The sequence below is a fragment of the Clytia hemisphaerica genome, unplaced genomic scaffold (assembly GCF_902728285.1).
Source record: "Clytia hemisphaerica strain Z4C2 unplaced genomic scaffold, Clytia hemisphaerica genome assembly, whole genome shotgun sequence".
In the NCBI taxonomy this organism is placed as follows: Eukaryota; Metazoa; Cnidaria; class Hydrozoa; order Leptothecata; family Clytiidae; genus Clytia; species Clytia hemisphaerica.
In genome coordinates this window covers 443299-515387 of record NW_027103985.1, presented here as the reverse complement: position 1 = coordinate 515387, position 72089 = coordinate 443299, and the positions used below count along the sequence as shown (strand labels likewise).

At 37.0% G+C, this 72089-nt stretch overlaps 5 protein-coding genes and 2 long non-coding RNA genes across 7 annotated transcripts; 6 read left to right on the top strand and 1 right to left on the bottom strand.

The window, feature by feature from the left end:
- Positions 1-20736: 20736 nt before the first annotated feature.
- LOC136811080 (E3 ubiquitin-protein ligase BRE1A-like) lies at positions 20737-21387 on the top strand. The gene has a single exon (XM_067067680.1). It carries the CDS (start codon positions 20737-20739, stop codon positions 21385-21387), a length of 651 nt encoding a protein of 216 aa, XP_066923781.1.
- A 9778-nt stretch (positions 21388-31165) lies between these two features.
- On the top strand, positions 31166-32053 carry LOC136811079 (uncharacterized). Its single transcript, XM_067067679.1, has one exon. It carries the CDS (start codon positions 31166-31168, stop codon positions 32051-32053), a length of 888 nt encoding a protein of 295 aa, XP_066923780.1.
- A 308-nt stretch (positions 32054-32361) lies between these two features.
- Positions 32362-33817, top strand: LOC136811078 (uncharacterized). The gene is made up of 2 exons (XM_067067678.1): positions 32362-32454; positions 32642-33817. The coding sequence occupies exons 1-2, from the start codon at positions 32362-32364 to the stop codon at positions 33815-33817; spliced, it is 1269 nt and encodes a 422-aa protein (XP_066923779.1).
- A 16-nt stretch (positions 33818-33833) lies between these two features.
- On the top strand, positions 33834-35641 carry LOC136811077 (uncharacterized). The gene is made up of 2 exons (XM_067067676.1): positions 33834-34766; positions 34802-35641. The coding sequence occupies exons 1-2, from the start codon at positions 33834-33836 to the stop codon at positions 35639-35641; spliced, it is 1773 nt and encodes a 590-aa protein (XP_066923777.1).
- Positions 35642-37804: 2163 nt separating this feature from the next.
- LOC136811063 (uncharacterized) lies at positions 37805-39412 on the bottom strand. Its single transcript, XR_010847197.1, has 4 exons — positions 39267-39412; positions 38940-39002; positions 38607-38709; positions 37805-38076 (listed from the first exon to the last, which is right to left on the bottom strand). It is a non-coding gene; the product is annotated as an uncharacterized lncRNA (long non-coding RNA).
- A 774-nt stretch (positions 39413-40186) lies between these two features.
- Positions 40187-43951, top strand: LOC136811076 (uncharacterized). Its single transcript, XM_067067675.1, has one exon. The coding sequence runs from the start codon at positions 40187-40189 to the stop codon at positions 43949-43951; it is 3765 nt and encodes a 1254-aa protein (XP_066923776.1).
- Positions 43952-58299: 14348 nt separating this feature from the next.
- Positions 58300-59228, top strand: LOC136811083 (uncharacterized). Its single transcript, XR_010847198.1, has 3 exons — positions 58300-58347; positions 58573-58765; positions 58928-59228. It is a non-coding gene; the product is annotated as an uncharacterized lncRNA (long non-coding RNA).
- Positions 59229-72089: the final 12861 nt, after the last annotated feature.

Genomic DNA, 72089 nt, shown 5'->3' with positions numbered 1-72089 from the left:
ATGAAAATCAGAAATCTTACTATTAAATTTATTTTGATTGACAGTGATTGACAAGATAAATTGATTGGTTCTTAAAAAGAAAAATATAACAATGCTATTTCTTTATTTTTTAATATATTATGTATGTAAATTTACGTTGGAGTTAGGTCGTTAGGTTGGAGTTGTTGAACCCTGTTTCAGAGGTCCCGGTTCGAAACCTGGTCGAGTTGAAAAATTTTCCTAGCTTGCCACTAATTCATCGAAGCTTCCTTCTGTCGATTTCCCATGAGAATGTAAATATGATCTCAAAGGAACGGCTTGTCTCCCGGGCTTTTTGCCGAGGAAAACGAAAGTGGTTTACAAGGGTTACTTTTATACCTCAAAAAGGAAACAACCGCCATAGCTTTTATTTTCTTGAAAAATCTTTAATTTCCTTGAAGATTATATGATAAGATATAATAAGACATTCGGTCACTGTATTGCTTGTCCAGAAGATGTCTTGCTCTTGCATAACCTTCGGCTACTGGAAGATGATTGCACGACTCAGCTAGCTCCTTAGCCTCATCCTTCAAGGACTGAATCAATCTGACAAGTCTTCCTCTTGGATTTGTAACAGTTGAATCAACCACCTCAGTGAGGTTGCAATGAATTAGGATAGTCTTTGATGTGCCCATAACATCTAACAACGTGGTGCCTGTATGTCTCAACATTTTCCTACGTAGACGGGATCATGATCCATCTGCGATTGCTTATTCATTCGGTGTAACCCCCGTCTCAACTGAATCTTGGGGGCGACGTATGTGTCTGTTGGGACATCTACGGGATGATATTTCGGGTACTTTAACGACTTGAAGTATCTTTCCTTGGCACCCGCGTATGACTTGAACCTCTCTCTGGCATCTCACTCTTGATTTGGATTCATTGGACCCCATTAGACTGAGATATCCTTCCTTGTATCGACTATGGATTGAATCGAACTTTTCTTCTGGAACTTCAACGAATTTACGAGGCTATCGACCAAGGTTTTCGACTTGGAAAGTCTCTCCAAGGTTTCTGGCTTTTATTTTCTTGCTCTACATTCTCGTAAGCTTCTATTTCTGCTTGCGACTTTGCCATCTCGAGATTTAGCTGGAAGGCTTTGCTCTCTTGCTCAATCTTTGTTTTTGCTGTAGAAGTTTCGCTTCAATTTGCAGCCCAGCTAATCTTGCTCTCTCTTTGGCCTTCTCACTCGAGACTGATTTATTTGATCACTTTCCAGAATAGCTAGATGACTTTCCGGATTTGTTTGATGATTTTTTTGAGGAGCTTCTTGAAGATACTGTACTGTTGGCCTTGTCGTAGGGTAACTCTGCAAATTGCTCAGCTATCTCCTCAGGTCTGCTAGCAGTCTTGGCTCTCTTCACTTGCTCCTCCACCGTTATTTCTGGGTCCATCGCCTCGATGACCCTTTTCTTGATAACAGAAACTTTTCTGTCTATCGATTCAGTGCTGTATCTATCGAATTCGTCACTATTGTCAGCCTCAGCGACCAGGAAAGGACACTTTGAATGATACTGCATAAACTCTGCAAACAGACTCTCCAGGGCACCAACTTCGTTCAACAGCTCATCTCGTCTCTGATCCTGTAAGAGTATGTCCAACTTCAAAAGCCGTGTTCGTATTTTCGCCTCTAATTTGCTTCTTTTACTTTAAAGCAAATCTATTTGATAAAGTCTCGATCTGGCTGGAATTTTAATTTCCCTTTTGCTCTGCCTCTTGCTGACTGAATGTATGACATAACGAAAAGGTGAGTACTAGATGACAAGCTACTTTAACTTTTAGTATTTTACTGTTACTGCTAACGCAGTAGCGAGGAATATATCACTGACCCCGATGATTATATTCTGACCATATATTTCAGGGACGCTAAAACAAATGCACAAAATTAGAAGTAAGAAAACTTGCCATAAACTAGTTACAAGAAACTGAAAATATCCTAAGTTAGACCCAAAAGAAACGAAAGGCTGGCAAACAGAAAAGACGCAAACCCCCAAACAAAACCTAGACGAAGCACACTGAAAACGAAGCACTGGAAAACACACAGAAGACGCAAGCCCAACAAAGAACTAAGCATGTACACAAACATAGAAAATACTTACTAAAATACTAAAGTTCTTTCACTTCACCCTAACAGCACTCACAACAACATACAACAGTTCAATAAACGACATTCAGAGAAATAACATTTTAAAACGCCTACAAAATCCAATTAAGTGACGTCACAATACAAATTAACAAGGGACAAGACAAGACAAAGACAATACATAAAACAAGACAATAGAAGCGCACGAAACATTGAGAAATATAAAATACGTTACGGAGGAGAACCATATACTCCCGCGTAGAGTGGAGGCCTACTCGCACTTAATGCAGGGACAATAACTTAAGAACAGCTTCGATGTTTTATGTCTGTCTCAGAATTTTTTTGTGAGTTCGATGTAACTTGTTAAAGTATTGTAAGGGCATAGATTAATATTCCCTTCAAATTTCCTGAACTCAATGGGTTCTGCTTTCTTCCCTTGTTTGAAGTGTTTTGGAGTTCGACCTTCCCATTAGCTTTATGTCCAAGTTTGTTAGCTCGGAGTCCCTGTTAGGCGCTAGTATCCATAAAAGTGTTATTGTTTTTAGTGTGAGGTCTTTCAATTGTAGTGACTCATTATCTGACCACCCCCTTATAAAATTGAGCAAACTGTCGATATCCCATATTTCAGTGTATTTGGGGAGCTGGGGTCTTTGTCTTGAAACTCCTTTTAATAATGTTGACTGGGTTACTGTTATCTCTTCTAGGAGATTTTTTTATCCCTGGGTGTATTTCCCCAGGGTAGTGTGTTTGAAACTCTAACTGAGCATTTGCTTGACTGGAAAGGGGGGCTGTCAAGTTTAGTAGATTTTCTCTTACCTCTCCATTTCTTGTTGAATGGATGTCTGTTGTTTGAGCCATGTCCTTCAGCAGGGGGATGTTGATGCTCTTCTCCACGGCTCGCCTGGGAAGAGCCTCATGAAAAGGGTTTCCTCTTTGGGTCCTGTAGTCGTCTGGAAAATATGTATTGTTTCAGAGAAGTGTAGCCTGCTGCTTTGGATTGTTTTGTTAGAGTCTCCCACATTTTCTCTCCAAATAGTTTACCATCACTGTTTTCTAGGTCATCAACTAATGTTTCTCGTAACCAGCTGCTTACTTCACTTTCTTTGATACTCAGGGCAGTCAACGCATTCTTACGTCTGAAGAAGTTGGTAGCTTTTATTGCTTAGCCAACCAATAACATAGCTGGTTGGAATTGTTTAGCTATTTCTTTGAGATCGATTTTTTCGCAGTCATCGCCAGTGCGTGTTTCTTCAATATTCTGCCAGATTAAGGCAAGTGGAGCAAAAATGTCTCGTATCTTGGATGATATTCGAGAAATGGATTTGTCTACGGCTAGGGTTTTAGCTCCCATGTAGCCTTTCTCTTTCAGTAGGGTGTCAGTTAAAGTGTCCATTTTTAATGTATTCGACACAGTAGAGGGAACTGGTATTTCTTCCAGCACCATTGAAGAGATATCTTTATCTGATATATACTTTGTGATGTGACCGTTCAAATATTGGGCTAGTCTTTGTTCTAGCATCTAGTCACTACCATTCTCTTTCATTTGAAATAAGAGAGGTTGTTCACATTCTGGTGACTTTTTAGTGGATTTACTTCTCCTCTTACGCTTGTTCTTGGATTTGTTCCTTTTTCAACGTCTTCTTTCTTCTGATGATGACGAACTTGTGCTGTTTGTATCCGACGAGGAACTCTCTGAAGATGAACTGGAAGGAGATTTTTGTCTCTTTTTGTGTTTGCTGTAAGTTCTTCTTCCTTCCTCTTGAACTTTGTGATCGGTTTCTGCTACGATGCCCTTGATTTTTCTCGATTCAGTTGCATCACTATTCACTTTCGGTGCAGTGGATTTATCCGCTATCCTGTTCTTTGAGCAGCGAAAGTGAAAGAAGGACGTAGCCGGCGTTCCGCAAGCCTAAGTGAACACTCACTCTAGACTGCATCCGCTCGGTATAATGAATTCGTCTGATTTTAAGCGATATAAAATTCAAAATTTTCTGCACTTATATTTTCATATAATCAAAAACTGTTCTTTAAACTTTTTCTATAGGAAATATTGTATACCTGATGTTGATTTTATTAGGATGATATATTTCAGAATAAACTTCGTCTGGTGAAAGATCTAGCATTGCAAAAAACTTTCTCTGAGTAAAGCTTGAAACTGTTGCTGTAAAAAAACATGAATTTGGTTGACTTTGGTAAAAGACTTAACTCAATTAACTTTGAATATGATGTGCGGAAGGCTGGGGTTGAAGCACTTGATACCTGACCCCTAAAAGTTAATGGAGCTCAAATTAAGATAAAATAACAATAATATGCATAGTCTTTAGTTAAGCTGATAGTGGATCTGACATAAATAATTTGCTCCTATAAGAAAAGTTACCAATTTGATGATAAATGATAGACAGGATGACTGTTAAGTAGGAAAAGATGATCAATCAAGTTAAAAAGCTGTTCACAAGATGTTGTGCACAGGAATAAACTGACACAGTTTGGAACTTCGATTGAAGTGAATACGATTGTTCAAACTGAAAATTAAAAATAATGACAAAACTAAGTGACGAAATATGACAAAAAAATGACAAGAAAATTGAACCGAAATTGACTAGAAATCTTGAGGAAATTGATCAAATTGACCTTAAAAGTATCATGAAAATCGCACAAGAAATCTCTTGAAATATACCAAAATTAATGAAACCTAACTTAAGCTTAAAGAAATTGATTTAAAAATATCAAAAATAATCTAATTCCAGACACCTGAGCCAAATAGGCTGATGAACAGAAAAACACAGAGAGGCAAAGGCAAAAAGCAGAAAACAACATACCAGGTAGCCAGTATGTGAAAACTGTGAACAACTGTGCACAAAAGTTGAAAGTTGAGAATTGAATTTGATTTAAGACCAAAACTGTTTAAGTCTGAAACTCCATATTTTGATGCAACCACACACAAAGCTTCTCATAGCTTGATTGATGATTCATGAAAATCGATTGAGAAAAACGCGTACTTGAACAAAAATTGAAAATACTAGATAATTGCCTAAGTGTGAATAAACTAATTATATGACAAAAATTATACAAAAGAACTTAAATGACTGCGTAGAATTAATTGTCAAGAGACTGAACAGAAAAGTGACGTGAGACCAAGAAACAAAGGACTGAATAAAATGACACAAAAGACGCTGAACGAGTTAAATTTTTGACCATTTATATATTAAAACCATCATGCATTACATTCCCCACCATGGGCCAAAAATTTAATCATGTGATCAACCAAAATAATAACTTTGCATGGCTCAATGCCAATAATGACTTTTATCATGGCTCATTGCCAATCAAATAATAACTTTCACATTAACTCATAACCAACCAAGATAACATTCACTCATTTCGTGGAGCTCATTGAACAAATCAGGATCATCGACTGAATGGATTAAAACGAGGTTACGAACAGATCTAACTGTTTCACGTTTGACGCTTTCGTTTTCGATTTGATAAGATACTGTAACCTTACGAACATTGCCATCATCGCCGACAACAACATCTTTGATCATACCGTACGTGTATCTTTTCGTTAGTGCAGATTCGACTTTGGTGAATAATACGACGTCGCCGATTTTGCAAGTTGCGTTCATGGCGAAACCACTTTGTTTGTTTCATAAGCTTGGGAACGTGACATTCGAGCCAGTTTTCGAAACCATGCATCGTAGACTTTGGAGTTGGTTTCGAGTAGCCTATTTGGATTGCATGTTTTGACGAAGTCTCCTGAAGGACTACGATCGTTGTTACGACCAAGTATCAGCCGATTCGGTGTGAGAAGATCCATGGTTTCAGTTTCAGTGATGTTTCCAACGAGTAGTGGTAAATCGTTGATTGAGTTTGCAATGATTGATCCGAGTTTCTCCCATTGCAGTATCGATAGCCTTTCGTTGTGGGCGATCTTTTCGATTGACAGGTTGACTTCTCGAATCTTACGTTCGACTTTACCATTGACGTTGTGAGCTCCTACTGGACAAGTTTCGAATTCTACTTTTCGATCCTTGAAAAGTGTTGATTGGATGTTGGTGAAGCTCATTCGAATATCTTGATTGCTTTTGACCAGTTGACTGCCTTCGTCGCAGTATAGCTTTATGGGAAATCCATATCTTGATGAGAATCTTGTAAACGATTGGATGAAGGAGGGTGACGAATAATCATCCATCGTGTTGATGTGGACAGCTGATGTGGAACAGCAGCAGTAGATGACGAGCCAGATCTTTATGGTTGCTCTCTTGTTGGTTGGTGAGATTGATTTGTATGGACCACTGAGATCCACTTGGGTTTGATAAAACGCTGGTGCGATGGTGAGTGAGCTGCTTGGAATAGGACCCATGATGGCTTCAACGGTACGTTTTTCAAGATAGCGACATCGTTCGCATGATCTCTTGATGGTTTTAACGAGAGTTCGTCCTTCGATGATGAACACCTTCTTGAGTAGTCGACGAAGAGTTGCTTCGATGCCATCATGTTTCAACCAGTGTGCTTCGATGGCGAGACTGTAAGCGACAGGTGAGTGACGATCAATGACTGGTACACAAAACGTGGACTGAGATAAGTCAAGCATTGCATCTGTGAACTTGCCTGCAATTGTGACACCATTGTTTGGAAGGATTCGTCCTTTGTACGTTAGAATGTTATCTCTTTTAAAATGGAGATTGGTTCGTACTTCTTTGGGCTGACGAATTTGATGACTTCTTGAGTTGCTAGTTTTAAGAAAATAACGTTCACCAAGTTGGACTTCGACTTCCTTGAGCTGGGGAACGTCAGATGCGGTGATTGGATGGTTGAGAACGATTAACAATCCGTTTGAACGAATCTTTGATCTCAAATTGTTGAAGTAACGGTACACGTAGCCCATGATACGGACGACGGTGCTGAAGGATTTGACATTGGGATCGATGAGATACGACGAGAATTTGTAGCGTTCTCCAACTTCTTCTGGAATGATGGGTGCTACATGGTGAACGTAGACTTCCTTATTGACTTCTGATACCTGTTGATCGGTCAGACGAAGTTCTTGAGCGGTCATCACTGGGAAGTCCTTTGATTGTTGATGCATCCAGTTGTGACCATTGATCCAGGTAGATTCTTTGTTGACGTCTTCGACGGTTGCACCTTTGCGAGTACCGATATCAGCTATCATCTCATCGGTTGGAACGTACTTCCACTGATCTCTGGTGGTGAAACGAAGACTTTCGATGACACGATTTCGTACCCACTGCTTCAAGGGCTTCTGATCATTGTCCAGCCAGTACAAAACGATTTGACTGTCCGTGAATTTCATCGAAGATTGGTGCCATTTGCTGAGTGATCTCTTCACGATTTCTCCGGTGTGGGTATTGATGAGAGCAGCATAGAGTTCTCCTCTTGGTTGTGACATCCCTTTTGGTACTGCTCTGGTTCGTGAGAAGATGAGTTGACATGAGTATTCACCGTTGGTTCTGAGAAAACGAGCGTAGATAGCGACACAAACCATAGACGAACTTGCATCTCCGAAGTCAAGCGTTTCCATGGTTAGGTTGACAGCATCTACAGGTACCACTGCACGATTGAATCTGAGATTGCCAGCTTCTTGGATGAGTTGAAAGTTTGATTCCCACAATGGTCTGAGTGTTTCTGGTATAACATCGTCCCAATCCAGTTTGCGTTGGACTAGGTCTTGAAGGTCGATCTTCATGGATGCGACTAGAGGTGAAACTTTGCCGGTTAGATCGAACATCTCGGCCACTTTTGAAGCACAATGACGACGTGTTAATTTAGAAGGAATGATGTTGACTTGATTCGATGGCTTCTTTCCACGAGACTTCTTCGCGAAGTTCAGGTCACCGATGTTGAGCGAAACCATATCTGATTTGACGTACCACTTGAATCCAGCGATGTGAATCATCTCTCCGTCTTCACTCATGGTGGGTGGAGGGTCTTCTCCTGAGAATACGAATCCCTTGAGATTGAATCCACCTCGACTGACGACACGTTCGAGTTGATCTGCACGAATATAGGCTGTTTGTCTGTCTTGTTCACCAGTGAGGCAATCATCGACGTAAATATCACGCTTGACGATCTCTTCGATTTCGGGGTACTCATCCTTTGACATTTCAGCTACTCTTCGAAGACCGTATTCAGCTTGGTTTCCTGAAGACTTAACCCCGTATATCAGGGTCTTGACGACTTTTTCTTCAGGGATTTTGGATGGGTCAAGGTTGGCTTCCCAAACGTAGCGTTGATAGCACCAATGAGATTCGTCCAATTTGATGGTGTTATACATCTTCTTGATATCTGTGTGCATAGCGATAGGGTGAATGAAGAATCGGATCAAGACTTCCTGAAGCCTGTTGAGGGTATTCCTCCCTTTAGCGAGAAGATCGTTTAAACTATATCCCGACGATGTTGTTGATGATGCATCAAAGACAATGCGACAAGGGGTGCTAATTGAATTGCCCTTCCACACTGCTCTCCATGGGATGTAGTGGTGACATTGATGGTCGCTGAGCATCTGTTGAGTTGACTCTGGTAGATTGCTGACATAGTCGACGTAACCAAGACTCTGAAGCTTAGATTCTGACGTAAGGATATCTTCCTTGTCGCTATGGTTGGACGGTTTGTTAAGTTTACGAAGTTGTTGACCAAATACTTTCATGGCGATGTCTTTGTTGTTTGCTAATCTGGTTGATGGATCAGTAATGAAAGGTAGGATAGCTGAGGTTGTTCGAGTCTCTGGATCGATAGTGACGGACGAATTGATAAGTGATTGTTCGATCTCTTCCTTGATACTGATTGCTTCAGTTGATTCGTCGTATTTACATTGGTTGCAATTGCGGCAATTTGGACAGCGATATGTGATTTCACTGCCTGCTCCTTCGACTTCCTCAAATACTCGCATTGATGTGGATAGATGGGTGTTGAATCCAAGCAAAGGAACGTCTGCTGGTGGAGTTCGAAGTAGTTGATATGTTGATGTGAAGTTGCAGGATGCATGAAAGGGACTGAATGATGGGTGTGGTCCACCGATGACACCTGATCCTCCACTTGCACTTGTGAAGGATGATTCGAAGATCGACAATCCTGATGGCATTTGATGGATGATTTTCGGAAAGTACCTCAAGTATTTGATACCGATCATCATGTGAACATCGCCACCAATTGATGATGGAAGCTTTGGTAGACATTTTGAATCACCACACTTGGAGTATGACTTGATGATGTCTTTTTCTGCTTCGACGAGCGAAAACGTTGGGAATGTTGACGTGATCTGTTGGATGCAAGGACCAGTTAATGAGGCTATCTCCCCATTGCTGAGTGGAATGTTGACAACGTAACGTCCAAATGACGATTTTGTGACACTGTTCCCAACACCACCAAGGATGACTGGTGCTGAAGAGTCTTTGATGGCACTGGGTCCGAGAAGTTTGATTGCGTTTTGACTGACCACGAAATCACTGCAGCCACTGTCGTAAAAGATAAGTAATTTGTGTTGATTGATGAGAACTTCTTGCAGCATGTAGATACCCCTGTCTCCATGTTGATCGTTTGTTTTGAAGGATGCTGTGTGGAATGACAAGCTTATATTTCTTGTAAAGCTTGGAAGACTTGGACTTCGGAAGAACCGTTCTTTGAATTTTTCCAGCAGCTCGATATTGGCTGGTTCCTCTTTATGCTCCTCGCAGACCAAGACGTGCTTTCGAACAGGATACTTTCGATGTGAAGCGTTGGGACATACGAAATCATGCTGACATTTTCCATCTTTATGCTTTCCAGATGCGGATGCTGCACCTGGAAAGAGACATTGAAAACAGTATCCCTTGTCTTTGAGAAGGGAGAGTCGACTTGCAGGTGTGAGTTCTGCAAATTTCTGACAAGTGTAGTATTGAACCAGCTTTGTTCTACCTGGGCCTGATGAGGCAACATGATCGTTTTCACCAGCTGGGGTTTCACAAAGGGCACACACAGGATTCGAGGTATCAGAGGACATATAAGAATTCGAAAAAATGTCCATACCTCTTATCCCTGGTTTGTTTGGATGGATCCTTTGGTTTGTTATCGTTTGATTTTGACTCATCTCGAAGGAGAAGTTTCTGCTCGTTGATTCTTCGCTCTTTGGTCAGGAATGATATCATAGTTGTCCAGGTTTCCTTGGGGCTGAGGTTGTGGTCACAGACACTTGATAGGAATCTTGTTGTCCTACCGTCACCGAGGAGGTTTTGAATGTGGTTAAGTGAGTCGCCATAATACAGGTGTTCTTCTATGTGATGCTTTTCGGCCAAGACTGCCATCTCCTGCATCATGCTTATTAGGTGACTAATGCCAGAGACAACTTTTTCCGGGTTTTTCTTTGAGATTTCAAGTGATTTGAGTTGAGTGATCTTTTTCTTGAGCATCATCCTGGTGTCACCAAATGCTTCTTCGAGACGTTTCCAAACTTCGTCGATTGACTCAAGGTTTTTGACCATGGTATATGCTGGATCAGCAAGGTAATTGTTGACTAACAGATCTGGTAGATAGCTCTTGGGAGTTGATGATAAATGAACTTTTTCGAAATTAGAGCGAAAGGTATAATAATCTGATTTGGAATCATATCCAGTGAATTTGTCAAGATGAATGTTCAGTTTATTGCGTTTAAATTCTGAATGTACATCTAGTTCACGATTACTTATTTCAATGCTCAAGTTGTTCATAAAAGTTTGACGTAAAGTGTCTAATTTGAAATATCTCTCACCAAGTTGTTTGATTGTGGCTTTGATCAGTGCATTAGTGGTGGATGTTTGGAGACATTCCTTGTAGGAATCTGAAATCTTGTTGAACTTTGTTTCGTTTGATGGCATCTCTTTTCGCCAATTCAGGAGTTCGATTGATGCTGAATCAGCAGGGATCCTTTTGAAATTTAGTTCCAGTTCATCGATGGCTCCTTTGGCCCACTGCATATTGAATTCCAGTGTTTGTTCTTTGTGCGCGATGAACTCGTCGACTCGTTTCTTTTCCTTGGTGACAGTGATCTTGGAGTTGTATTCCTTCGAGTCCTGTATGTACTTGGTGATTTGATCCAAGCCTGTCTTTATTGTAAGTTGGAGATCGTCCGATAAGGCTTGTCCGGATGACACGATTCTGCGTGATTTGGTACGGATTGATTTCCGCATTAATTCGAATTTTGCCAGTAACGACTTGAGGTCCTCTGGTTGTATGCTTTCGAACTTATGTTCGTTGATGAGATCTGGTATCTCGTCACACATTACTTCGATGGCAATGCGTTCTTCATTTACTGTGGTGTTGTGTAGTTGATGATGAGGAGGATCCATTTCGTCCTCTGATGAACTCAGCTCCTTGTAGTTGACACGTTTTGTCTGACGGAGCAACATGCATTGATTGATTCAATGAACAGGCGAGTGAGTCAGCCCTGTTTGAATGTCGTGCACAGGAATAAACTGACACAGTTTGGAACTTCGATTGAAGTGAATACGATTGTTCAAACTGAAAATTAAAAATAATGACAAAACTAAGTGACGAAATATGACAAAAAAATGACAAGAAAATTGAACCGAAATTGACTAGAAATCTTGAGGAAATTGATCAAATTGACCTTAAAAGTATCATGAAAATCGCACAAGAAATCTCTTGAAATATACCAAAATTAATGAAACCTAACTTAAGCTTAAAGAAATTGATTTAAAAATATCAAAAATAATCTAATTCCAGACACCTGAGCCAAATAGGCTGATGAACAGAAAAACACAGAGAGGCAAAGGCAAAAAGGCAGAAAAAGCAGAAAACAACATACCAGGTAGCCAGTATGTGAAAACTGTGAAAAACTGTGCACAAAAGTTGAAAGTTGAGAATTGAATTTGATTTAAGACCAAAACTGTTTAAGTCTGAAACTCCATATTTTGATGCAACCACACACAAAGCTTCTCATAGCTTGATTGATGATTCATGAAAATCGATTGAGAAAAACGCGTACTTGAACAAAAATTGAAAATACTAGATAATTGCCTAAGTGTGAATAAACTAATTATATGACAAAAATTATACAAAAGAACTTAAATGACTGCGTAGAATTAATTGTCAAGAGACTGAACAGAAAAGTGACGTGAGACCAAGAAACAAAGGACTGAATAAAATGACACAAAAGACGCTGAATGAGTTAAATTTTTGACCATTTATATATTAAAACCATCATGCATTACACAAGAGGACTCTTGATTGAATCAAATCCAATTTTGTTTTGATTGGTTATTGTTACTGTCAACTAAATAACTCAAATGTTAAATTACCCACCAGTCAACCATTGTATGAGCTTCATCAATTACAACACCAACACGGTGCTCACTAAAGCCTTGTGATGAGATCAATCTTCTCCATCTTCTTGACTCAAGAATTTCTAGGAAGGCATATATTATTTGATAGGTGCCTTCCATAATGTCTTTAAGCGGAATGGCAAAAAAGGAAAAGTGACAGTTTGAAAAGGCTAAGAAGTTTATGGGAAATGGAAAAACAAATTCATACTATCAATCTAAAGCTAATTTTGCCTAGATTTTGTAAACTTTTAAATGATGTGTAATCTTAAGCCTAGATTACAACATTGTGTGACACACTTACTGGCTATAGCCCTAATTGTAGTTTGAGAGGATCAGAATCTAGTCTAATGTTACAGAGTGCAGATTACAAAATTGTTTACCTACAAACATTTTTTTCATCGTCTACATTATCATTCAACCAAACAGCCCACACACTACACTGCTCACAAGGCTTGAGTTGGTCTTCAATGAGAGCGTTCAAGCGAGACCGATATATCATCCAAAAACATCATATATAATGGGAGGCACTGAAATACAAGAGACTTTCCATATCCTGTATATAAATAGAATCCATTAATCAATAAAAGATTTCGCTGAAAACATTTTTCTAAAGATGATGACGTAAATAATGTGGAGTTCCACCAGTTGGAATGGGGTTACCCTTAAGGGAAGAGATTTTCGTGGAATTTAGTTTCGCAGTTTTTTGATAACAAAATTAAATTCCGCAGAACACAAATATTCTCAAAATTTAAAAAATCAACTCTATTAGACTTTTTAGGGAAGATAGGACATATTATGAACAAAAATTTATCTCAACCACAAAATTCAATTCCGCGAAACTACAGAAGAGTAGTTATTTGGGAGAACGCGACGCTCTATTGAATAACAAATTACTCCAACCAGTAAAAAGGGATAAATTATCTTGAACCTAGGTAGCAGCTGTGTTGTTAAAGACAAATCGATTATATGACATCATCCTCTGAAAAATTGCTGCTAGAGTAGTTAGCTTTACGCCCTGGAGATCTCCATGATTTCAGGTTGCAGACATACATAACCTCATGCAATTGCAATAAGGATAGATGATAGATATCCCCCTGGACTTTAGTCTGTATTCAATTCGGTACTTCATATAATATAGTACATATTACTTTTTTATTTCTCTCAAGTCTCACCTCCCACCATTTGAGAATATCCACCATATCAAATAACCACCAAAATCATGAAAAAACGTTACCCGTTGGTGCACAAAATTCCCTTAATATGTTCATTTGTGTTGTGGTTCTTTGAGCTCGTCAATTCTAAACTGAAAGGGAATCTTCTTTAATGCATTTTCTTCTCTCGCTAAGGCGACCATGTTTTCTTTGTTTTCCAATTTCAGTGAGTTAGATCGTATATGAGAGCGCTCCTTTCACATAAATTATAATAAATTAAGATATCGTGTTTCAAACACCTCGCCAGCTAAATATGCTTGTTCGCCGAATTTCAGCGAAAATCGGCATATTCTGGGAAAAAGGATCTACCAAGTATTAAACAGCCTCTCTTTTTTCGCTAGAGGATGAGCCGAAGCCTACTCCTGTATACATCAGATTATAAACATACAGGACGGGTCTCTTGTCTACTGCTATGATAAAGCGAAATTTCAAAGGATTCTTGTGCATTTTCGGTAACCAATATCTATTGGGTAGTTTTTCATTTTCAACTGACACCCCTATTCCAAATTTATCTTTTAGATCTTTTTTGTGTTTACTAATAATTGTTTTATCTTCTTACGAACAGACTTGTAAGTGTCAGAACATGTTCAATTTAGTCATAATTCCCTCGCCAAAACTTCTGCACAAAATCTTTTACAAATCAAGGAGATATTGCCTTGTCAATAGGGGCAATAATACAATTGTTTTGTAAATCTATTAAACTTTGTCGACAAGCAGGGTCCATCAAAGTCTCTAAAACGTGGTAAACCTTTAACGTGGGAACGATTTCATGAATTCTCTTATCGATAGCCTTCACAATTTCCACTTTCCAAGTTCTAAGAATAGCCTCATCTAAGTTGTACCGTTCACAGTTAGTCAGGCAGCTGGGGTCACACAAAAAATCGCTTTACTTACAAAGTTTGCGAACAAACTTCAGTTGGTTGTTTTGAATAAATATGAGCATTGTGACTACAAAATCATCAACCGGACACTTTGGTATTTGATATGTGTTTTGTATATCAGGGTTTAGATGCAATTGGTTTGTTTTGGTCCTAATCCGGAGTCTCACTTTCATGCCCCTTTAAAGGCCTCAGATTCTCCACATGGGCCTTTTTCAGTTCTTTAGTGCAGGCTGCTGTTTTTTGCTGTTTTTATATTTATCTCCTGTTACTGTTTATCTGTCAAAATGCTTGCTGAAAGACTATTCTTTACAATTCTTATGTTCCTGGCTTCTCCGACCTAATACTCCTATCAGTGAAGATGATAACTCTACTGGTACCATAAAGAAGAAATGCCCTGGATACCAAAGAAGTCATAGCGAAAGCGTCGCTCGTCTGCTGAAAATACAAGGAAAAGCCCCGACTCTCGTTCCTTCTCAACAGAGCAAATAGATCATTACCGCCAACACCTTCAAAACATCAAAAATCAAGACACTGGGCTTCTAGAATCGATCAGACGTGATAAGGAAAACAAACTCCGTGAAGTAAAAAACGTTTTAATTGAGAAAATTAAACGTCAGACTGAAAAACTTCAACGTTTAAAAGACTCTAGAAGTCAACAATATTCGTCTCGCTCCGCCCCTCCGCCCTATACACGCAACGGTTCAATCCATGTTTAATAAATTTCCTACCGATTCTATGTCTGCTTTGCTTCACCGCCCGCTCCTTTCTTCTCAACAACAACAACAAACTTTGAATCCTGGCTCTTCGTTTGGTAATGTTCTTCCTTTTTTTTGAATTCTTGCTCGAACACTGAACTTTTTTCTACTCGTCAGTCTACACAGAACGAACTTTTTCTTCGCCCAACACGCACCAACGACGTTACCAGAGGTAAAAGTTTACGTAAAGTGGACTTTGTTTCTCGTATTCGACCTGCTGAGGATGAAAACGTTTTGTCTTATGACAACAATTGTAAACGTGCCTTGATTTTACAGGACTCTAAACCGAAGCTTTCTAGTGTTACAATTGAACAATTTAATATTGCTAATTTGGGAATTTTTTTACGAACTTCTTTTTTGCTGGGAAGCTTTGTACCCCCTTTCATGTACAGGAGTACCTTTTGTTATGCGATTAAGGTCTTAGAGCTGGCAACTAAGTACACATGGCAATCCGTGTTGCAATGTGACGATGAATTTCGAATTTTACAACATACTTATGGGTTCTCGTGGAGTACTGACCATAGCCATCTACATGAGGTTGTTCTTATACCTCGCTGGGCTACAAAGCTACCTCGGGGGCTTGCGCATGGCACTAATACTTCCTCATCAAAGATTGATTCTTTCTCCTCAGATCTTGCGGGTAACAGTAAGGTTTCTGGTCTTCCTACAATGACACATCTCTCGCCTGGCTCTGAGATTTGTCGGATGTTTAATTCAAGAAAAGGTTGTCCGAAGTCACCCTGCAGGTTCACTCATGCCTGTAACCGCAAGCATGGCTCTCAGGCTTTGGGAAATCATATCAGGGTTTTCTGCATCCTCTCCATCCGTGCATCAAAGAGGCAGCCACAACAACTTCATCATCATCCTTCGACCTAGACCTAAACAATAACCCTCCCTCCACAGCTCTGCCTAGTTCAGTCGCAACCACTACATAGAAATGGCAATTATTGCCTTAACGGGAAATATTTCCCGAACGGGAAGGTGAAAATAACCCAAAAAGGAAACTGTTTCCAGATTGAAAATTTCATCATTTTTCTGTTTCCCGTTTCTGTCAAGAACTTCTCATTGTCCCCGAACGGGAAGTTGAATTTTTGTAAACAAAGCAGATTTTTGTTTCCCGATCGAGAAGAAGTTTCCAAATAGGGAAGTTTTAAATTGGGAATGGGGAAAGTAGAATTAAGAAGCGATTACCCGGTGGATTTCTTAACTACCCGGTGAAAGGTATTTATTTACCCTCTTTTACACTAGGCATCAGTTATTTACCTTCCACGACCATTTCCGGAGTGCGCAGAGGTCACATTCCCGATCGGGAAACTGGTTAACTTCCTGATTCGGAAACTCTATCCATTTCGGGAAGTTTTTCACCTTCCCGTTTGGGAAATATTTCCCGTTAAGGCAATAGTTGCCATTTCTATGTAGTGGTTCTGACTGTAGTTCCTCAATCCTTAGCCCTGTTTCCCGTTTCAAAATATCAAGAAATGTGCGCTTTCTCGAGCGCCTAGGGCCCGCAGGACACCAAAGTAATATCTCAGACACCATTTCGTTTTTTGCACGAAAACAGTGACCTGAGAAATAGAGCATCCTGCTGGTCAAGACAGAGGAAATTCTGGGTAGTTCATGATATATCTCTTGAAGGGTTGGGTGGTTGTGCCAATCAAGATTCTGGACTCTTTTCAAAAGATTTGTATAGCAGTCATCAAAGCTCTTCAGCATGGCTTCTAAAAGATTGAAGTTTGAGAGCGTTAGACAAGTTAGAGTGCCATATCTTGTTTAACTTATTACAAGCTTTCCAAGCTAGACCTTTTCTAATTTTAAAATCATTTTCAGAGCTGTTAATATGAGAGCCATCCTTCACAAGTTTGATATTGACACCGTTCTTGGAATTTAAAGGGAGAACATTTCCAGAAGAGCTGATAAATTCAGTATTTTGAATACTCTCAGAAACAAGATCGGTCAGAAAAAGGGCGTCGTTACGCTTGCGCAGGGGAACTTTAATTTGGATTCCCTTGTCATTAGATAAGTCAACAGAAATTCTTAAAACATAATCTAAAACAATGATAAAAAGGAAGCGAGCAACGGTGTCACCTTGTAGAACTCCAGCATGAATGTCAAAAATATCAGTGTCTCCGTCAGCTGTAATGATGGCCTGATGGCTAAAATCTGTGTAAGAGTACTTCTTCCCTTCCGAAAACCATTTTGGTTTTTTCTTAGAAGAGGATCAAGAACCGGATCACCTTGTAAAAGAACTTTGTTGTAGATTTTGGTGGCGATAGGCATAAGAGTGATGCCTCTGTAGTTGGATGCTAAGGTCAAATCACCCTTTTTTGGAACAGGAATGATACCGCCACTTAACCAAGCAGAAGGGGGAGTTAGAAACTCAAATGTGTGATTACAAAAATCGAGAAGCATTTCCATAAAGACGGGATCTTTCCAAAGCAAAGTTGGAATATTATCAAGGCCTGAAAATTTATTATTTGAAAAAAGTGTAACACAATTTGAAAGTTTATCAATTGTTAAAGGAGAAGTTGATATGTCAAAAAAATTGAGTTAAAGGGAGTGCATTAATATTTAAAATAGGTTGGTTTCTAAGCAAAGTTTTAAAGTGGTTCAGCAAGTTTTCTCTTCTTTTATCTGGTGAGCCACCGTTGAGCTGAATAGATGGGTGGTCTTTTCGACCTGTTAGATCATTGATCGTTTTCCAAGCGGCCGAGTGCTGGTTAACATGAAGGTTAGAAATTGAGTTTATCTTACCCTGAATAAAAATTGATTCGGCGTTAATGATTTTAGATATTCTCTACAAGGTTGTTTTCAAAGAGATATTTCTTTTTGACTTTTTGTTTCTTTGATAGAAGAGCAAGACTAGCTTCTTTATTGGCTTTAATCAGATTTCGGTAACTTTTCTCAATGTCGTCGTCTGCTTGAGCCAAAATATCAAATCTATTTTTCACTTCAATAGTGTAAGTAGTTCGGAGGTCATGGTTACAATAAACCTGTTGCCAATCGATGGATTTCATTGGGTGAGGTTTAGACTTTTTAGATGATCTAAGGCTAAGAGAAATGCGACAGGAAACAATTCTGTCGTCAGAACCAACAGAAGAAAAAGAAGAATAGGACTGAGCATTGCGAATACTGTTCTTCCATTTGTTTCTTACAATCACATAATCTAACTGAGAGAGGCTTCCTGAAGGGTGTTGGAATGACCAGAGTTTGGAAGCCTTTTTCATAAACATTGTATTTGTTGCTAATAATTGAAACTGTTGCATTAAGTCAAAGAGTTTGTTACCGTTCTGATTAGTTAATGGGTGGAAAGAGAACAACAACTTGCTGCCCGTCTTAACTTGGCTTGCAAAGTTATTTATGAAGAACTTTTTTGCGTCGTATTCTTGACCTTATGGGGACATTCATTCAAATTCAAAAAGGCAAGGCCTTTAAACCATAGTTCATTATCAGTCATTTCAGAAGGAGTTAAACCGCGAGTATCCATATTTGATGGGTTAAGCTTAGAAGGAATGAGCTTAAGCAAAGACTCGTTAGAAATAACCTTTCGAATTTTCTTCAAGCAAGACTGGTAAGTTTTGTGGTCGCTCTTAACCCAAGTATGCGCGACAGTAGTAGTGACTACCTGTCAGTAAATTGGTGGTCACCTTTTTCGAATTGGTGAAAAAACGAAGATACATCGCGGTCGAATAAAAGTTAAGGCATGTAGGTGGGTTGTTAACACAATAGTTCCAGTCTATAATGACTTTACCGGCTTCAATCAGCTCATCGATAAGTTGGTTCCACCCCTTAGATAGGTGGTCGGGCAATTGTTGATCCCATTCTTCGACTTATCCACAAGTTTTACGAAACAAAGTTTTCATTTTTACGACAAGATGGTTGATCAAACCCAGAGGATCGAAGCGGAGATGCCAAGACATGTAGTTGTCACTAGTCGTTCCTTCAAGCAGCCATCTATAGCAAAAGCTCTCTTCTTCCATTGTCACACTTCTCAACTCGTCGAAAAAAAGCCACTACCACTGTTTCTTTGCATAGTAAATACCTAGAATCGATAGGTGTCAAATAAAAAGGAGCCAAATTTCTTTTTTTGATAACTTTGCAGTCAACATAAGCCTCACTAACATGCTGAGCGATACACAAATCACCGTTAATATAAGAAAACTGTCTTTGGAATGCGGCTTAAGTTTTGATTTTAGTTTTTTTGTCATTATCAATGTTGGGACAAACCGAGTTTCTTTCAGACATACGTTTTACGATTCGTGCGACTGGATTCGTACCATTTCTGACGTTCTTTTTCAGTCCTTGCATGAAGTTCTCATATTTGAATGCACTAACATTATTTAACGATCCGTAGTGAGTAGCGTCGTCTGCAATGTGTGGCAGAGAATGAATGTTATAAACATTAAAGGTTGAGCGATAGAATGTTTTAGATGTTTTAACAAAAGATTGCAAATACTTTCTTGCATCATTAACATTATCATCAGTGGGTTGACTTTTCAATAATAAGGACATTGCAACGTGTGTTGCGGCTGAGGCACAGTGTCTGTTTATGGTTCTCCTCAGGATGTTTGGGGTTTTCCCCATTTTTAGGTTTTTCAGTTTTTTCTGTGTTTTTCTGTTTGGTCAGTGTTTTCACTTGTTTCCAGTCTCTTTTTGTTTGCAGTATCTTTTGTGTGTCTTTTCAGTATCTAAGCCATTGTTTATTAAGTCTAATACATTTAGTAACATTTGTTTATATATTTTGACTTTTTTCTGTAAATTATCAATGTTAAATGTTGGTCTGTAAATTACACGTTTTTGTTGTGATGTGTGTTGTCAAAATGGTAGCATTTTTAATTGTTATGTTTTGGAGGTGTGTCAATGTTGTTATAGTGATTTAATGTTATGTTATTGTATTATTGTATTGTTATATGTTAACTCATGCATTCTAATTGTCTATCATCTTGTAAACGTACTGTTATGTATAAAGGTATTGTGAATTCACTTGTCACTTGTGTATATGTTTGTGTAGTGGTGTGCTCGTTGAACTAGATGGCTTCCTAGCCTTTTTCACTGTGTCCTTTGTAAGTGTCTTGTTCTCTTGTATTCATCTCTTGTTGTATGCTTGTCTACATTGTATTATTGTACCTTTGTACAGAGGCTTTTGCATGTTTTGTTAATACAGACCTTAGGACTTGTGAATTTTGTCAAGGATAAAGTTGTAACTTAGTTTTTGTGCTATTTTGTTTTAGCCGTACAATGTTTACTTATTGACAAGTACAAATTCCTAATGTCAGTTCCTGTGTGGCATTAACAGTAAGGACACATACCGTTTTTTTTTGGGGGGAAGGCCATGTCAACAACTCAACCAACTAGAAAGTCAGAAAGGGTTAGTGTACCCACTGAGAAGAAAAGGCTACTTGATTTAGAAAAATTGTACAAAGCTAAGGAAAGCAGAGCCAAAGAATCAAGAAGTTGATTTCAGAGATAGACACTATGCTCCAAACAGATGCTGACTTGAAAGCAATTAACGATAACGATGCAGAACTTCAAAAGTTGTTTTCAGAATTTTCACAACTTAACATCAGCAGCAAAGCCCTTATGACAGATGATGAGGAAGTAGAAGTAGCTGATAGGCAAGCTGAAAAACTGAATGAGAATCTTCATGCACATCAACAGAGATATCACGAACATCTCCATGCAGCTTCGTCAATCAAGAGCAAGTCAAAGAAAAGTTCACAGTCAGGATCAAGGTCAAGTAGATCATCTAAGTTCCTCGACAAGAAAGCCAAGCTAGCTGAGCTGCAAGTGCAACAAAAGTATCTAGCAGAGAAGCAAGAGCAAGAAAGACAATTAACCATCAAACAAGAGCAGTACAAGCAAAAGCAAAAGGAGCTTGAAGAGGAGGAGATTTCAATCAAGAAAATGTACGAGCAGGCGGAGAATGTAAAGTTGAAATTTGAAGTTGAAAAGACTAAAGCTGCACTGAAGGTATTGGAAGATGAGGATCAGCCATGTCTTGATGATGATCTAGCAGAGATTGAAAAAGTTCAAAAGTACAACTATGTTTCCAAGTACCTGGGAGATCATGAAAATGCAAAGGCTGAGCCAGACAAAAGTGGGCCAGATAGTAGGTCAGATAGGTGAAATTTTCGTCTCCGGAATGGGAGTAATCCTAAGGTGTTTTTTTGGTATCCTTAGACACCCTAGTTATGGAAAAGGTTGGTCGACCAGATCAAATCGGTAGCTTAATATAATTTTTAGGCCCAATTGTGTGGCTTGGTGGTGTGAAATTACAGCAAAAAAAATCGCTATTTTGGGGGTCTGGCTAGCTTGATTCTGCTATAACTTTTGATCTAATTGTGTTTTGTGCTTGAAATTTGGAGGAGTTTTTCATCATTATATGTTAAATTCAATGGCAAAAATTTTGTTTCAACAATTTGAGGTGGGGACCTACAACTGGCCCTTGAGGCCAGCAAAGACCTAAAAATGAAATTTCGTACATAAGCTATATTTTTGAGCGTATATCATTCCTAATTAGTTAAAGGTAAGAAAAGATAGAACTCAAAATTCTCAAAAAATCACTTTTTTAGCATTTTCTATACAAAAAATGTCATCTTTTCATTGAATGATCAAAATCACTTGAAGTGTTAAGGTGGTAGTTAACTGAGAAATGGAAAAAGTCATTTACTATTTTTGTAATAACTTATTCTGAAATATTTAAGATATGTCAATGAAACTTTCCACAATGGTAGTAAAACTATTAACAATGCAAAATATAAAGAAATTCTAAAAATAGCACAGACGGGGGTGATACCGACTAGGGGGTTACGTACTATAATTTTCTCAATACAGGTTTTTAAAGACTTCGAAAACGTTTTGGCAAAAGATTTTTGGTATGGTAGTTGGTATTCATCAAAGGCAGAGGATGAGTGAAAAAAAAATTTAAATTCTTTTCCAGGGGGTCTGGAACCTAAAAAACGTAATTTTTTGAATTTTTTCTTCACTCATCCTCTGCCAAATGGTACCAGAAACAACCCCTGAAAATTTCATGGAGCTAGCACTTGTCAATCCCGAGAAAAACCTGCATAGGCGTTAGCAAACCCCCGGAAACGCGTTTTGAGAAAACGAAGGAAACGACAAAAATGGGTATTATTTTAAGCTCGAAAGCTCTTTTTTTTTTAATTTCTTCATTGAATAGTCATCAAACCATACAGGTTTCATAAATCAAAGAAAATAATTTCATAAAAATTGATACATTATCCAAAAATCAACAAAAACATGTTGCGCTTAAGTCACGTAAACATAATAATTAATAGCAAAGTTTGCGGTGATCTTGCGAAAACATCAAATTTGGGTGGAAACTGCCAGAAAAGTGTGACCAAATGTTCATTAATAGTCCAGGGTGACTCTCTGTAGGCATAAAAACTTTTCTGATGCATATTTTTATCCATATAGACTTGAATTGACAATGAGCGGACTTGACCAAAGACGGTTTGAGTGGAAAGTATCAGATGACAATGCGTGTCTCGAGAAGTTACTTCCAGTTCATTACAAAGCACATTTCCATCCATTGATGACCCGCGGCACTATCGTAAAGCTAGAAGCGCTTCGCGTACTCTTCGCTTGAGACAGAAAATTGTTTGTTTTATTGTCAATGTTGACAGTGCGGTTATTAATTTTGTTAGATCTGACAAAATTGATGTTTGTAAGTGCATTTTATAGTCTTGATTCCCATTGAAGAATCATAATCTGGTTTTCATGTTATCGCAGAAATCCTACAACATAACCAATGTACAACAACTTTCTAGCTTCCTTAGAGTCAATTCTTCATTAAAATGAAACATTTCCATCAAAGAGATTAAGTTTTGATCTAAAACTTGCCAAATATTCTGTAGAATCATGCTTACAGCTCTGTTTTTCGGTTTGTTTTGATATGTTGCGCAACTAAGGCTACCATATTTAATTTTAAGGATGACGTAATACCACGGGAAAAAACATTTTGAAGCTCGAAAAGGGCATAAAAAGAGCTTTCTTTTGGCGTAGCACATTACTATGTTCCGGCCAAGATTGAAGAAATAAGTCCTTAGTAACGGCATTTTTAACGTTGCTAGGGCGATTTTTCAAGCACCCAGCAGGATAGAAATGCTCACTGCGACCTGAATGATAAAGATATCGCTCTGAAATTTTCAGGTGATGTTTGGAAAGACCTAAGGATCTCGAAACTTCTGAAAACCAAAATTCGATGATTTTCCATTTCTCAGTTAACTACCACCTTAAAGAATGTTTTCTTTACTGAACCCAAACTAGAAAAAAGGGGTAGGGTCCCAAGACTGGCTCTCAAACGCCGTCTGAGGCCGAAAATACTATTTTTATTCATGGTCCGATTTTCAAGTTTTCAGAGATATTTTGAATAGTCTCAAAGTATAGTTTATATATAGACAAGTAGATAAAATAACTATAGAAAATCACTTAAATAATAAAAAAGTTCATTAAATGAAGACTTCATCATAATCTTCATCTTCATTTGATTCTTCTTCACTTCCAAAATCATTTTCCTCATCGCTAACTTCCTCATCAAAACCATCCCCCTCATCAAAATCGTCGTTGTTTAACTCAAAAACCACGAAGTTATCACAATTTTGCTTCGTACAAGCATCCGTTCATTATAAAGAATTGTCACACAAGGACATGAACCAGCCACACATTTTTTTGTACAAATACAAAACATCATTTCAAGCACCTCGTCAGGTGCAGGGTTGACATGGTTCCACGAAATAACGAAATCTCCTTCACTTTCATTCCAACCCAATCCAATAGGAGATGGAATTTCTGGATGACTCTCCAATGATTGCCTCCATATGTAAACCTGGTGTGAGGCTCTTATACTGTGTTGTCTGAGACTGTCAGCACACGGAGGTATTGACTTCGGGTCCAGATGACCATGTTTGGCTTCATACATCTTGTAACGCATAATGTTCGTCTCGTCCTCTTTATAACCATATAGGTCACACACGAATTTCTGGATTTGCTCGAACTGCTCCTCCGTCAATTCGGATGACACTCCAAAGTTGGCGAAAAGGTTGATGTAGTCTTGGTCTTTCATCATTATTTTCACTGGCTGGACTTTTCCTTTCCCAGCAAATGAGCTGATTGTGTCATAGCCATGTAATCCAAGGAGTGTTTTCGATGCGTTGACGGTCTTTTTGACTCCATACTTGGTTTCCAGTGACTCTACGATTCCATCCAGACTGATGTATCACTTCAAGAAAGAACCAGTTGAGCAAGTCAACCACAGTACAGCATCAGCAATTCTGACCCTGATGAGAAGAACAAAAGCACCCTCCATCGAGTTATAGGTGTTTTCAGGAAGTTCAACTGACTACCCATACTTCATTGCTACCTTCACACAAGTTGTAGAGGATAACATTTTGAATAACAGAGAACGTTTGACATTGTTAGTCAAGTACACCAAAGGAGACGTAAAGGAGCTTGTGAAGTCTTGTATCTACTTGGCAGACAACGTTTGCTATTCGAAAGCAAAAGAACTACTTGAGAGGAAGTTTGGAAGTCCTTTCAAAATAGCAGCTGATTATAGAAAGCAACTAGCAGAATGGCCAAGAGTGAAGCCAAGTGATGCTACTTCGTTGAATAGATTTGAGACATTCTTGCTTAAATACCAATCATCCATGCCATGGTATCGGTCGAGCTAGTGAGAACAGCCCAGAATTGTTACAACTTCTTCAAAGCAAACTGCCAACGTACCTACAAGACCAATGGAATCGTACTGCATACAAAGTCAGGTCCAAGCATGAAAGGCAACCTGGCTTAGAAGATTTTGTCGATCTGACAAGCAACGAGACCGTACTCCTTGACGATCCGTTGTATTCTCCTTCTTTACACCCCTGTCTCAGTGACCCGGTGGCTTTTAAAATTTCACCGGGGATAAAAAATTTTCTTTGGAAATCCAGTGGGGATTTTTCAAAGACAGAAAATACCAGTGGGGACACAGAATTTGAATAAAAATTTCAGTGGGGATTTCGAAATTTTCTTTTATTTCCAAGTTTGTTGAAACAGTACAGTAAGTGTGATAAGCAAGCAACTTTATTTCAATCTTTATTTTAATTTATGGATATGCATAATGCATAATAACATTTTTCTTTCCTCCCACCCAGTCTTGATTGGGTCAATGAGGGTCATTAAGTTGAATTACTTATATATCATTTCCTCCCTAAGTTCATTTGGCCAAATGGCTACTGTCCTAGGACAGTTCCCATATACTCTCGGGTACCTAATAGCCGGGGGGTTTGGAATAAGCGGGGGGTTGGAAAAAATCTCAAAACTTAATAAGCGGGGGGGTTGGAATAAAAATGTCCTGGGTGGAAAACTTTTGAAAATGAGGCTAATACAGCAGAATTAGGACAAAAGAGGGAACTTTTAAAAACATTTTCCCCAAAATCAATAAGCGGGGGGATTTTTGGATTCGATTGTATTTGATTACGTTTACAGGGGGTTTTAGGATTTGAGTGGTGTATCTCTGGTATTATGACGTAACGGCTACATAAGTGTCTAAGGAGGCGCCACCATGGTTGGGGCCGACGGGCCAGAAAATTTTTGAAAATAGAACCCTCTAGATTGGCTAAATATGGCCTCAAATTTCAAATTTTTGACATTAAAAAGGCAGTTTTTTGGTCGTAATATAGCAAGATTTCAGGGTCTTTTCAGAGTGGAAAAGGAAAATAACGGGTTTCCTAGTAGTTTCAAAATTTTTCATGCTCAGGTCTAGAGTTCCTAAGCCAAGTTGCTTTTAGGCCATTGTGAGGCCTGAGCCATTTAGCACTGCGTTGCTTATAAAATTAAAAACCGTATAGCTAAAAAAGTTATGATAGAAAAAGAAAAGATCTCACAATTTCTTTTAAAATCCATTCACTTTTTGAATAAAAAGGTATCTCAACAATAATAATGTACACATTTTCTATTGAAAAACCAGGGGGGGTCAACATTTATAATACCAACCCATAGCCCAAAAACCTGACTTTTGAACTTTTGAGCTACGTTAACACCACCACCCCAAAATTGGTATTGATACCAACTTGAAAATCATAATTTTCAGAAAAAGGGGGGACCCACCCCCTTATTTTGGTATCGATACCAACTTGAAAATCATAATTTTCAGAAAAAGGGGGGACCCACCCCCTTAATTTGGTATCGATACCAACATGACTTTTTGAATTTAACAAAATATCATGGGACCCACCCCCTAATTTAGTACCAATACCAATCTGACAAATTTGAGTTTAAAGCTGTTTAAAGGGCACCCACCCCCTCCCACACAAACAGGGTACTAAAGAAACTTCAAAAAAACTCATTTTTGAAATACTCTTTCTTCAACACAACACAAAAAATGTCATGTGCTAAAATAGAAAATGACTGAAAACTGACAATATAATAAAAACAAACCCAATGAAGCTAGCAAAATCAATCTGAATCAATATTATCTGAATATAATTAATGTGCAAAAACTAGGAGAAGCTCTTATTAGTACATAATTTTAGAACAGAATGGATTCACTCATTACCAAATGCTATCACGGAAAAAATGTTTTTGCTTCAGGCTTGATCAAAAATAAAACTTGAAAATATCGAAAAAGTCCAAAATAAACAAACTTCAAAGTCATTTATACTTATTACTCATTTACAGTCATTATACTCAAAAGCTAAAACAAATCCAATTGAAACCTGTTTAGACTGATATGTAACCCGGGGTATTTTCTAGCTATAAGGCAAGACCAATTTAATTTGTTGTTCTACGGGCCCGACCGAACTTATTTTGCTAAAATCAAAAAAATTATAATATTGAATTTCCACTAAAATATATTTCACACACTAGTTATTTGTAAGAAATAAATTTGAATAATAATTTAGAAAATCAAGCAAGCATTCCATACACTAAAATTTTATTATGATCTTCATCGAACAACAACAAATTAAATTGGTCTCGCCTAAGGGCAAAAATTAGGAAAGTTTTGCTGTCATTTTGATATGGATACCAACTTTCTGAATCATATTATTTAAAAAAAGGGGTACCCACCCCCTATTTTGGTATCAATACCAACTGAGGATAACTCTTTTTTTCTAAAAAAAGGGGGACCCACCCCCATCAATACCAACTTGACTTTTCAGACTTTTAAAGGAAAAAAAGACACCACCACCCGGCTATGGGTCTGGTATCTGGATGTTGACCCCCCCCTGGAAAAACATGAAAATATCACAAGCCTCACAAAGGAGAGAGCCATAAAAATATACAAAAGAGATGAACAAGAAAATTGTTGGAAATTTTGTGTATAATCTATTATATCAAAACCTCTGTGAGAGAAAAAAAAGTTATGTTGAAGTTTTTTTGAGTCAAAGTTGTTCATTTGTTTTGAAAAATAAGAATCTATTATCAAGCTTTAATGAAGCTTATGGACATTTTTCAACAAAATTAAATATGAAATAAAATGTAAAAACTAGAAAAACAGTAATATAATGCCTCTACATTCATTTCTCCTTATGTCACTTTCATTTAAAATTCCAAGAGACACCAGCCAAAACATAAAATAATAGACCTTTTTTCAAAGAGGACGTCCTGTTGAACAATTATGTACAGTAGTCCAGCCATAAAAACAATGATATAGCCATGCATAATTACTGTATCATGCATATTGTAATAATTATGCATGGTTTTATCATTGTTTTTCTGCTGGACTACATAATTATTCAACAGGGTGGCCTCTTTAAAAAAAGGTCTATTCAAAATAATTCCAAAAAAAATGAAAAACATTTCTCAGTCAAGCAAATGAATTCTTGGTACTTATTTTAAATCATAGCTTGGGTTTCTTTACTTTGTGTATTCATGATATTCATGATGTAATCTTTTATACGGAAGCACACAAAATAATCCGGAACTGGTGGCAAAATTAAAATTTGCCACTAGTCTTTTGTTATTTTGCCACTAGTTCCGGGTTATCTCGGGTGCTTCCGTATAAAAGATTACATCACGGTTAGTGTAAAACGCAGGTCAAAGGGCACAGGTCACAGGTCAGTGATGACAGGTTGACTCTAATCAATGTCATTGCAGAGGAAAATGTTTGGAAAACACAAAGAATTATCAAAAACATAATTCTCAAGCAATTTCATCCAAATAAAACCATTTCAAACATCAAAATTTAACCATTTGCTTTTATCGATCTTTCGCAGTTTGCGCCGTGTATAACGCAGACCAGAAAATATTTGAAACCATATTATACGTATAACAGGTATATTACATATTGTAATGTTTGTAATGTTATATGAAGGTTACATATAATAAAACACATCGCTCTAAAACTACCTTCTCAGAGAACTCACGAGCTTCTGATTGGTGTAATTTTATATCCAGCCATATTGTTATCATCACATTCGGTATGCTAAATATTTTTGGTGTTTTTCTCTTGTAAGACATGATATTTTGTGATTCTGTCAATATTTTTGTCAAAAATTGTCATCAACACAGGAAAAAATCCGTGAATCACATGCGTGTGAAAACCAATTTCCGAGCATGTGATCCTGCAAAAAATCACATGCGTGTGAAAATGCAATTCACAAGCCATCTTTTCTCGACTTAAATGGAGTGTCTGACTAGATCTAAAATCACAAATCGGATTGTTTGTCTTTCTTAGAGAGAGAGGTTTAATACCCTAAAAGTAACTCACTTCTATTCTATTTAACAAGTGAGAAAAGGTGGACTGTGAATTACATTTTCACACGCATGTGATTTTTTGCAGGATCACATGCTCGGAAATCAGTTTTACCAAGCATGTGATTTCCATACTTTTTCCTGTGCAAGTCATTAAAATAACAATTGAATGATTAATTAGTTTCATCCTTCTAAAACCGCTCTCTTAGGGACCTCACAAGCTTCTGATTGGTGCCGTTTTATATCCATTCACACTATCAACATCACATTCTGTATTATAAATATTTTTCGTGCTTTTGTCTTGTTAGGCATCATATTTTATGATTTTGTCATTATTTTTGTAAGTAAGTGTCACTAGGTTGTTATTCTATTCAATTGTCATTTTATAATATCTAAATGACATGTATTACTTTTTTGTAATTTAATGCGTTATGTATTGATGTTATGTTATGTATATGTTATGATCTTATTATCTTTTTTCCGGTCTGCACTTTGTTGACCTGTGACCTGTGACCTGCGACCTGTGACCTGCGTTTTACACTAACCGATTACATCATGAATATCATGAATATGCATGTAAGGACTGGTCAGGATGATAGCGGAACAGGAATATAATCCATCAAAAATGAATTTAAAACATATTCCCAAGTTAGTTCAAGAAACGTCGTTTGATGTTTGAGCTCTGAGTTTGGGAAGAAGCCCGTCAAATTATCAATATCATTGACCGATTCATAATTTTGATAACAAAAATCACATTCATGGTCTTGAGAAGTCTGTTTACAATCTCTTTGATATCGGAACTATTTGACAGGTTCAGTATCATATGCAATCAATTCAACAATTTTGTCTTTGTTGGTCACTAGATAGCCCTATCATATGCTTCTGCTGCTGTTGTATTTTGCAGGCCATGGGTCATGCTGTATCATGATGGACAAAATAAAATCCTCCAAAAATTCCTCACAACAAGATTCAAAGCAAATCATTCCCATAATTTTTGAGTTTCTACAATGACAATATTCATTCTCTCCGTTGTATAAATTTCCTCTTATGACTGTTCTTTTTTCTTGAGGTAGAAATAAATCCAGACAAACATGTCCCTCTCAACTCAGCTTCTTGCAAAGTTTTCCAAGTTTGTTTTCTCTCTGTCTTCCTTTTCATCATAATCACAACAGTTTACAAAACATCAAACTGACACTGATAAAAATCCATTAAAGTATTCTCAGGGTCAACAGAAGTCTATTTTCAACCCATTTTAATCATCAAAACTCCATAAAACTGCATGAAGAGCACAAAGCTTTTTAAAAAAACCACTGTAAACAGTTTTTCGTGTCTCACATTCTAGACAGGCCTGTTCATAACAAAAAATCAGGATTTTCTAGCCTAGCTGAGCGCGTACTACTTAGCTAAAGAAATCTGTCAGTTTGTTTCGCTTAGCTTGCGAGCGTGCAAAATATATATTTAAAGGTATTTCAAAATCAAAACAAATATGGTAGACAATCTAAATTGGATGTTAAAAAAATTGGCTGGCTGGATGAAGTTGCTTGACAATGAACAGTCAGTCTTAAAGATAAAGGTTATCAGTTAAGAGTTAATCAAAGATAGAATAGCAGTTTTTTAACATAAGTTTTCAAACTAAAGTTTTGTATAAATTCTGTTGATGTTTTTTAGCATAGGCGGGTAGCGGGGTTTTCTCAAAATCTTCAAGTTTCAGTGGGGACCGGCAGGGAAATAAAAATTTTGAAGAGCTACTTAGTGGGGATCTAGAAAAATTAAAAGTTTTCAGTGGGGATTCCCCGGAGGCAAATTTAGCCCGTTTTTCTCCCCGGGGACAAGATTTTGGACTTTTTTTTCAGCGGGTGGGGGTGCCCAGCGGGTCTGTGACACGGGGGTGTTTCTTTTCACTAAACCTTGTCGCTTGTGAGGGAGCCTGTGTGCCTCTACGATCCGGAGAGCTATGTCGGCGGGAGTTCGTCTCCTGGCAGGTTCACCCAAGCCGAACAGGTCAAAGGGGAGAAGCCAGACGAATATAGTGAAACAAACAAACCTCTATTCTTGCGGGTAGTTGAAGTCTCCTTAGCATATATTGAGAGACTAATATTTTGGTTTTGAGACAACGTGTTCATTCAGTCACATCGCCCAAGTTAGCTGGGAACCGCAAGGCAGCAACAGAACTGGTTACTCAACGCTGCTATTTCAGCCATTAGACAACATGAACAGTTCTTTAAATCGCTCCAGGGTTGAAGCCCCCGATTTTCGTCCTTTCCAACCTATTATATCGACAATCCATTCCAATGACGGCGATGCCCCAAACCCCACAAGGAGGGTACCTCCCGATGATAGGAGAAAGAAAGGACTCTTTAACCAAAGGCATCGAATTCACAACGCACAACTCAATTGTCACACTCTGAACTCTCTTAACTCACGAAAAGAGATGGTCGTCCACCTTGAGAAATTCAACATTCCAATATGCTCTATCCAAGAACATCGCTTCCTCCATAATGCAAACGACCCTGAGGTAGTTGCTCAACCATTGAATCGTTACACACTATTCACTGCTTCCGCTTGGAAAGCAGCAAACAATACAACTATTGGCGGAGTAGGAATCATCATCCAAACGGATCTTCTACCAATTCTGTCGTCAGTTCGAAAGATTTCAGATCGTATTATCATCGCTGATTTCAGAGGTAACCCAAAATCCAGCATAATATCTTGCTACTCTCCACATAGCGGTTTCGATGAAGAAGATATCGAAAGGTTCTACACTGAAATGCGCAACCTAGTTCTTACGATACCAAGTCATTCATTCCTCGCAATATGCGGAGATTTCAACGCCCGTATAACCGGCAACTTTTCGTACCATAGCATCTGCAACCAGAATGGTGATTATCTCCAAGAGTTCATTGCAGAATTCAACTTATTCTCTACAAAAACATCTTTCAAAAACGAACAGGCTCCCTTTGGACTTGGAAATTTTCCACCGGAGACCTTAGCCAAATTGACTACATACTCTGCCGAAAGAAATGGAGAAACACTATCCATGATTCTCAAGCACACTCTTCTTCTGATCCCATCGGTTCTGACCACCGCATCATCGTGACCAAGTGCAAGCACAATGCCAAAAGTTGTGAGAACAAGCGAACCTGTGCTGTTTGCAGCAAGTCGCATCCAACAACTCTCCATAATTACAGATCCACTCGAACGACACCACCATCAGCAACTACTACTGTTTCGACTATCATTACTCTTTCACATCCACCACCCGCACCTACACTCAACCGTCTCAGCCAGTTATCTCTAACTGCATCTCCAACAGTTCAAAATCCGTCGGTCTGAGTATCGTCCGAGTCATCATCTCTCATCCATCAAATTCAACCAAGTGTGTCGAGACGTTTGCACTGTTAGACAATGGCTCACAAGGTACCTTTGTCACTGAAGACGTTCTATTTCAACTTGGTATCGTTGGAACCAAGACCACCATTGAAATCGAAACCATGGCTGGTAGTCATCGAGAAGATACCTCGTTTATCAATCACCTTAAGGTTTCATCTTTTGACAGCACGGATATTATCAACCTTCCCAAGTTTTATACTCGTTTATCACTGCCTGCTGATGACAGTGACATTGCAACATCCGACAAAATCAAAAGTGGACGTATTTATCAAGTATCAAACATTACCTACCAAAGGTTTCTGAGAAAGCTCTTATCGGTTTACTGATCGGAACAAATTGTCCTAAAGCCTTGGAACTAATAGAAGCCATTCAAAGTGAAGGTGACGGTCCCTATGCATATAAAACTCGTTTGGAATGGTATGTATCCGGCCCAATGAGTAGCAAAAGTAAGAATTCGTTTTCATCTATTCGTGTCAGTATCAATGTTCGAGAGACCATCAAAGATCTTTCACTGAGAGATATGATTATCACCGCGCAATCAATTGATTTTCATGAGTCAAATGACTACCAAGTGGTATCCATGGAAGACAAACGTTTCATCCAAATGATGGAAGACGAGACAACGTTTAAAAATGGTCATTATGTTTCACCACTTCCATTCCGATCCAAAGAAAAGATAGTTCCAAACAACTTCGATCAAGTACTACAACGAGCACATTGGTTGAAACGAAAACTATCCAAACAACCGAAAATGTATGAAGATTACGTCAAGTTTATGAACGACATCATCTCCAGAGGATATGCAACCAAGGCAGATAAACCACCGGCTGATGGCAAAACCTGGTATATACCGCATTATGGTGTGTACCACCCAAAGAAACCAGACAAAATCAGAGTCGTTTTCGATTGTTCCATGAAGGCAAACGGTTATTGTTTGAACCAAGAACTACTACAAGGACCAGACCTAACAAACCAGTTGATGGGTGTCCTCGTACGTTTCAGAGAGGAGCCAGTAGCAGTTATGGGTGATATCGAAGCAATGTTTTGTCAGGTTAGAGCACCTGACGGCCAACGTGGTTATCTTCGTTTCTTATGGTGGCCAGATGGGGACCTGGAAAGCAAGTTGCAAGAATATCAAATGTGTGTCCACTACTTTGGTATCACATCATCTCCAAGTTGTGTCAATCATGCACTGAGACGAACTGCTACCGAGAACAAATTCAAGTACGGCGAGCAAGCAGGTGAAGTATTGCATCGTAACTTCTATGTAGACGACATGCTAAAGTCCTTTCCAGAAGACGAGTCAACCATCTCAACAGTAAACAACACACGACTGATGTGCAAAGAAGGTGGTTTTCGTCTCACTAAGTTTCATTCGAATAATCGTACAGTTATCGAATCAATACCATCAGAAGAAATATCAAAGTCTCTGAAGGATCTTGATATGACTGACAACCGACACAATACCTAACGAATGAGCCCTGGGCATGCAGTGGTGTCCAGAACGTGATGTGCTCACCTACAAAGTTCAATTCAAAGAGAAACCATCAACACGACGAGGAGTTTTGTCGACCGCCAGCTCAATGTATGATCCGTTGGGCTTGATTTCACCCTTCCTGTTAGAAGGAAAGAAGATTCTACAAGAAATTTGTGCCAACAAACACGGTTGGGATGAACCACTCATTGAGCAGCAATTGAAACGATTTGAACAATGGGAATTACAATTGAAATCCATCGAGCAGTTCGAGATCCATAGATGCTTGAAGCCAAAAGATTTTGGTACCATCGTCAACATATCCCTTCACCACTTTTCGGGTGGGGCGGAGGAAGGTTATGGACAGGTATCTTACATCAGGTACTTGAACGACAAAGGAAGTATTCATTGCCAACTGGTGTTATCAAAATCAAGAGTCGCGCCATTGAAAAGACCTACAATACCTCACTTGGAATTATCAGCGGCTGCTGTGTCCGTCAAAGTTTCATTGTTCCTTAACAGAGAGCTTGATACCACAATCAATGACGAGTATTTCTGTACCGACGCTCAAGTTGTATTGAGTTACATCTCAAATGATACCAGACGATTCCACGTATATGTCGCAAATAGATATCGATTTGTTCGTGAGAAGACTCAACTTGATCAATGGCATTACGTCCCAAGCAAACAAAACCCAGCCGATCATTCGTCGAAAGGTTTGAACCTGACAGCAACCGAAAAGATAAGACATTGGTTTAGGGGACCCGATTTCCGCTATCAGATCAAAGCACAATGGCCAAAGCAACCTAACTTACTGAAGTTGACAAATGGCGACAAAGAAGTAAAGAAGGTCAAGGTGCAAACGTCCAAGGTTCAAACGTCCAAAGTTGTTCAACCAGAATTGATCGATGTTCTCGAAAGACGTACTAACTCGTGGTCAAAGATGGTACGTATCATATACAGAATGATTCGCCTTGAAAGTCAAACAGGCAAAAGTCAGAAGTTGAAGTCAAACAGAAAGCAGAAAAGGCTATCATCAGATTAGTTCATCAGAAGGCCTTCCCTGACGACATCAACCAATTGAAGAAGAAGGAACCACTGAAGAAAACCAGCCCGATATATCAATTGGCACCATTCGTCGATGGAGAAGATATTATTCGAGTTGGTGGACGTATCAACAATGCAACCAACATCCCATATAAAGAGAAGCATCCCATCGTGCTACCCAGACGATCAACAACAACAAAGAGTGTCATCCAAAAAGTTCATGAAGAGATGCATCACGGAGGGCGCAACGCAACGTTGTGTAGACTGAGAGAAAAGGGATTCTGGTGTATCAACGGTAATTCCCTTGTTCGGCATGTTCTTCATCAATGTGTAACTTGTCATAAGTTACGTAGGAAGTCTCAATCACCAAAGATGGCTAATCTACCCGAAGATCGGTTACAAGATGCACCACCATTCACCTACGTCGGACTGGACCTTTTTGGTCCTTTCCTCGTCAAAGAGCGACGAAGCGAGCTCAAACGTTATGGTATTATCTACACGTGCCTAAATTCACGAGCTTGCCATCTAGAGAGTGTTAATTCTATGGACAATGATTCGTTTATCATGTGTCTACGACGTTTCATTGCAAGAAGAGGGCCAGCACGACCGGTCAGATGTGACAACGGTTCAAATTTTGTTGGAGCTCGAAACGAACTCGTCAAAGCGATCAATGAACTGGACGATCAAGCAATTAAGATTTATCTGATGGAACAAAATGCAGACTTTGTTTCCTGGAAGTTCAATCCACCATACGCAAGCAACTTTGGAGGCTAATGGGAAAGACTTATATGCTCTACACGTGCAATCTTAGATTAATTATTGACCAATCATGGTCATTCGTTAAATGATGAATCCTTTCGAACATTATTAGTTGAAATAGAGGCTATCTTGAATCCAAGACCATTAACTGTTGAATACATCAGTGATGTAGAGAGTCCAACACCTTTAACACCAAATCATCTATTGACAATGAAATCTAGCATTGTCATGCCACCACCAGGACGTTCCGAGAAAGTAGACCTGTATTCAAGAGTTCAGCATATTTGTAACGAGTTTTGGTCACGGTGGAGAAAGGAGTATGTACAACACCTTCAAATACGTCACAAATGGAACGACACTAAACATAATCTGCAAGCTGGAGATATAGTTCTCGTTAAAGACGAAGCTAAACGAAATGAATGGAAAATGGCTTTAGTCGATACGGTTCGACTAGTGATGATGATGGAGTCGTCAGAACTGTTGAAATTAAACGAGGCCAATCTAAATATATTCGGCCTGTTAATAATAAACTTGTTTTAATATTGGAAAGTGATTCCAAAAATTGAACTGATTTTCGGTTATGGAATTGAATTCCCCACCAAGGAGCCAAACAAAGGATGAAATATTTTAATATATTCAAAAATTAGTTTGAAAACAATTTGCTTGTAATAGGAAGATTTATTAAAATCAAAAAATTTTTTGCTTGTTATTAATAGAAAATTTATTAAAAAAAAAAAAAATTTTAGTTATTATTTATTGTAGGATTTTTCAAGATATTTTGAGGATCAGGCACATCTTGAGGGGAGCCAAGTAGCGGCTGAGGCACAGTGTCTGTTTATGGTTCTCCTCAGGATGTTTGGGGTTTTCCCAATTTTTATGTTTTTTCAGTTTTTTCTGTGTTTTTCTGTTTGGTCAGTGTTTTCACTTGTTTCCAGTCTCTATTTGTTTGCAGTATCTTTTGTGTGTCTTTTCAGTATCTAAGCCATTATTTATTAAGTCTAATACATTTAGTAATATTTGTTTATATATTTTGACTTTGTTCTGTAAATTATCAATGTTAAATTACACGTTTTTGGTGTGATGTGTCATGTTGTCAAAATGGTAGCATTTTCAATTGTCATGTTTTGGAGGTGTGTCAATGTTGTCATAGTGATGTAATGTAATGCTATGTTATTGTATTTTTGTATTGTTTTACGTTAACTCGTGCATACTAATTGTCTATCATCTTGTGAATGTACTGTTATGTATAAAGGTATTGTGAACTCACTTGTCACTTGTGTATATGTTTGTGTAGTGGTGTGCTGGTTGACCTAGATGGCTTCCTAGCCTTTTTCACTGTGTCCTTAGTAAGTGTCTTTCTTTGTTACATGTTCTCTTGTATTCATCTCTTGTTGTATGCTTGTCTACATTGTATTATTGTACCTTTGTACAGAGGCTTTTGCATGTCTTGTACGTTTTGTTAATACAGACCTTAGGACTTGTGAATTTTGTAAAGGATAAAGTTGTAACTTAGTTTTTGTGCTATTTTGTTTTAGCCGTACAATATATGTTTATTGCCGAGTACAAATTCCTATTGTCAGTTCCTGTGTGGCATTAACAACGTGTAATAACAGAAAGTGATCGTCGCACTTAGTGTGAACAATTTCTCTTAAAACGACGGGTCCGTGGTATATAACAAACTGTCGATATTCCGNCACTGGGCGAAATCATAGATTTCTAATGTAGGAAATATATAGGAAATCTAACATTTTCTATATATTTCATACGTTTTGAAAGACCATATTTCCTACGAAATGTAAAGATGGAGAATTCCTATTCAGACATTTCCTGACACATGGAATTATCATATTTACTAACTTTACATATAATGAAATTTCAAGTTTAGAAGTTTTCAACAAGGGAAATATTACATTTACTAACTTTCCCTGGAATGTAATGTCAAGTTTAAAACATTTCCCAAAGGAAAATTTTCATAATTATTATCTTTACACAAGGATGAAACATAAAGTTTAAAAGATTTCCAAATTGCAAATGTTAAGTTTCGAGGTATCAAAATAGAGCTAAAAAGGAAGGAAGACACAGGTTACTTTTTAGTTTACATTTCATTTTACTGATCTATTTCATCTTTAGAAGAACTAAAAATTCATATTAAATAAGATAAAGTAAATTTAATATTTTACAAGGTAAAAAAATACAGAAAAAATACAAATGCTGTGTATACAATGTATGAGGGCAAAAACTTAAGAGTATTAGTCAAATAAGTTAAACTTTGGTCAAACTTTCTTTATTAAAATTCCAAGATCAGTATCCTATTTCAAGCAACTTTTAGCTCTTGAAACTAACACTCAGAACATCAAAGAAATCAGTAACCGTCACTTGCCAAATAACTCGATTTCAGGATCATAAGTCAATCAGCTTTCTTCAAAGATCGTGTCAGTTCATGGTGTTCTCTGAAGAAAAATTGAAAATCGATAATAATATGGTCAAACTATCAAAAGTAAAAATATGAATCTTATCACGAAATTAACCCAAGGGCTCTGACCTTGACGGTCAACGGGGAAGTACCACTGGAGTTTGAAAAGTTGATCCTATCAGATGTGAACTTTTGGCAAAATTGGAACCCTGTCAGAATAAAAAATTAAAAGATCTCTCATTTTCACCCTGGAATGGCAAAAATTAATAAAAGTAGCCGAAAAACTTTTAAATTTTCTCATTTCCACCCTGAAAAGTGTCCAAAATAATCAAAATATTCGACCCTATCAGAAACTCATCTTGAAAATTGGAAAATTTTGCACCCTGTTAGATATAGTATAAAAAAGGGACCCTGCCCAGCAAAACGTCCCCATACCCAATTTTGACTAAGTGCCCCCCCCCTCCGGGAAATTTTATTTGATCTCTAGTTTCGAGAGAAAAGGTTACCTTGTAAAGCAAATGGACTAGGAATTGTTGAAAAAATTTAATTTAATTCTGTGATAAATACCTTTCTCGTTTTGTCTGTCAGATCATGTGGTGTAGGCTATCTGGATTTTTCCTTTATGGTGCAGAGAGTTGTACAGTTTCAGTGATTGATAAAGTCATTTAACCTGCATAAAAATAAACAAAACTGATGTATATTGCTCCATCATTCATTCACAAACAAAGATAATCATTTTAATCATATCTCAGAATAGTCAAAAATTGAGAAGAAAGCTTTGCCAAAAACATTTCATTGCTCAAAAAAAAATTGAAATACCTACATATATAGCAAATTATCTAGCTTATAGTTCTTTTAAAAAAAGTAGAATACAAATAAGCAGATAATTTCCTTACTTACCCTTGATTTACTTGACGAGAAATGGTTTCGTGGAGTTTATGTTATGATATACAGCATCACGACCTGTAGTGTAGAAAGACAAAAGAGTCAAACATTTTGACAACAAATGAACAGCAAAGGAAAACAACATTTACAAAAAAGTAAAAAAAAGTAGAAAATATACCCCTGATCTGGGTGAATGACATGACAAATCGCAAAGGCAAATTAAAGAAACAAAATGCAAAAAGATGCAAAAAAATCCTTAAATGAGTGTTGTCTGATCGACCCTTAGTTTAGGATATATAGAAATAGCAAAAACTAGATATAAATCGGTGAAGTAATACTTACACATCATGATTTTGTGGTTGAATTAAGTTTCTCCTTTCCATTTTTCTTACACCAGACTCCAGATCAGCTTATCACTTCCACCACTCCAACTTTAACACTCAAATCAAAGAAACCACAAAATTGAAAACTTGTTTTGAATGTTTTGATTTCGTAAAGCGAATCTGGCATCTGGTCAGGGGGTTACATTATTAAATTTTGCTTAAGATACTCTCAAAAATATAACATAGACACCATACAATTAGGCGTTCTTCGAATTAAAATTATTCGAGTGAATTTAAAACTAAACTGGAGTAATCTTCTAAAACATATTTACATTGTAAATACTGATATCATACGAATCATATTGGTTTTCTATTGACCCCCGGTTTAAGATCTATGCCGCCATTTTAGATTGGCGCTCTCATATTTCAAAAATTGTAAATTTAGTGAAATTCATATTTCAAGAGATTTTAACGACATGAAAATTTCATATTTTCAAAATATTGAAATATAGTAAAGATCATCTTTCAAATAGATGGAAATCCTTGAATTATCATATTTTTCAATATATTTCAGATATTTACACGTTCGAAAGGTGGACTTTCAAAGTCCGCTTGAAATTCATTGAAATACTGTTTTTTATATACAGTTTTACTATATTTACAATTTGGGAAATCTATGATTTCGCCCAGTGAACGTCAACGCAGACAACGTCCTCAACTCAACCGTCTCCACCAGTTATCTCTAATTGCATCTCCAACAGTTCAAAATCCGTCAGTCTGAGTATCGTCAGAGTCATCATCTCTCATCCATCAAATCCAACCAAGTGTATCGAAACGTTTGCACTGTTAGACAATGGCTCACAAGGTACCTTTGTCACTGAAGACGTCCTATTTCAACTCGGTATCGTTGAAACCAAGACCACCATTGAAATCGAAACCATGGCTGGTAGTCATCGAGAAGATACCTCGTTTATCAATCACCTTAAGGTTTCATCTTTTGACAGCACGGATATTATCAACCTTCCCAAGTGTTATACTCGTTTATCACTGCCTGCTGATGACAGTGACATTGCAACATCCGACAAAATCAAAAAGTGGACGTATCTATCAAGTATCAAACATTACCTACCAAAAGTTTCTGAGAAAGCTGTTATCGGTTTACTGATCGGAACAAATTGTCCTAAAGCCTTGGAACCAATAGAAGTCATTCAAATTGAAGGTGACGGTCCCTATGCATATAAAACTCGTTTGGGATGGTGTGTATCCGGCCCAATGAGCAGCAAAAGTAAGAATTCGTTTTCATCTAATCGTGTCAGTATTAATGTTCGAGAGACTATCAAAGATCTTTCACTGAGAGATATGATTATCACCGCTCAATCAATCGATTTTCACGAATCAAATGACTACCAAGTGGTATCCATGGAAGACAAACGTTTCATCCAAATGATGGAAGACGAGACAACGTTTGAAAATGGTCATTATGTTTCACCACTTCCATTCCGATCCAAAGAAAAGATAGTTCCAAACAACTTCGATCAAGTACTACAACGAGCACACTGGTTGAAACGAAAACTATCCAAACAACCGAAAATGTATCAAGATTACGTCAAGTTTATGAACGACATCATCTCCAAAGGATATGCAACCAAGGCAGTTAAACCACCAGCTGATAGCAAAACCTGGTATATACCGCATCATGGTGTGTACCACCCAAAGAAACCAAACAAGATCAGAGTCGTTTTCGATTGTTCCATGAAGGCAAACGGTTATTGTCTGAACCAAGAGCTACTACAGGGACCAGACCTAACAAACCAGTTGATGGGTGTCCTCGTGCGTTTCAGAGAGGAGCCAGTAGCAGTTATGGGTGATATCGAAGCAATGTTTTGTCAGGTCAGAGTACCTGACGACCAACGTGATTATCTTCGTTTCTTATGGTGGCCAGATGGGGACCTGGAAAGCAAGTTGCAAGAATATCAAATGTGTGTCCACTACTTTGGTATCACATCATCCCCAAGTTGTGTCAATCATGCACTGAGACGAACTGCTACCGAGAACAAATTCAAGTACGGCGAGCAAGCAGCTGAAGTATTGCATCGTAACTTCTATGTAGACGACATGCTAAAGTCCTTTCCAGAAGACGACTCAGCCATCTCAACAGTAAACAACACACGACTGATGTGCAAAGAAGGTGGTTTTCGTCTCACTAAGTTTCATTCGAATAGTCGTTCAGTTATCGAATCAATACCACCAGCAGAAAGATCAAAGTCTCTGAAGGACCTTGATATGACAACCGACACAATACCCAACGAACGAGCCCTGGGCATGCAGTGGTGCCCAGAACGTGACGTGTTCACCTACAAAGTTCAATTCAAAGAGAAACCATCAACACGACGAGGAGTTTTGTCGACCGTCAGCTCAATGTACGATCCGTTGGGCTTGATCTCACCCTTCCTGTTAGAAGGAAAGAAGATTCTACAAGAAATTTGTGCCAACAAACACGGTTGGGATGAACCACTCACTAAGCAGCAATTGAAACGATTCGAACAATGGAAATTACAATTGAAGTCCATTGAGCAGTTCGAGATCCATAGGTGCTTGAAGCCAAAAGATTTTGGTACCATCGTCAACATATCCCTTCACCACTTTTCGGATGGGGCGGAGGAAGGTTATGGACAGGTATCTTACATCAGGTACTTGAACGACAAAGGAAGTATTCATTGCCAACTGGTGTTATCAAAATCAAGAGTCGCGGCATTGAAAAGACCTACAATACCTCGCTTGGAACTATCAGCGGCTGTTGTATCCGTCAAAGTTTCATTGTTCCTTAAGAGAGAGCTTGATACCACAATCAATGACGAGTATTTCTGGACCGACGCTCAAGTTGTATTGAGTTACATCTCAAATGATACCAGACGATTCCACGTATTTGTCGCAAATAGATCTCAATTTGTTCGTGAGAAGACTCAACTTGACCAATGGCATTACGTCCCAAGCAAACAAAACCCAGCCGATCATTCGTCGAAAGGTTTGAACCTGACAGCAACCGAAAAGATTAGACATTGGTTTAGGGGACCCGATTTCCTCTATCAGAGCAAAGCACAATGGCCAAAGCAACCTAACGTACTGAAGTTGACAAATGGCGACAAAGAAGTAAAGAAGGTCAAGGTGCATACGTCCAAGGTTCAAACGTCCAATGTTCAAACATCCAAAGTTCAACCAGAATTGATTGATGTTCTCGAAAGCCGTACTAACTCGTGGTCAAAGATGGTACGTATCATATACAGAATGATTCGACTTCGAAAGTCAAACAGGCAAAAGTCAGAAGTTGAAGTCAAACAGAAAGCAGAGAAAGCTATCATCAGATTAGTTCAACAGAAGGCCTTCCCTGACAACATCAACCAATTGAAGAAGAAGGAACCACTGAAGAAAACGAGCCCGATATATCAATTGGCACCATTCGTCGATGGAGAAGATATCCTTCGAGTTGGTGGACGTATCAACAATGCAACCAACATCCCATATGAAGAGAAGCATCCCATCGTGCTACCCAGACGATCAACAACAACAAAGAGTGTCATCCAAAAAGTTCATGAAGAGATGCAACACGGAGGGCGCAACGCAACGTTGTGTAGACTGAGAGAAAAGGGATTCTGGTGTATCAACGGTAATTCCCTTGTTCGTCATGTTCTTCATCAATGTGTAACTTGTCGTAAGTTACGTGGGAAGTCTCAATCACCAAAGATGGCTGATCTACCCGAAGATCGGTTACAAGATGCACCACCATTCACCTACGTCGAACTGGACCTTTTTGGTCCTTTCCTCATCAAAGAAAGACGAAGCGAGCTCAAACGTTATGGTATTATCTACACGTGCCTAAATTCACGAGCTTGCCATCTAGAGAGTGTTAATTCTATGGACACTGATTCGTTCATCATGTGTCTACGACGTTTCATTGCAAGAAGAGGACCAGTACGACTGGTCAGATGTGACAACGGCTCAAATTTTGTTGGAGCTCGAAACGAACTCGTCAAAGCGATCAATGAATTGGACGATCAAGCAATCAAGATTTATCTGATGGAACAAAATGCAGACTTTGTTTCCTGTAAGTTCAATCCACCATACGCAAGCAACTTTGGAGGCGTATGGGAAAGACTAATACGCTCTACACGTGCAATCTTAGATTCATTATTGACCACTCATGGTCATTCGTTAAATGATGAATCCTTTCGAACATTATTAGTTGAAATAGAGGCTGTCTTGAATTCAAGACCATTAACTGTTGAATGCCTCAGTGATGTAGAGAGTCCAACACCTTTAACACCAAATCATCTATTGACAATGAAATCTAGCATTGTCATGCCACCACCAGGACGTTTCGAGAAAGCAGACCTGTATTCAAGAAGGCGATGGAGGCGAGTTCAGCATATTTGTAACGAGTTCTGGTCACGGTGGAGAAAGGAGTATGTACAACACCTTCAAATACGTCACAAATGGAACGACACTAAACGTAATCTACAAGCTGGAGATATAGTTCTCGTTAAAGACGACGCTAAGCGAAATGAATGGAAAATGGCTTTAGTCGATACGGTTCGACATAGTGATGATGGAGTCGTCAGAACTGTTGAAATTAAACAAGGCCAATCTAAATATATTCGGCCTGTTAATAAACTTGTTTTAATATTGGAAAGTGATTCCAAAAATTGAACTGATTTTCGGTTATGGAATTGAATTCCCCACCAAGGAGCCAAACAAAGGATGAAATATTTTAATATATTCAAAAATTAGTTTGAAAACAATTTGCTTGTTAGTAATAGGAAGATTTATTCAAACCAAAAACATTTTTGCTTGTTAGTAATAGAAAATTTATTTAAAAAAAAAAAAAAATTATTTTTTGTAGGATTTTTCAAGATGTTTTGAGGATCAGGCACATCTTGAGGGGAGCCATGTAGCGGCTGAGGCACAGTGTCTGTTTATGGTTCTCTTCAGGATGTTTGGGGTTTCCCCATTTTTAGGTTTTTCAGGTTTTTCTGTGTTTTTCTGTTTGGTCAGTGTTTTCCCTTGTTTCCAGTCTCTTTTTGTTTGCAGTGTCATTTGTGTGTCTTTTCAGTATCCAAGCCATTATTTATTAAGTCTAATACATTTAGTAACATTTGTTTATATATTTTGACTTTGTTCTGTAAATTATCAATGTTAAATGTTGGTCTGTAAATTACACGTTTTTCTTGTGATGTGTCATGTTGTCAAAATGGTAGCATTTTCAATTGTCATGTTTTGGAAGTGTGTCAATGTTGTCATAGTGATGTCATGTTATGTTATTGTATTATTGTATTGTTATATGTTAACTCATGCATACTAATTGTCTATCATCTTGTGAATGTACTGTTATGTATAAAAGTATTGTGGATTCACTTGTCACTTGTGTATATGTTTGTCTAGTGGTGTGCTGGTTGACCTAGATGGCTTCCTAGCCTTTTTCACTGTGTCCTTAGTAAGTGTCTTTCTATGTTACATGTTCTCTTGTATTCATCTCTTGTTGTATGCTTGTCTATATTGTATTATTGTACCTTTGTACAGAGGCTTTTGCATGTCTTGTATGTTTAGTTAATACAGACCTTAGGACTTGTGAATTTTGTCAAGGATAAAGTTGTAACTTAGTTTTTTGTGCTATTTTGTTTTAGCCGTACAATATATGTTTATTGACGAGTACAATCTCTAATGTCAGTTCCTGTGTGGCATTAACACTTGTCAATAATCTGTAATTGACAGTCCAATAAAACTGTTGATTGTCAATAAAAGCTACCGACAGTCAGTGAAAAACATTGAACATGAGCCTAATCAATGTTTTTTGACCTAGTAGTGATAGTTGTTAGGATCTTTCAACGATTTTTTATAAGATTTCGCTGAGGGTATGATGATGGATGAGCTCAGGCATGGTGGTAACTCATCTGATTGAAAGATGTTGTTTGCAAGACGTGTGAGGTGAGTGATAAAGGTGGGAGAAATCGCAGAAATGAAGTGCTCGGATCTCAAGCTGAACGGGTCTCTGGCTTTACCGCTTTTTAGTTTATTCAAAGCAGTCAGTCATTTGTTGGACTATTTTCAGCCTCGAGGTCCTTATAAACGCGTTCCTTATAAAAAAACGTGTATGTGAATATGTTTTTGTTTATCAACCATGTTATTTTCATACTTTTTTATTACATTAAAGTAAGACATTTTTGGGGGAATATAATTTAGCGGATGGCCGAGAAGTTTTTTCACACGTAATTTAATTCGACGGATATGACTGAGAAACTTTCATTTAGCGGGAACTCAATTTTGCGGATTTTTGCCAAATCAAGAAAAAGTTTCTTTTCGCCAAAATTTCTTCTTTTCATGATTTCATGTATATCAGGGGAATCTTTGGGCAATATCCAAAGATTAACCTTTTTTATTTTACGGCTAAGTTTCAAAACTCAATCGATATGTCCTTGCTAGTTGCCAAGCACCTTTAAGTTTCTGCATTGCTGTTAACTTTATTTTTCTTCCAAGAATCTACCAATCGAACGTTTTTGGGTCGAGGTAAACAAGCGCGTAAACTACCCAATCAAAGCTGGTCTTGTTATCATGGAAAACATTGGGCAAATTGATATGGAAAATGAAGTCCATAGGTTTTGCGTATCTATTACTGCGACGTTATTGACGAGCTACGGCCTCACACTTGTTGTAATTTCATGGAACAGTCACTGCATTCCAGGTTTCAAATCTAGTTTGGTCTAACAATTTTTGCGAGGAATTTTATATTTAGATAAAGTAACTTGGGCTATTACAATTGGCTCGAATGGAGTACAAAAACGCCTCAAAGAATAAAGAATCTCCTTCGTCATTATTTTGCTCAGGCTCTTTTCTTGTTAATGATTGTTTTTGATGTTTCTTTTTCACATACCTAACACACTTTGTAATAAAAATTGACACACTTTGTAATAATTGACCTAACACACTTTGTAATAAAAATTGACACACTTTGTAATAACATCTGACGCACTTGTCAGGTATTACAAAGTGCGTTAGTACAGCGTACAATATTTCTGTGTAAAAAACTACTTTGTTTACTCACAGGACGAGGCATGCCTATTATAATCAGGAGGCAAACAAATCAGCTCATCCCGATAAACGAAGAAGACCTACCAAATATGCAAGACGCTAAAGATCTTTATGAGGCGGTTTATTATGGGAGGTTGAACTTTGAAACAACTTTTGATTTGGACTTATCAGAAGGCTTTGAGCATCTTAAAGATGCAAGGAATAGCTACTTGAATCAGAATTTCCACCATGCCGGCTATTAGGTACCTGAGAGTAAAAGGTGTTTATAGCACAATTTTACCAGGAGTTGACTATCCTGATAATATCCCACTCAATATTACCTTTTCAACGAGAACAAGATTGCAATTTAATTCAAACTTTATCAAAAATTATTCACATTTATAATTTCACGTAATTTTATTTTGGGAAATACTTTAAGGAGTAGGAAGAGAAATACAAAATTTGATTTGATTACTAGTAGTTTTTTTAAAAACACTGAAATATGTACTGAATTAACAAAAGATATAAACTATGATCTGTATCTATCGGATTAAGCTTGCCATAATTTCCAAAATTGGATCGAAAGTATGAACAGGGAACGTCACGAGGGGAGTCTCTCGACAATTTGGACACGATGGACTCTCTCCTAAACGCACCAAACAATCTGCGCAAACGATATGCTGTTTAAAACATTCTGAATACAACAAGGGTGGAGTTGTAACAACCACACGACATACACGACATTCAAGAACTTCTTTTAAAGTCTCATATAAACGAACATTTGGAAGGTTTTGCACATTGGTCAAAATACTATATGATATCTCTGCCCCTTTCTGACAAAAGGAAGTAACCCACATTTTTATGAATTTTGACTTTTTGACTGAAATGGCTTCTTTGGGTCAAAACTTAACTTTTTTGGCTTAGAAAAAAAATTTTTGAGTTGCCAATCTGGAAAAACTTTTTTGAATAAAGAAGTAACCAACTACTTCTTTTTATCAGAAAAACATTACAAATACTTCTTTTTATCAGAAAAAGAAGTGTGTATCAAAGAAGGGATTTTCTGACAAAAAGAAGCAAGCGAGGCTTACTTCTTTTTGTCAGAAAACAAATATAAAGAAAACTGAGGTATTGTTTAATTTGATTTCTGACACAAAGAAGCAGAAACAAGAAAGAAGACATTACATTGAATAACATTCGAAACGTTAAGAATTGAAAGTTTCATTTCAATCTCAGAGAAACATTGTTAGAAAAGAAGAAGGAGTACATGTTTTTAGTGGGTTTGGTAAATGTTTTATATTGATATTATTTCAACCTAGGTAACTTCTATAAATGTCTATAAAGTAAAAAGATATTGTGTTTTGCATGCTTTGTTATGTTTCAGATGTTTGATTTGTATTGTAAAAACTATTTCACTAATTTTTACATATTAGACATACAAATTTAGGATTGGGTTTCAGCCAGTTTTTTTTACCCAAATATTTATATATTAGCAAGAATCTTTTATTAGCTCAGGATTTTGTTTTGAAAAATTAGAAGTTATTTTGGTTTTTCTTTTAGTAATATTGAAAAAAGAAATCTTTCAAGTAGTTTGTAGAATGAAAAGAATAAAAGTAGGTCGCCGAGTGTCAACAGAACAAAAGTTCTGTGCAAGATCGTTGGTCATACTCCAAATTCGGTGATAATTGGCAAAATGCACGTGTTTTTGGTGTGGTGACATCACAATCTGGCCAAAAACTCAATGTGAGGTGGGACATCGATGGGGAAACGATACCTTTTGAAATCGACTGTTTATTTAATGAAAATGGTATGAAACTTTATTTTTTCTGGCAGTTGGGGAGGCATTTTTGAGAAAATTGAGAAAATAAGAATTTTCTTCATATATCCTATCAAAATTAACTCGTTTTCTCCTTCAGTCTCTTTACTTTTGGGAATCCTCTGCTGGCCCTCTCAAATTAACCATGGAAAAAGCTGAGTATTAAGTCTGCTTCTCATTGAAAAACACAGCTTTAATGTCATAATTTTTCATCCTGTTTCCTCTTTACCAAGATACCACGAAGGATACAGCCGTTTATTCACAAAAAGCTCCTGGAACAACTGACAAGATTCACCAAGCTGATACATTATGAATAATTTCTTGAATATACTTGTACAATTTCAACATGCCACAATGAAGTCAGTATTTCAGGTCTTCATGGTCAGTTTCTATCTAGATAAAGAATTTGTCATTTTTGTTTTAAGATGATAGCTATACTTATAGTTATAATCTGCTCATTTTTCTTTTATAATCAGGCTCCTCAAAGGTTACAAACCTTGAAAAACAACCCTCAGCAAAAGAAGATACAGTTGACATGGTACCTGAATTGACTCCAGGTAACTTATTATAACATTGAAATTTCTCTTTCTTTGTTTGGGCCGAAATTCAAGGCTTGTATTTTGATATGAATTTCAAAATTTATTTAATTTACAGTAATATATTTCTCAGGTCTATCGACCTCTATGAAATAATCATGCTTAACATTTTACAATTTTACAGTTGTAGACGCACGGTGGGTCTCTTAACCAGTCGTCTTTACAATATTTCATTTTCAGTAACAGGTTTGTTACAGATCTTCTTAAAGTAGAGTTTTGTCCGAGGACTTCCTCTAACCTTATATATCCAGCTGCCATCCTTTTGTAATTCTGTTTTCTCCTTTGCCTTCCTATGCCACTCTTTGATGGTTTCGCGTTCTTTCTTCGAAAAATCGTCGGATACTCTAAATTCGTCTTTCTCTAATTTGTGGACTGATGCCAGAATATGACGTTTCTCTTCTTCGTTCTTTAGCACGACTTTCAAGGGTCGCCATCTTTTTGTTTTGAACATTTCGTCCTTCCGAGCTCCTATTCTTTCTGCGCTGACGATGTTTACCTTTAATCCCATTTGGTTTTGTACAACTTCTTCAACATAATCCTACACGTTGTTCTTCTAGGTCTTCATCTTTGTTCTCTCCGAGGTTGTGAACAATGATATTGTACTTTGTTAAGTTTAACCATCGTTCTTCTTCTTTCTCTTCTTTGATGAAATTCTTGATCTTTACCTCTTGTTTCTTTAGCTCATCTTTAGTAATGCTAGCGTATGTCTGTTGTTGCTTTGATTCTATATCGTGGTCTTTTTTCTTTAGCTCATCTTTAGCGATGCTAGCGTATGTCTGCTGTTGTTTGGGTCCTTTAACGACATCATCTTTGTTTACAAGATCGTCGATCTTCTTCTCCAGTCTATCCAGTCTAGCGAAAACACATTGCTCATCTTGATCTTTCTCTTTACCTCCAGTATTTGTTGCCTTGTTATTGGTCGTTCTTTGTTTACTTGTTTTGAACTTCTCTAATAATATTGGCGTGACTGTGATGCATTTCGCACATTCGAATCTCCTTGCTTTGTACTGAAGGCAAATCTGTACTTGGTAGGCTGGAAGCTCCGAACAGGCATAATGAACAAATCTTTGACACTTCCTACACTGCAAGACATCGTTATCCCGTATTATTTCATTTATAAAGCATTCATTTGGGGTGCAGGATCCATATTTTGATGAAATTTCCGTGAGATTTTCAGAAGTTTTCGCCATTTTGTTGCATTGTCAAGAGCACAACCGCACAGATTTTATTTGACGTCTGTTTCTAAATATTCCTGTAGAAACATCAACAAACAATGAACAACAGACCTCAGCAAAAGAAGACACAGTTGAAAATGCACCTATGTTGACTCCAGGTAACTTAATTATAATATTTTGAATGGTTATCAATCAATCACATCAAATCAGAGAAGATTGTTTATAAGGGCTTTAAAATAAGCTTTCATTGATTTTCACTTTTTAAACAATCCTTTCTCAGATTCAATTGATTCACCCATATACAACGATGTTTTTATTGGCAATTCTACCAAAAATTCATTGGTACTTGACGAAAGTAAGTTTTTCTAGCTTTAATTTAGAATGTGTAAATTATAACATTTTATATGCGTCTCTGACATTGAATGCAAGATTCTATGATAAAGATTTAAGCTATTCAGACAAAATAATTTTATTTTTTTCTAGAACAAACTGCTGACATCAACATTAGTATGGTTCAAGATTCTGAGTCAGGTGGGTCCATACAAAGGTTTTTTTACTCAAGCTTCACTTCAAAATCACGGAAACATCTTGGATTTTTGAAATAATTACTAAAGTCTGTCCAGATATAATTGGCAGTGGAAACAAGAATGCCTGTAACTTTTGATAGTCAAATATAATTATGAAATTTTTTTTTGTTTGTTTTAGAGAATCAAAAGCGATATTTGAATGTATTTTTGGTTGAAAAATTCGCGATTTTTAGCGGTTTAATTTGCGATTGTAAAAATTGAGCTTTTTTTCTACTTATGCTATAACATTCATTTTTACACCAGTGGTAGTTCAACCTTAGGTTAAGAAGTTTGTTAAATTTCAAGGCAAACAGAAAAGTCCTTCGGAAGATATGGTACCCGAAATACCCCTTGGTAGCACTTTTCTGTGAAATATCAAATCTCCAACTTATTACTAAAAACGGGGGCTATGTTATCTTTTTTGAACAGTGCAATTAGTTAAGTGTTGGTGCATTGGTATTATTGGTATCATTGATTATTTCGAAACGAAGTGAAATCATACAGTACGACTAATCTGGTCAATCTATAACAATTGAATATGAGCGACGAAATGAACTCTTTGACAAACTCTCATCGTCTCTACTGGCAAAAATTGTCATGAAGAAAACAGACCATGTACTTTTGGAGGTGCTTTCAACCCCACGTGAAGCAAAGGAATGGACCTACTGCAGGCATCTTGGCTGATAGTTACTGTGTCTTTGTTTTATAAAATGTAAGTCACATGTAAAGGTTATCAAAACCTTCTAATTTCTCCAATAATAAACTGTTTTTGCTATAAAAGTTTGCAGGGTGGGAAAACAACTTACAGTTAGGGAAACCATCCAGAAACCCGCCAACTGTTGTAATCAAATTTCTATGACATGCCCTATGAAACTGTATGAAAATATAAAAAACAATTCAGCTCAACCTGAAGGAGTTCACTGTGTTAAACAAGAAAAACTGGTTTCTGAAACAATCAAATTAAAAAATAACATTACTGTTGAAAACGTGACAGCTCGAGAAAGTTGCAATTCCCAAAGCTACGTTTATTAATAGCCAATTATTAAATGTAGATAGACCAACCGATATAGAAGGAGATAAAATATGGTCTGCAAAAATCGATGAAATTACAAAAACCTTGCTATGTGTAAAATGTGGATGGATTAGTTTATAGTTTAGACAAAGATTTTATCGAAAGAATGACGATAAGGGTCTACTTACTTCAGAACATGAGATGGCGCCAATCACGCCAATTTCATCGTAATTTACCTTATTACTCTCGGTTATCTAATAGCTGGATTGGAAAAATAGGGAACTTTCAAAAACATTTTCCCAAAAATCAATAAGGGTTGGGGGGGTTGGAATAAGAACGCCGTTGGTGGGAAATTTTCGTAAAATTAATTAGCGAGGGGAACGGCTATTAGGTATCCGATGGGAGCTAAATTTAGCGTGAACTAATTTAGCGGTCGAAAATTTCTAATTTTTTTTTCTAAATTTCTAAAATCACATTTTGCGATAATTAATTTGCACAGTTGTTAGATTTGTAATTCGCAGTTATGCCAAAAACCGCGAAAAAGCGAACATTAGTTCTTGTGAAAATTAGCTCTTTTAAAAGGTTTAAGGTATATAATATCTTTTGCTCTCCGAGTTTAAGCCTGCCTGGAACTCTTGTAGTAATTTAGAATTGCGACTTTAATTCCTGGACAAGTTGGGCTTTTCATTTGTTTTTGAAATTAAAGGTTTTCCACGACAACTCTGTCTCAGTGCCCCGGTGGAGCTTTTTCCCTCTGTTGGGATGAAAATTTCTATAACAAGAACAATGGGGATAGAACATTTTGTTTCCCCTTCCGGCTCAAAAGCTCAAGTGATGATGTTTAATGGGAGTGCATGTGTTTCAATTCAATTTCCAATAAATTCATTGGTCATAGAGATCATATCCCGAGGAGTTTCTAAATGTCGACCAGAAATGGCGACGACGACAATCGACCACCACATTGGGTTATCGAGGTTTTCTCTTTTTATTTCCACCGTAGAGAACATCCAAATCAAGTCCTAATAATGGCTTTCAAATGTCCTAATAATGGCTTTCAAATGAACAACGAGGCACATGACTAAATATTACTCCAGCTCAGAATACTAAAAAGTGAACTTTGAATTAACCAGTCATTTTCTTGACAAAGTGACTACTTTCCACAAAAATATTGACAGGGTCATTAAGTTTAATGTCTGTAAGCCTTATTACACCGGGTATTTTAATTATGCTGAATGAGATGCCTTTAGTATGAATAGATAGAACTTGTCAGTAGGAAAAAATTGGGAACAGCAGTTTTAGAGATACGAATCTAATAAATTATTCCATTGTCTTTATGCTGTCAAAATAGTAACTTATTTCGACGAAAGTTATGGTCTGATGATGAAATACAAAGATTCTCAAATCAATTTCAAAAAACTTTTTGCCATTAATTATTTTGAGGCTGATAATACAAAAAGAGAAATTGACATCCTAATTAAGCTCCAAGATCGTCGAAATGGCTGTATTACGCATTTGGCACATGGCACTAATTAGATGAGACAGAGGTGAGCTTTCTCTTCAATACATTATAGTACATTAGGACGATAAGGATAAACACTCTGCGACGGAGAAAGAAAAATAACTCGATAACCAAATTTATCCGGTTGCCGATCACTTGTCGTGAAACTCCCCATATCTGAGCAGGATCAAATTTTGCGATATTCCTTCCAGCGGGGACGAATTTTTCCGCAATTTTTCATTAGGGTGATGACTCGATCAGGTCTGATGCATGGGTGCGTTGTACGTTATATTAACTATAATTCGGGTAGTATCTTTTCCCTTTAGACAAGTTATCAAAATGTCTGCACTTGAGAAAGATGTGGTGAAGATCAGAGATCTGACCTCAGGGAGAGAAAGTGTTGAAAATACTAAATAAAATAAAGATGAAACATAAAAAGGCACTATAGACAGGCAGCTGACGACATCTAAAATCTGGACGACTTTGGGACAAACGTCGAGTTGATTTTTCTTGTTCCCATATATCTACTGATCCTAAAAATTTTACTCGGCGTCCGAAAATTTATTTAACGGACATGTCCGGTAATAATTTGTCAAATGATGACGTCACCACCAAAAGTGAAAATTTGATTTCAGCATATAATAATGATATATATACCATTCGACGCATTTTTCGATCTAGATTCTAAATCACATCAGTCTCAATAGGTGAAAATTTAGATTTCAAAAGTTATGACTTAAATTTGACATGTGATTTTGGTCAATCATGACCCTCTCACCCCCTAAAAATGTCAAATTTTAACGTCATCAAATCGAAAAACAATTTACACCATTCGAAAGCTCGTCAAAAACTATATAGAAGACAATTAAACGGGTATATTCGATTTCTCAGCCTAACTCGAGAAAATTGAGATCGTAATTCCTTATAAAATGAGGCATTTTTTCAAAAATGACGTCATAGAAGAGCTACTCTCGGGTGCCTAATAAACGTACAGACCAAAATAAACGTACAGGGGAGAGAATAAAATTGGAATTAATAAACGTACAGGCTGAAATAAATGTACAGGCGAGAAATCAGAGCTAAAATAAATAAACGTACAGGCTGAAATAAACGTACAGGGAATAATCTACCAATTTTTCAAAAGTAGAACATCTAGATCGAAACGACTGACTTAAGTACATGTATCTTATAGATCAATGACAAGTACTAAATAAGCAAAACGTTCGAATTAACTCGCGTAACACTCGAAATCTCCCACGATACGTTCGAATGTAATTAACCGCCTTTCAACATATCTTATTACTTGAACAAAAAATAACTAATTTTTGCAGTATGAATTGGGCGATATTGGGTGAAAGTAAATAAACGTACAGGAGGGAATAAACGTACAGGCGGGAAAATTCTTCAGAATAAATAAACGTACAGTTCCTAATAAGGTGCGTACAGGCGGGAAATTTGATACGAAAAAAATAAACGTACATGTACGTTTATTAGGCACCCGAGAGTACGGACCTCGATAACTTTTCATATTCAAATTTTTACTTATTAAGATTGATGTGATTTGAAATCTACATCAAAAAACGCTTCGAATGGTATATATAACTTTGAAATTTTGCAACATCAATTTTTCACTTTTGCTTGTGACGTCATCAATTAATAAATTATCCTCGGACACGTCCGGTAAAGATTTTTAAACACGCCGAGTAAATTTTTCTGACTCTCTAAACTATAAAGATTTCAAAATAAGTACTCAATATTTGTCCCTCGAATTTTCACTTATTCACTTTTTTTGATGTCATCAGCTGCCTGTCTACTAATATATTTTTAATTATACGTTTTTTTCCATTTTTTTGAATTTTTCTAAATATATAAATAAAACCAATCAAACATCCTGTCAAGAAATGAGAATTTTATGCGAAAAAGAACCAACAAACCAATAGACATAAAGTTTAAAAAGCCAAGCATAAAAACACCAAAACCCACTCAAAAACCCAACCAATGCAATCTGGAGTCCCTGACTTGCGACAGGCGCAGCGGCTTTAAACATGTTTTAAGGACGTCCAACACTCAGCCTCCCCCAGATTCCATAACCCTGAACCGACCCGCAGTCCAAACAAACTAACAAACATAGAAAAATAAACAAAAACTCCCACACAAATACAAAGAAACAAGAAAAGGGTAAACAACAGACAAGAACAAGACAAACAGAGATTTTTTAAAAAGTAGGCCCAGAACCCGGTTCGACACCTAAAGTCCGTGCAGCCGTCTGTACGGGAAAGAACGAAAAAGAAAATGACTGAGAAAACTAACATACAATACACGTTTTTTTTTTTAAGAAACACACTTTTAAGAAACATGAGGCTCAGAATGCCTAAAAACTAAGAAACATCTAAGAAACATGCTGAGGCTGAGAATGAGAAAATAAGACTTTTTATTCGTTCTTTGGTTTAATAACCTTCCAATTCAGCCTTCCATGTCAAAAAGTTTAGAAACATGTAAGAAACATTTAAGGCTCAAAAGGCCGATTTCTTAAGAAACATTGAGGCTGCTTGGTAAAACTAGTTTCTTAAAAAACAAAAACGTGTACATAATATCAAAAAAAAAAAAAAATTTTGTTTCAATTTTTCAAAAATGCAGTTGCGCTAAAAAACCATTTAAAGATTCTCCGAATTGCATAAAAGTCTCTGGAAATCTATCAAAAACACTTTACTATTTGTTTTCGCAAGAAAGATCTTTCAGCTCCCTGATTGAGCATGCGCTTGAAAAGTTGTGAAATTCTGGGCAGAACATCTTCAAAAAGAAGAGTGCATCTAGCAATGCGTAGGACCTCAGAATATATAGAACTGTAAAAGATGATTGATGGTAAATTACTATCTTTATGTGGCATTCTCACAATGAAAAAGGGAAAGGCGTCTCTCTTGTCAAACAATTTGTAGCGAAAGATGTTATTTTCAATGCTTATATCTAAATCCAAAAACGTTGCATGTGTTCCATGATGTTCAACTTTCAGCTGTAGCTCTTCCGGATATATATCATTATAACATGAGAAAAAATCATCTCTATCATTAATAGCGCAAAGGTCATCAATAAATCTACCTATGTATATGATTCCCAACAACGCCATGTTAGATATACAAGTTAATTGGATTACTTAACACATTACAAGTCCACAGCGATGAAGTATTTTGAAGACTTATTTTCCTTTTTCTGATTTTTTTCTTTTTGCTATTTGGTATAAGTTCATTAATTGGGGTCTTTGTGGGGTACTTTAAGGGCAGAAACTTTCGCGTTTTTCGCGATTTTGATCCTTTTTCGCGAAAAATAAACTTGCTAAATTTTTGCGTGTTTTATGAGTTTTTGTTACCAAAAAAGGTAAATTTTATATGAATTCGCGAAAGTTCTATCTGTGAAATTTCGGCTAAAACTATAATTCGCGAAACTTAAAATCACTAAATTCGAAACTTAAATTATGCAGTTATAAACCTGTCGTAAAACATTATTTTAAGCAACAGCGGTAAACGAAAGATCTATGTACCTTATTTGTAGGAGACGCCTGCTTAGAAGAGTACAACAAATGCATCAAAAAATGGTTACCAAAAATTGGGGTTTCCTCTTACGAGACTTGGACAAGGCCTATCCAGACATTAGAGAACTTGGAAGAGGTAAAATTAATTCCGGAAGTAAAAACTTTTTTAATACGTACAGGTTTATCATGTTCCGTTCTATGAGAGGAAGAGTAATCGTAGTTTCAAAGCATGTACTATGAATAAATTAGTTATAAACTATGTAACACCAATTCTAAGTGAGAGACCATTTTTCAACTCGACTTACGAACGTCTCACAACGATAGTGTAAAACAGCTCAAAGCATTATTCACAAACCTCCGAAAAATCGAAAATCTTCCAACCCCCGGACCTTATTAGGACACCCCACCATCGTTTATTAATTTGTAAAAATTATTGAAAAATTGTTTCATCACGGAATTCGAAGAACAATACACATTGTTTTTATAAGAATAGTGTGCTTTGGATGAGGGTCAAGTATTCTTAAAAATTGCCAAAATTAAGGGTGCAATAATTTTAACGTATTCTTACTTTTTTAGACTATAAGATTTTCTTATAAAAAAGCGTGTATCATACGACAGGAAAAATATCATTTTATGTTATTGCCGTTCGTGTTCGTCTTTTTCTAGTTGATTTTCTTTTTCCATCTTCGTTTTCTATCACTTGTTGGCCTTTTTCTTTTTCTATTGGTTCGTTTTCATTCTCCATGAGCACGTTTTCGCTATCAAGGTGAGTGGGGGCAGAAGAAGTAGATTTTTTCAATTTGCTTTGTCCTGGTTATATTTTTCCCCACACACCTTATGTGGGCTCAGTAAGTACATGTTTTATTGTCCCCATCACATGCGATATAGCGGTTATTGATCCCGAAGTCCCTTGTAAATTGCCTGTCTTTTGGGGGAAGGTATACTGTCTTGCAAACTTCGCAACGACTGTGACACTTTGTCAAGGTTCTTTTTGTGACCGTTTTTTTCCTGGTAATCTTTGAATTTTGGGCATGTCTGCCGCAAGATTCAATGGGAGTATGGAACGTTTTGCTTGTCTTTTTGTCGGCGAATGTTGGAGATTATTTGCAGAGGTACAAGGTGTAGAATTGTCAAGTGTCTTAGCAGGGGTGGAATTGTCAGGTGTCGGGGCAGGTGTGGAATCGTCAGGTGTCGTGGCAGGTGTGGAATCCTCAGATGTCGTGGCAGATATGGAATTGCCAGGTGTCGTGAAGGGTGTGGAATTGTCAGCTGTCTTGGCAGGTGTCGTACCAGATGTCGTGGCAGGTGTTGTGGCAGGTGCGGAATTGTCAGGTTTCGTGGAAGGTGTCGTGGTAGGAGTGGAATTGTCAAGTGTTGAATTAAAAGATTATGCTATGGAAGCGTCGTTTCCGTTATCTATGGATTGGGCGGGTGGACGTATGGTCTAGAAAAATAGAGTTCTTTTGTTTAAATTGTTGAGGTAGCAAATTTCAAGAACATTAAAGAAACATGTCTGCAATGTGTCATTTATTCTAACTGTCGATATTAATAACTAAGGGATTTATGCACTTTAGAATTGTCACCTACCTGTTCTGAGAATTCATAAGTACGTCCGTAGACAGTCTTTACACGGACGGTGATTGTGCCACAGTTGGACATGTAAATTCCTTCGCCTAAATAAGAAATAATTTTTTTCCTTTTTAACTTCAGGTTCGTGCTAACTTTTATGGTACGATGTCCGTACATAATTCGGAAGAAGACCAAGAAACACTAGACGTTCGTGAAAGGAAACCTCATGTGGAGGATATTTTTTTGTTTCGGGCACACATAAGTTCCAAAGACTACTTTAACGGGGGTAAGATTTCAATACGTTTACGAAAAAGTTCAAATATCTAAATTTAGTTGATATGCTGAGTTATAGCCTACAGTAACAATGAACCCAACTAATCAATGAAAGAAATGGCCCAAAAGCCGTGCATCAGCAGATCATCGAAATCCTCCGATTGCGTAATGACGTTTACAGTTTAGCATGCTAGTTCCCTCAATCGGAAATGCATTAAAGGACTTTATACTTTTTTAGGTGCCAAACATGTTAGCATCACAGGTGAAATTCTTGACGAGGATTTAGTTGCTTTTTCATCGACCACTGAAAAACTTATGCGCCACAAAACGTCCTTAATTCTCGCCGACGAGACGATTCCAAAAACCTTAATTGTACCAACTACCAAGGCAGAGAGAAAATCCATAACTGATCCCAACAACATGACAATTGGGTAACTAATACGCCTTTACTTTCTCATTATAGTTACAGCATTGTTGCAACCAAAGGTTAGGGCATTAGTATTATTGTTATGGTCCTTTTTTTGATAATTCCTATAATTCTATAATAAAAAATAAGGGACAGTTTTAATATCTAAATTTCATTCATAATTTAGAGATCTTCAAACCTTCAAACACGATCAGAAATCCTCCTGGAAGGCTGTGATAGGGACACAATCAGAAATTATGAAAAAATCAAGGCAATGTCCAAAAAAAGGATGCTCTCGTCGAGTTTTACAAGTCACTATTGAAACCAGATGAAATGCCAGAACCAGAATCTTTGCCTTAAAATTAGCTATATATTTGTCGTATTCGAGTACCTATGTATGGGACCGTATGAGATGTATATAGTTATATCTAGTCTATTTTAATGTAAAAATCATTCCATGTGTAAGTTTATACATATTTACTTTTGATAGGGAGAGTTGCTATTATAAACAAAACAAGCAACATGCTGAATGGACCTACCTGTTGATCAAAATCAGATAAAAGTAGGTGTTCTACATTTTACTATTGGTATTGAGCAAACAAAATAAGTCTTTAGAACAATGCAAAAACGTCTGATTTATTTTCTTTTATCATTGTGTAACTTGGTCGTCTTTTTTTGAAAATTTTATGTCGAAAAAAAATTTTCCGAGAAAAATTACTTCAGCCACATTTTAAGGTACCTTGCACTCTATCTTTCTGACAAAAATCAGGAAAAACTAATGAAGCAATTTTGCACAAAGTCCAAAAAACCTTATTTTAGGTAGTTTTTGGCCCAAATTTACCCCAAATTTTTTTTTCAAAATCGGGCTCCGTCACTTTTTAGGCATTGCTATTTTGTATCATTGTACAAAAAAAGAAAAAAGAATAATGAGCCGATCCCGAGAAAAAGCTGCTAACAGGAAAATGGTAAAACAGAATTTCCCCCAAAAAAGAAAATTCGTATTTTACGACGAAAAAGAATTTTCCGAGAAAAATTACTTCAGCCACATTTTAGGGTGCCTGCCTTGCACTACATCTTTCTGCGAAAAATCAGGAAAAACTAATGAAGCAATTTTGCACCAAGTCCAAAAAACCTTATTTTTAGGTAGTTTTTGGCCCAAATTTGCGAAAATCCGTATTTGACGACGAAAAAAAATTTTCCGAGAAAAATTACTTCAGCCACATTTTAGGGTGCCTTGCACTCTATCTTTCTGCCAAAAATCAGGAAAAACTAATGAAGCAATTTTGCACAAAGTCCAAAAAACCTTATTTTTAGGTAGTTTTTGGCCCAAATTTGCCCCCCCAAAATTTTTTTCAAAAATCAGGCTCCGTCACTTTTCAGGCATTGCTATTTTGTATCATTGTGGAAAAAATTAAAAAAAACTAATGAGCAAATCCCGAGAAAAGCTGCTAACAGGAAAATGGTAAAAGGGAATTTCCCCAAAAAAGCGAAAATCCGTATTTGACGACGAAAAAAAAATTTTCCGAGAAAAATTACTTCAGCCACATTTTAGGGTGCCTTGCACTCTATCTTTCTGCCAAAAATCAGGAAAAACTAATGAAGCAATTTTGCACAAAGTCCAAAAAACCTTATTTTTAGGTAGTTTTTGGCCCAAATTTGCCCCCCAAAATTTTTTTTCAAAAATCGGGCTCCGTCACTTTTCAGGCATTGCCATTTTGTATCAGTGTGCAAAAAAATAAAAAAAAATAATGAGCCAATCCCGAGAAAAGCTTGTAACAGACGAACGGACAACGGTCAAATTAAAGGACCTCCCGGTAGGTCCAAAAATCACATCCCTCACCTTGGCAATTATTGTCTTTGCCCTGGCGTTGACGTCTCTTTTGCGTTTCTTTTCGACCTTTGCTTTATGTCCACCTACAATGAAATATAGAAATACTTTGAAGTACCCAAATATTTTAAACGTTACACACAGCCTATGATTCCTATTGGAGCCTGTTTTTGCGTCCTACAGATAATGGAAACACAGACTTTTTTGCAAGGCCTAGTTTATGGCTATAAGCTCGGTGAGACATTGGATTATATTATAAGCCAAATATAAGAAAGAGCATTATTTGGAAACTGGTCATACCCAAGTCCTCAATTTCATTATGTCATGTGTCAACCACTCATTGAAAAATATCACTTTCCTTGACCGGTGAAAACCTGAAATTTTAACATTTTTAAAGTTGCTCCAATAGTTTTAAAACCCCATCTGATCACTGAGACAGGGATGTATTTATTTGGGGTTGGTGTAATTTAAGATGCACGATTTACGATTCACGATGCGCGATCCATGCATAAAGTATGCCGATTATTCCTAATAATTATCATAAAACTTCAATTATTTAACATAATTCTAAAACAATGGCATAATCTTTTATCGCTTTTGTTTACCACGGTAAATTTAAGCAACAAAAAAGAAATAAGTTAGCAATAGAACTACGAATAATTACGACCGTAAAATTATGAAAAAGACTAACTTACATATTTTTCATAATGAGAGTTAAAGTAAATCCTAACGCCCTAACAGAGAGTGAAAGTAAACAATGCACAAGAAATATTTTTGCTCTCAGTTATCATAATCGAATATAGGAATTTCTTTCTTATAAGTATAAATAAAAGAATATATTGGCAAACAATATGTTTTGAGGACCGTAATGTACGGTGCAAAAAACAGGTGCTCTATTATGAGAAAGAATTTTCTTTCGGTAAACAATTCCCCTATCTTGATTCAAGTTATGAAAAAGAGAGCAAGTACAGAAGATGAATGCACGTGGCTTCTTTGAATATAATTTGTATAACCTTGCATAAATGATATTTTTAAAAATAATTAAGTTTCAGCGAATGAAAGTTAGTAAATTACCTAAATATTTTATCATGATTAGCATGATTAACGCATGGATTAACATACTTTATGCACGGATCGCGAATCGTGCATCGTAAATCGTTAGATCGTGCATCTTAAATTACACCAACCCATTTATTTGTGTAATCGAGGGAAACAATTCAATCAGCGCTCAGAAGCCAGTTGTAGATCAGCGGGTACTACGATTTATGTTTCGTGAGTAATTTCACGGAATTTTGTGCTCATTTTATGCCCGGTGGGAAGTACTAGGGTTGCGAGCTGACGGGGGGTTCCGCCCGAGTTTCGACCCTTGGACCCTTACCAGGAGAAAACAAAGGAAAGTTTTGTGAATTTTACGACCCTTACCGGGACATATTTTACCAATTTTGACCAAATTTCAATCTTTCTGGGGGTAAAAAGATGAGATTTTTCTATTTCTCCTACCCTTAGTGTGGGACTGAAATTTGATTTTCTGATTTTTCCGACCCTTAGCGGAACTTAGGAAATCCAAAAAAAGGTACCCTTAAGGGCGGCACATACCGTACCTTTTATTTGCCTAAGTACCTCCCCCCTGGGATTTTACGTTTTACCGTGTAGTGAAAACAGAGCCAAAAAATCATCTTACCATTTTCATCATTTTTGCCGAGAAAAACTTTTTCGTCAACAAACACAAGAACCTCTTAACACAATTTCATAGCCTAGCAGACTCTTTCCTTGAATCGGCTTTTTTATTACTTTTAGAAGTAGGTGTATTCCCGAGACGCAGTTACGCCAGATTTTTTTTAAATTAGGTCATCAGGACTTTTACGACTAAATCTACGTCACGACTCTTCTTCGTATCAGTTTTTTAATACACATTACAAGAACATCTTTTGTGCTTAAACTCGTTCGATTTTCAGCCCTTCATTGAAGATGAAGAAGGTAAGAAGATAAAAAATGCGCTGGATAATTTCCATTGTAACAGTTTGGTTAATCATTGTTGAAAGTTTGAAAAAGATTTTCCGACGCATTTTCAGCCTATTAAAAGCACAGTATGCTTATACTTACTATGTTTGCTATATCGTCTAGGCTAAAAAAAGTGAGAAAAGACACGAACGCCATTTTTTAATGAGTGTTGTTATAATTTTTTTGATTGCGGCTGCGTACAGAAACTCGCCAAATGTTCCTAACTGACTTAAGATTGACTCAAGTCAAAAAATACTGATCGCCCTCTCGCAAAACAAAAAGTTCCTACATTCCTTGTATGACAAGCGTGATAGCTTTCCTTATTCATTGTGAGAATGCCTTTTAAATGCAGCAACCTTCTAAAATCTTTTTTTCCACCAGAAATCTTGAGAATAGGCGGCGCAAGATCAATAGTTGAACCATTCAGTCCGCTAAAAGTATTATTGAGAGAATGAAAAACCTGGGGGGGGCACTGGGTTTGCGGACTGACGGTATGTGCGGGCCAAAAATTGGCTTTTAAAATTGCACCCTTACAGTGCAGCAAAAATCAGTGAAAATCATACCCTTAGAGTGCATTTTCCCCCAAATTTCCGATCCCTTTCGTGCAAAAAATGGTCAAAATTCTAGCATTTTTGGTCAAAATATCTAGATTTTTCAAGAATTTTCTGAAATTTCTACCCTTACAGTGCATCTCTAGTTTTTCCGACCCTTACAGTGCATTTGAGGTGCCTTGAAAAAGACACCCTTAGTGCCCGCACATACCCGTCGGTCCTTTTGCCCAGCTGCCCCCCCCCCGGGATGAAAAATCAACGTGCCCAGCCTCATAGAACTGAAGGACATTTTAAAAAGGACTTTTGGGAGATATGACGAATTGAAAAGATTTGCAGCAGATTCGGTTAAATTTGTATCATCGCTTATCAATTGAAGCATAATTCTTTCTTATTTCCCCCCTATATAAATCTGCTGTCAGGAGTTTTCCTTATTTACAAATAAAATTGCAAAAAAATATTTTTTATATATTTATTATTTATAGTGAAGATATGTAATATTTGTCATTTAAAAAAAGGAAAAGTATTTATATACAAATAACTCAAACTGATAAAAACGAAAAAAGTTGAGAATATTTTTAATTTTTAATTTATATAAGTCATTCCGAAACAGAGGGAAATTTAACAAAAAGTCGAAGGGAATTTAAATGGTGGTATGTGAAAGAAAAACCTAATCCAAATGAAGATGATAGAAGAAAAGTAATATTGGAGAAACAATGAATTGCAAAAATTTTTGACACACACACTTCCGTACAATCTATCCCACATTATGTACACATACACATAAGAAGGCGCTGTGGCTGTGGTATAGTGGTCATTGACCTTGGTTGCTGCACAGGCGACTGACGTTCGATTCCCACTCGCAGCGGTTCACTTGGCAAGTGAATTAACCTTCGCCCGGGTCAAGCCATGCCATATGAGGGAATTGGGTAATCAGTCCAAGGTGCTGACGAGCGCTCGTTGAAAGAGCCTATCCTTTAGGTTCCAAATAAACGGGGGGGGGGGGGGTTCGAATAAACGGGGGGGTTGGATAATTTTCTAGATCTTAATAAACGGGGGGGGGCCTAATTACCAGGGGGGGTTGGAAATTGTACTCCTGAAACCCAAAAATAAGGTAAAAATAGGCTAAAATCAGACTATTTAGAGCAAAATAAGGGGCCTCCTCTTTGACAGCTGAAAATATTCTTAGAGATTAATAAACGGGGGGGGGGGTCCAGGTTTGAAAAATTTTCGAAAAATTAACAAGCGGGGGGGGCTTTATTTGGAACCNTTTTTTCCCCGATTTATTCTCGGACAACCGGTTATAATGTATGTGTGCGTCGGGATGCGCTATAATTTCATTAGGATTTTATCATAAAGCGCGTTGTCGTTATTGCATCAGCCGTTTTACGACAAACAATTGGTCAAAATCTTCTAATGCTTTGAGAATTAAACGCTTTTTTTATAAGAATAGTGTACTTTGGATGAGAGGTTCGATTATTCTTAAGAAAGTGCCAAAATTGAGGGTGAAATATTCTTAACGTAGGTCTTGTCTATCTGACCAAGGGATTAGACCCTTAAAACTTTTAGTATAATTTAACAGAAGTCAGCCTAATGGTAGCGCATTGTGTTCTCACACTAGGGATCCCGAGTTCGAGTCGGGTTCGGGTCAACGTCAAAGTTTTTCGCCAGGTTTTGATACTTTATGTTTTTTTGGGTGAAGATTTCGAAAAAAGGGGTCCGAAGTCCTGAAAAGTTGAAGAAACAGCGCTACGGGGGTTGTTAGCACCACCCGTACAGGACTTAACCAAACCCTCTCCCGGGGGTCCCCTTAATCTATGTCAGATGTGTAAAATGCAGACTCAAAACTTTTTATTTTTTTTTGTTTATTTCAGTCTCGTTGTTTTTCTAAATGCCAGAAAAACCAAAGTCCAACCTCAAATTGGTTTGCAGATTTCAGAATGACAAGAATTAAATCTTTTTTAGAGTTGTAAGGCGGGCCAAAGGTAGGCCAAGGGTAGGCCATATGGCCCGGGCCAGAGAGGTGGGCCAGGTTTTCTACCTACCCAAAAAAATATCAATCGTAAACAAAGGAATTGCTAGATTCAATCTATCGTCAAAAATACGATGGCCAAGAAGGCTCAAAACACGCACTTCTAGTTTTTACGCACTTCCAGTTCTTATAAAATTTGTGAACTAGAACTGCTAGGGTCAATGGCCCAGAAGGCTAAGTGACACTGCGCACTTTGACTTTTTGTCAGGCGGGAAATTTCCAAGCGAGCGGCCCGCGCGATGAATTTTTTTTTTCGGTCTTTAAAATGAATGTCGAGTTACACAAAATGAGTTGTTGAGTGATGAGTTGCAAAATTTCCGAGTTGTTCATATCAAGAGTTACAGGTTAAACTTTCTGAGTTAAGTGCTGGTCAGCAAACCCCCCCCCCCCCGGTGGCAAAAATCAGGGAAGCAAAAAGTATCCAAATATCAATTTTGTTTTTTTGCCTCCACGCCGCTAGCATTTTCCGCCATTGGACCACCCTAGTGCATGAAAACTAGAAAGTGTGTGGGTGTGTTTGAGTCTGCTGTGACGCAAAAATAACTCGCGGAATCTGGAATCTACAGGAAGGAAAATAACTCGAAAATTTAAAAGAAACGAAACCGAGTTAAAAAACAAGAAAAAAATTATTCGAAAATTTAAGGTAAGAAAAGTTAAGATACCATCATAGAGATAACTCGAGATTTTAAAGTCACGGAAAAAAACGAGCTACAAAATTGAGAATGATGTCATATAGAAGGTACAAAAAGACGTCAAAATTTCCGAAAAATGACGTCATAACTCGGTTTTTTCGTAACTCCGTTTTTTTAACTCGAGAAAAATAACTCGGGATTTCCGAGCCTCTTCGCTATTATCATCAACTCGTTTATTACAACTCGGTATCTATTTTGCTGACCAGAACGGCTATCTTTCGAGGGGGACTTTTGGTCTCTAAAATTTTTTGAAGTGTGCAGTGTCGTCACAAAAAAACTCGGAAGTGCGCAGTGTCTTGTGAGCCTTCTGGGCCATGACACCCTAGACAGTTCTAGTTCACAAATTTTATAAGAACTGGAAGTGCGTGGTGAGCCTTAGGGGCCATCGTACAAAAATAGGCGCATTTTTTAAGGCTTCACTTTTTCTTGCCTGAGAAAGGTTACAGATTCTACTCTAGCCCTAAAGTAGAAAACGAAAGCATCCACCGGAGGGGGACCTTAAAATATCTGTTCTGAAGGCACATTCCAGCTGGATATGGCGGGCTGTTCTTAGCAAACTAAAGAAAAAAGTCTGCTGGAAAAATATGATCTGTTCTATTGAAGATTGGGACCAGCTGGAAAAATATGATCTGTTCTATTGAAGATTGGGACCAGCTGGAAAAGTATGATTTGTTCTACCGAAGATTGGGACCAGCTGGAAAAATATGATCTGTTCTACTGAAGATTTGGACCAGCTGGAAAAATATGATCTGTTCTTATGAACAAATAGTTTGATATCCAAAAAATAAGGTGTCTAAAAATTTCCTATCTGTTCTGAGGGAATTTCAAAAAAGTCTTTGAGTATTGAGATCATTTCTTTTCATTTTGAATGTGGTTGCCTGGAGTGGCAGCTAAAAATTCTCCATCTGTTCTACGACATTTTGCAGTAGTGTAGATACCAATTGCATTGCTACCGACGACATCAACCGACCAACGATGGAATTCTGAAATTCTTCAAAAACTCCCGTATACACTAATCCTGGCGGTACGCCCCGCGCCACGCCATCGCGGGCGCGTCCAAAAAAGTTTTTGCCGCGTTTTTACTCGCATTTTACCCGAGTTTTACCCGCGTTTTGAACTGCGTTCTTGATAACACGGGGGTTCTTGTTCCATGCTAGTTTGCTTTTAACAAGAAGTCGTACACGTTTTGTTTTAAATAAAATATTGACAATGTGTGATCTATATAAAAAAAATGTGAATTTCAAACTTCTTTTCTTTCTATTTAACTTTAAATGTAGTAAATGAAAAGGAATCACACTGTGAACCCCCGGGATAATAATATTTCATTTCTGCACATGTGCCGAAAAGTTCTCACGAATTTAAAATTCAGAGCGAAAAGTGAAAGCTGACAAAAAAAGCAGAGATTTACAGAAAGAAGCAGCTGTGTAAAAGATATAGCAACAGTTGGAAAGTTGTAAGTTTATTAATATTTCTTTTCCTTGTAATATTTTTGAACTGTATCTCATTGTCTTTGTGAAATTTCCCCTGATTCCACTATGATCTTGCTATGCCAATGATTAAAAGCAATACAATCACAGTTATATTTTTTTGCAGTTCAATTCTGAGGACTTTTCTTATTGTTTAAGAATTCTGCAATGTAGTCAATACAGTTCTCTATTTCCCTTTAACAACCCACTGTATGGGCCAATCTTGGGCCACCAAAATTTTAGATTTTCGCTTTCAAAATCATGTTGTGGACATGGGTCATGTACTCTGGACTTTTTTCTATGTATTAAATCGCTGAGTATGCAGGAAAAATTCAGCCCAAGCTGTTAGTCGTTCTTCTAAAATAAATTGAAAAAACCATTACAAAAATTCTAAATATCGTAGCGCTTTAAATGAAAACCGTATGTTTTGCTGTGCACTAAAAGTATTTAATCATATTCACACTCCTGATCTTTGCAGAGAGTGATTTCATTCCTTTTTAAGGTAGTTTCATAGTAAAGTGTGTTATTTCTTTTGATCAAAAAGGTTATCTGCACTTAATGGGTAAAACCAGTATATAATGTAAATTAATGATCAGTTTTCGGTACAAATTGGGGGTGGATGGAAACAAAGACTGAAGATCTGACACTCATCTCAACTTAATTGAGGTCCGTTGTGCAATCATGCCTTCTTTGTACTGTTTTATTCAAAAAATTTGCTTCAATATAAGAATGAAGTCCTGACACTCGCCTCAACTATTTCACGAGGTCGTTTTGTGCGCTCGTGCATTCTTTGTAATTCACTGAAACATTAAACAAACTGACCACATTACAGTTAAAGATCATGTCTTGTTTAGTAGTGGGTACAAGAAAAGAGTAACATACCAAAAACAACGTACCAGCAGGCAAAATTTACTATGCATATTAGGTAAGATAGCAGGACTTTGCCTACAATGCCAATCTGCAATTGAAGAAGATTTAATTTTCCCAATATTCCAGGCAATGTTATCACCATGTCATACTAACAAATTTTTCAGGTTTTCATAATAAAGGGTGTTTAAATTCCTTTTGATAAAAAATGTATCTGAAACCTAATTGGTAAAAACCATGTAATGTACATAATGATCAGTTTTCGGTAAAAAAATGGGGGTTGGGAAACAAGACTAAGATCTGACACTCATCTAACTTAATTGAGGTCCGTTGTGCAATCATGCTTTCTTGTACTGATTTTAACTCAAAAAATTTGCTTCAATATAAAGAATGAAGTCCTGACACTCGCCTCAACTATTTCACGAGGTCCGTTTGTGCGCTCATGCATTCTTTGTAATTCACTGAAACAATGAAACAAACTGACAACATTTACAGTTACTAGATCTATGTCTTGTTTAGTAGTGGGTATCAGAGAAAAGAGTAACATACAGTCAGGGAAATCCCTCAATTGCGGTAGTTTTCAATCGTGATTAGCCTACAAAGGCTTATAACAGCTACATATAGTGCTGGTCGACAAAGATAAACAAACATCGACTGTAAAAAATCGTACGAGAAGATAGCTTTTCTTTATCAAAAGAATCTGATCTACGGAAAAAATATTTTGTCTGTGCATTAAAAAGATATGATCAATTATGTACAAAAATTGCCTGTTTTCTCCTTGAATCTTGAATTCTGATTCTTGAATGTACTGCAATTGCGGTATATGAAAATTGTAAAAGTGATGTTTATACTGCAATTGCAGTAAAAATTTACTACCACAATTGAGGGATTTCCCTGACTGACATACCAAAACAACGTACCAGCAGACAAAATTTATTTGCCTACCATGCCAATCTGCAATTGGGGTATTTATCTCTTTTGATCAAAAATGTATCTGAACCTAATGGGTAAAAAACCATGTAATGTAAATTAATGATCAGTTTTCGGTAAAAAAATGGGGGTTGGGAAACAAAGACTGAAGATCTGACACTCATCTCAACTTAATTGAGGTCCGTTGTGCAATCATGCCTTCTTTGTACTGTTTTTATTCAAAAAATTTGCTTCAATATAAAGAATGAAGTCCTGACACTCGCCTCAACTATTTCACGAGGTCCGTTTTGTGCGCTCATGCATTCTTTGTAATTCACTGAAACAATTAAACAAACTGACAACATTTACAGTTACTAGATCTATGTCTTGTTTAGTAGTGGGTATCAGAGAAAAGAGTAACATACCAAAACAACGTACCAGCAGGCAAAATTTACTATGCATATTAGGTAAAGATAGCAGACTTTGCCTACAATGCCAATCTGCAATTGAAGAATTATTTAATTTTCCCCAATATTTCCAGGCAATGTTATCAACCATGTCATACTAACAAATTTTTCAGGTTTTCATAATAAAGGGTGTTTAATTCCTTTTGATAAAAAATGTATCTGAACCTAATGGGTAAAAACCATGTAATGTAACATAATGATCAGTTTTTCGGTAAAAAAAATTGGGGGCTGGGATGGAAACAAAGACTGAAGATCTGATACTCATCTCAACTTAATTGAGGTCCGTTGTGCAATCATGCTTTCTTTGTACTGATTTTAACTCAAAAAATTTGCTTCAGTATAAAGAATGAAGTCCTGACACTCGCCTCAACTATTTCACGAGGTCCGTTTTGTGCGCTCATGCATTCTTTGTAATTCACTGAAACAATGAAACAAACTGACAACATTTACAGTTACTAGATCTATGTCTTGTTTTGTAGTGGGTACCAGAGAAAAGAGTAAACATCATGTTAGTAAATGAAATTCATTATGCATTAAGTAAGAAGGCAGACTTTGCCTACCATACCAATCTATAATGAAGTATTGTTAATTTCCCCCAATATTTCAAAGTAATGTCAGCAAGTATGTGATTCTAATGTACTTCTCAGATTTTCATAGTAAAACTAAAAGAGTGTAAATCCTGGTAAATCTCTTTTATTCAAAAAGTTAACTGAACCTAAGGTTGGTTAGGACATGGGGTTGTTTCTAGCTTTTTATTTTTGAATATTGGGACTGAATTTGTGCACAAATCATGTTTAAATTTTGCAATTGATTATAAGATTTTCAATAAATTTTATTGTACGTGCATAGTGTGAACAAACATCTGTCACTTAATCTAAGGTAACTCTGTATCCATGTCAAATTTAAGGAAAAATAAAAAGTGCTTTAAACCACTAATTTTGGCACTTAGGCCAAAAAAAAAAGTAGTTTTGTTTCCGGAAATGCGGGTGACGAAAAAAAATCTCACCCGGGCGGCCGGTTCAATTTTCCTAGAAAAACTCTAATTGACTTGTACGAAAAAATAATCCAGGTTCGATGTCTCTTTACTTGAAAAACGAAATTTTAAGAAGAAGCTGTACTCTAAGGTAATTCTATTCACAACAACATAATACAGGAAAGTAGAAAACATTTGTGACAGAAGATTTTCTTTTTCAAAACACAAGTGACATACGTAAACGCGTTGCGTACAATTTTTTGCACACATAATGCCTCGTGCACAACTAATACATATTGTTACTACGAAGAACTAAATAATGTTGAGAAAACGTTTTTCGTTCTTTAGCTTACTTGTCTGAAATATTTAGTTTGAAAAAAAGTTTTTTTTCTTCGATTGCACAAAAAAAAAAGTTTTTTTCTATTTGCGGCCGGGTGAGATATATTTTTTTCCAAAAAAAAGTTCACCCGGCCGATTTCCGGAAACAAGACTACTTTTTTTTTTTGGCCTTAGAAACTAATACAGTCAAAAACTGAAGACTGCTAAATTGACCAAGACTTGTCAAAATATTTACTATGTCGTATGGTATTTTTGAAGTATTCCCTTTTTTCACTTTCCTTTTCTTTTAAGAAATAGAAAATAGTATCAAAAGATTTATTTTAGTTTTTCTATTTAGATTTTAATAAAATCTTTTATTTTTGTTTATGAAGTTGATAATTATAAAACACTACAAATCCTCTTACTTGCCTTTGTTTGATTTTTTTTGTCTTCTTTTAACCTGTGATGTATTCATTTTATGAGGCATGCAAAGATCAGAAAAAGATGAAAGTAGGTCAGCAGGCTAAATTTAAAAAAAATGGAGCATCTATCATCTATTTTTTGGAACTACCCTGGTGGAGGTTCTATAAATTAACCTCCATCCCTTTGTCTGTTTGTTACCAACTTTTCTCGAGATTGGCTCATTAGTTTTTTCTGATTTTTTGTACAAAGATGTGTAATTGTAAACCCTCGAATGTGACGCAGCCTGTTTTTCGAAAAAAAAAGTGCCTAATAATTGGGTTTGGTGGACTTTGTATGAAAAAACCTCATAGTTTTTTCTAATTTTTTGCCTTGCCTACTAGGTTCTCTAAAAAGTGGCTCAAGCCTTTATTTCCGTAAAAACAATTTTGGGCATAAAAATCGGATCTTCTTATTTAAAAAAGGTTTTTCGCTTGAATGATTTATTAGATGGAATAAGAAAATAATATAGCATATTTTATTTGAGATTACTTCATCTGTAACTCCAAGATTTTAGATGTCAGAATGAATTCTGTTGGAATTTGTTTTGTGGTACTTAAAAATCTATCTCGTAAATCTTGAGTTGGGAGTGTCTAGAGAGGTAGGCATGATACCAATAAATGTCTTCTAGTGTGTAAGTAATTATCTACTGGTTATCCCAGGCATACTTACAACTTCCAACTGATACAATTAAAAATAAAAAACTGTTGTCCAACCGTTATATACCCTACTTTTATCAAAGACTGTATAACTTGCTCTTTGTATTCTTCTTTCTGTTTTTCTTTCTGT

Coding starts and splice junctions, on each gene's coding strand:
- LOC136811078 (XM_067067678.1), top strand. CDS start 32,362: ATGGCTCACAAGGTACCTTTGTCACTGAAGACGTTCTATTTCAACTTG. Junction 32,455..32,641: donor TGAAATCGAAACCATGGCTG/GTAGTCATCGAG, acceptor TACCTACCAAAG/GTTTCTGAGAAAGCTCTTAT.
- LOC136811077 (XM_067067676.1), top strand. CDS start 33,834: ATGCAGTGGTGTCCAGAACGTGATGTGCTCACCTACAAAGTTCAATTC. Junction 34,767..34,801: donor CTAACTCGTGGTCAAAGATG/GTACGTATCATA, acceptor TCGCCTTGAAAG/TCAAACAGGCAAAAGTCAGA.
- LOC136811076 (XM_067067675.1), top strand. CDS start 40,187: ATGGCTGGTAGTCATCGAGAAGATACCTCGTTTATCAATCACCTTAAG.
- LOC136811080 (XM_067067680.1), top strand. CDS start 20,737: ATGCTCCAAACAGATGCTGACTTGAAAGCAATTAACGATAACGATGCA.
- LOC136811079 (XM_067067679.1), top strand. CDS start 31,166: ATGAACAGTTCTTTAAATCGCTCCAGGGTTGAAGCCCCCGATTTTCGT.